This window comes from Vicugna pacos, chromosome 6 (assembly GCF_048564905.1).
Source record: "Vicugna pacos chromosome 6, VicPac4, whole genome shotgun sequence".
In the NCBI taxonomy this organism is placed as follows: domain Eukaryota; kingdom Metazoa; phylum Chordata; class Mammalia; order Artiodactyla; family Camelidae; genus Vicugna; species Vicugna pacos.
In genome coordinates, this window is record NC_132992.1 from 95,091,278 (window position 1) to 95,159,598 (window position 68,321).

The 68,321-nt window shown below is 61.8% G+C and overlaps 2 protein-coding genes across 5 annotated transcripts; both read right to left on the reverse strand.

Annotated features, from left to right (window-relative positions):
- Positions 1 to 18,119: 18,119 nt before the first annotated feature.
- On the reverse strand, positions 18,120 to 42,023 carry JAG2 (jagged canonical Notch ligand 2). 4 transcript variants are annotated; one of them, XM_072963868.1, is made up of 26 exons: positions 41,568 to 42,023; positions 41,036 to 41,386; positions 33,359 to 33,416; positions 31,392 to 31,643; positions 31,111 to 31,171; positions 28,072 to 28,202; positions 27,857 to 27,976; positions 27,564 to 27,677; positions 27,189 to 27,302; positions 26,894 to 27,007; positions 26,764 to 26,810; positions 26,491 to 26,661; positions 25,446 to 25,596; positions 25,121 to 25,270; positions 24,930 to 25,043; positions 24,545 to 24,658; positions 24,342 to 24,455; positions 24,056 to 24,172; positions 23,549 to 23,576; positions 23,376 to 23,461; positions 22,783 to 22,896; positions 22,589 to 22,704; positions 21,885 to 22,133; positions 21,241 to 21,372; positions 19,753 to 19,909; positions 18,120 to 19,480 (listed from the first exon to the last, which is right to left on the reverse strand). In XM_072963868.1, the coding sequence occupies exons 1-26, from the start codon at positions 41,991 to 41,993 to the stop codon at positions 19,002 to 19,004; spliced, it is 4,080 nt and encodes a 1,359-aa protein (XP_072819969.1). In that variant the 5' UTR covers positions 41,994 to 42,023; the 3' UTR covers positions 18,120 to 19,001. The 4 variants fall into 4 exon arrangements, with proteins under 4 accessions (XP_072819969.1, XP_072819970.1, XP_072819972.1 ...); XM_072963869.1 differs by lacking the exon at positions 26,894 to 27,007; XM_072963871.1 differs by lacking the exon at positions 41,568 to 42,023 and having other exon boundaries at positions 41,247 to 41,301.
- Positions 42,024 to 46,801: 4,778 nt separating this feature from the next.
- NUDT14 (nudix hydrolase 14) lies at positions 46,802 to 54,850 on the reverse strand. Its single transcript, XM_031674872.2, has 5 exons — positions 54,520 to 54,850; positions 51,285 to 51,328; positions 50,610 to 50,674; positions 50,170 to 50,407; positions 46,802 to 47,115 (listed from the first exon to the last, which is right to left on the reverse strand). The coding sequence occupies exons 1-5, from the start codon at positions 54,598 to 54,600 to the stop codon at positions 46,875 to 46,877; spliced, it is 669 nt and encodes a 222-aa protein (XP_031530732.1). The 5' UTR covers positions 54,601 to 54,850; the 3' UTR covers positions 46,802 to 46,874.
- Positions 54,851 to 68,321: the final 13,471 nt, after the last annotated feature.

The window sequence follows — 68,321 nt, forward strand, 5'->3', positions numbered from 1 at the left end:
CAGCCCCCAAATTTGGTGCAAAACATAAACTTACAGCTACAAGGTCAGGGTACCCCAAAGCAAGGAGAACCACATGTAGGTACTTTACAAAGTCATGGAAGCCAGAGGCAACTTAAACCACGATGAAACGCCACTCGTACATCCACTGAGTCAAGATGGACAAGAGCGCCGGCACCAAGTGCTGGTGAAACCACGGAGCAAGCCCCTCCACTGCCGCCGCGGGCGCAGAGTGGTGGCGCCCTGCAGACCTCCTCTGCGGCTATGTACCTGCTCCGGGGCCCAGTAACTCCACTCGTAGTCGCTTTTCCAGGAGAAAGGAAGACACAACCACACGCAGCTTGCACGAGAAGGGTTACAGCAGCCCTGTTCCTCGCAGCCCAGACCTGGGGGGCGTCTACACGCTCCTCAGCACGAGACGGAGAGGGGAGTTGCTGCTCGGTCGTCGCAGAAATGAGAGTGAGTTGCTGATACATCCTCCAACGTGGGCGGATCTCACAGGCGTCAGACTGGAGGGAAGGAAGCGCCAGACACAAGGACACGTGTGCTCTGCGGTTCTGCTCCGAAGAGCAGGCAGAATGAGTCTGTGGTGGCGGAAGTCAGGAGAGCGGGTGCCCGCGGGCGTAGGAACAATCTTCCGGGGGGCAAAGTAACCTTATGGGGGGCGGACACACCTTACACCCTGACTTTAGGAGGGACTGGTGACTGGGTGTATACGTTTGTCGAATCTCACTGAATTGCATGGTTCAGATCTGTATGCTGAAATACTGCTCCCCACTCAAATCCTTGGAGATCCCTGGAGAGATGGCTGATCACTGGGAAAGTGTCACTGGGCCTGGAACACCTTCTTTGCCAGAGAACAGGGAAATGCCCAAAGAAGGAAGCACTGGGGCTCAGGGTCAGATGGCAGGAACACATCAGCGTGAATTTCCTGGTTTTAGTGGTTGTATCCTAGGGGCGAGGGAACAGCTCAATGGCAGAGCACATGCTTAGCAGGCATGAGGTCCTGGGTTCAATTCCCAGTCCCTCCATTAAAAAAAATTAAATGGATAAAAAAACAAATTTCTTCAGGACAGCATAGGGAACTACGTTCAGTATCTTACAATTACTTTTAATAAAAAAGAATATGAAAATGAATGTGTCTCTGTATATGTAAGACTGGGACATTGTGCTGTACACCAGAGAGTGACACATTATAACTGACTATATTTCAATTTAAAAAATAAAGATAAAAATAAATTTAAAAAATGTTTAAATAGTTGTGTTCTGGTTGTGTTTAAATAGAATGTCCTTTCTTGTGTTAACTATAGAGAAAAGCATTTGGGGGTGATGGGGCATCAAGTCAGCAGGCAAAAAGCTGAAACTCTTAAGATAAGGTTTAAGATTGTTTAAACGTTTTGAAAGACCTGTCCATTTGAATGCATACAAACAATACCTCAACAAAAGAACACATATGATCAAGTCTGCCGCACGCCTCTCAATGCCTCCCCAGACATCTGAGGAGAAACTCACATGACTTCTGTCTTCTAACATGAATTGTATTAAAATAGTTTCTATTAAACTACCCTTGCCTTCCGTGAGGAAACCCCACTTGGTTTTAGAGGCTAAGCCCTCGAGTGTGCTTTTGACTCGTTTGCCAGCATCTCAGCACTGACATCAGTGAGCTTAGTCTGTGATTTGACATTATTGGGCTATGGTTTTGGAGTTTGGCTATGCAGATTATTCAAGAAACATTTTAAAATGGGACATTTCCCTTAGTTTTCTATAATCTGGAACATTGTATAGTAATGGAGTTGTCCCTTTCTTGAAATGTACACCACTCTTATGAAATTGTCTTGGCCTGATGACTTCTACAGGGGTGGCTTTGCAAATGGTCTGCATTCTAATGTAAACTATGGACTTTGGTTGATAATAATGTGTCCGTGTGTGCTCACCGATTGTACTAAATACGCCACACTGATGAGGGATGTTGAGGGTAGCGGAGGATATATGTGTGGGTGGGGAGGGCTGTGTGCAAACTCTCTGTATTTTCTGCTCACTTCTGCTGTGAACCTGAAACTACTCTAAAAAAATAAAGTCTATTAAAAACAAACAAACAAACACAAAAAATGGTCTGCATTCCTTGGTGTGCTTAGATTTTTAAATCTCTTCAGGGACCAGTTATAACACCATTGTCGTTATTAATTGTAATACTTTCCTAGAAAAGCCGTCTGTTTCGACCCGGCTTTATGCATTTGCTCAGTGCTCGCCAGAGCAGCCCTCACAGGTAGGTCCTTCCCACGGCTGTGATGAGTCCCCTCATGTTTCTCCTGTTTGTTAACGTTCCCTCTCTTGAAGAGGTTTTCTAATTGTTTCTCTATTTTATTGTGACTTTGTCCCCAGAGAATTAGCTCTTGGAATTATTTATTAGTTCCGCCTTTTGGTTTTCAAATCCATTCATTGTTTTCTTTTATCTTTTCTATCTGACCCTTTAAAAAAATCTGCCCTCATCCTCACCGCAACCAGGGCACATGCATCGGTGTCAGTGTCCCAGAATCTCACTCCACCTGAAGGGGCAGCCCCAAGGGGTCCCAGGACACCAGCGCTTTCCTGCCCTGTGTGCTCAGGGCCTGGGCGGTAGGAGCGTCCTTGGGTCTTCCAGGGACCAGAATTGGGAGACGAGTGACTCCTCTTCCTGATTTTGCATTCCTCCCTCTCATCACACCACGGCTTTCTCAACCTCAACCAGTGGGCGACTACTGAGCCCCGGTTTAAATCAACCAACCAAGGAAAAAGTGAGGGACCCTTCCAGCCTCTTGAGCTGAAAATATTGAATTCCAAATCCCTTGTAACTGCACAGGTCTCGGAAGATTTAACCCAATCCACAAGTACGACTTTCCTCCTGGCCGAGGACGTGCAGACACCGTCCCACACACCCCCAGTCTCCTGACAATATAAAGGACAAGGCTTGCAAGCCTTTTGATGTGTAAACCCTCTTTTCCCAAATTAGGTTTGTGCTTACCTGCCTCGGCGTGCTGGGATCTGACTCTAATTGCAGGCTTGGAGGCAGTGAGGGGCAGGGGAGGTGGAACTGGGTGAAAATGCGCACCTGCTTGCAAAGTCACCACATCAGGAGAGGTCACTGTGAGGTTCAGAGGAGGCAGGGCCAGGCCCATCGCGGGGAGGGGCTGTTCTGCTCGGCGCGGTTATCGCGGCATTCCGACGGTCTGGGTGGTCCTCCATGTCTCTTCCCCACTTCTGGGGTCTGATTCTGTCCCAGGCCGTGCCCTAGCCTTCCCAGGGACCTGGGGAGAGGAGGTCAGTTCATGGATAAGGCTCTGTGTCTGTCTGGAGCACATCCCCTGCACAGCCGTAGGAGAGCAGAGATTCCTTTAGTGATGGCAGGACACACTTGCTCTCTGGCCGAGCCTTGAGCTCAGGATTCCAACATGCTGCACAGGTCGCTTCATTTCCTTAGACTCTGGAGCAGAATAGGGCACCAGCCTTCCCTGCACGTGCGCGTAATCCCAGCCGAGCACAGGTGGCCGTGCGGGCGACTGTCTCACCACTGGGTGCCATGGGCTCCCACAGTCCCGCCGTCTGGTGCACTGGGTCCTCACAGCCTCCAAGTCTCCCCTTTGAAGGCCTGCTGGCTGCTGGTGCCAACACTGCAGGGGACGAGATTCGGTCTCTGGCCACTGCAGGCAGTAAGGGAGGGAATGGGGAGCCACAGGGGAGCCGGAGACCGGGAGCCCAGCTGGGCCTCAGAGATGCCGTCACACACCCACCCCGTGCTGCGGGAAGGGCCCCATGATCACAGGTCCTTTGAGGCTCCTCCAGGCAGGAGGGGGAGTTGATTTCAGCTCTTTGGACAGAGACCAGCCTTGTGACCAGCTCTGACCAGAGAAGGCAGCCTCTACCCTCGCTCTCGGGAGCTGGCCCCACGGGGAGCAGCTCTGGCTGGTCTGAGAGCCTAGAGAGGACTTGGGCGCCGGCCGCCAGGCCTGTGCCATCGAGAGCCACCAGACCCCAGGGGACCCGCCAGCGACACTGAAGCCCCCCGGGGAACTGACCAGCAGAAGAGCTCAGCCAAGCCCGGCCACACAGTCAGTCCGCGGCGTGTGAGCCGTTCCTGCCACAGGTGAAGGAGTGTGGAAACCAGAAGACGTGGCCCCGACACGCAGCTCCCAGACCTTGCCAGGGATAGCTGCCCCGTGACATGCATTCCCAGCTGAGACTCCGAGGCCCCATTACCACTGCTCAGAAGAGCTGGCCATCCTGGTCAGACACAGGAGCCCAGACCCACCTCAGTCTCCATCCCGGCCCTCACCCCAGGGGGTCGACCTCAGGACGAATCCGGGGAGCCCACTGGGGGGCCTCTTACCTGATCCGCAGCCTCACTCCAGCACCTCAGTGTGCTACCTGCAGATGAGAGTGGTAACCGAACCCCCAGTGGCCCTCGTGGGCGCCGGGGCGGGGGCGATCCCGCGAGTACTTTGTGAAGTGTCTGGAAGGAGGCCTGGCCTGTGGAGAACAACGTGCGCTCCAAGTCAGGCCTCATTCAAGGGCAGAGAGCTGAGGTTCCCGGATGGGGACCTACGGGGGACCGAGTCGGGAGGCGCCGCGCGGGATGATCACGCCAGCCCTGCGCCCCAGCCCACCGATCTCTCTCTGCCGCCCTGAGATGTGCTGGCACCCGGCCTCGGCCGTGCAGGCCACTGGGCTCAGGCTTCTGCCGTCTCGCCACACAGCCCCCAGGACCCTGCCAGCCGCCGGTGGCCCCTCGGGCGGGGAGTCTTCGCAGGGAAGCTGGCACTGACTGGCGTGACCGGACCCGCGCACGCTCTCCCTGGCTGACCACGGGCAGCCGTCCCCACAGCCCTGTGCCCACATCAGCTTTAGGGACACTGCGGGGTCAGACTCTAGCTCTGGGCCTATGGAAGGGGAGCCGGGGGCCGAGAGGAGACCTAGGACGGGTCACCGAGTGTGGCTGTGACGGTACAGCTGCGAGCCTGGCTCCCCAAGGCCGCCTCGGTCTGAGAACTCTCCGGGAGGACGCTCAGAACTCACTGAGTGCAGCCACACACTTCGTCACCGGGAAGGACCCAGACTAACGTCCTGGGGTGGGGGAGGCTGGGGGCACCCAGGAGGGCCGTGCGAGGGCCTCCAGGCTTCCTCTCCCTGGGGTTACGATATGTGACAGTCCCCACCAAGTGTGGCCAACCACATGTCCGGGGTCTTCACTGGGACTTCACAGCTCACCGCCCCTCAGAAGGTCAAGCTGATCTGAGGCCCCACCCTAAGTCTCATTGAGAAAACAGGCCCCCAGACAAGGACCCTCTTACCAGGCAGGACATTCCAGGGGCGTAGAGATCACCTCTCAGGAGCTGAGGGCCCCATGGGACCCTTAAGTACATGCCTGTGGAGCAAAGGGAGGCCGGTCTGTGCAGCTGGGGGCGGGGCCCTTGCGCTGACCGGGAGGCCGGAGGCGCCGGAGTGCAGGGTCTCAGATGCACTCAAGCCCGCCTCACACTCCCATCCGCTCTTCCCAGCGATGATGACGTTCCCGTGAGCTGCCTGCTGAGGCTCTAAATGCAACCACCCTGGTACTTCTGCACCTGCGAGGTCAGGTTTGGGTCTGACTTTCAACCACATATGTGCTGAGGCTCCAAGAGACGTTTCTAAGGCCCTTGTAGAAGCTGACATTGTAAGAGAAAAAATAAAGCCCCAGGCTCTCGTTGATCTTCACTAAACCCCCTGCCAGGGCGCACGCAGCCAGCCAGTCCTGGGTCCCTATAGTCTCTGCTCCCACCTGCACTAAAGCCATCGCAGGAACAGCTGCCAGCCTTCAGCCCTCCCCACGCCCACGCCCCTGACAGTGCAGTGTGCGAGTCCTCCCTGGCACAGGGCCGCCTATCCCCCACTCCCTGAATCCTGGGGTGGGCCTCAGGGCTCCCTGTGTCCACAAAATGGGCTGGAAAGGCCATGTACCAATTCCAGACCTGGGCCTCAAGACACCTTGGGAAAGATGCAAAGCCTGTACGCTGAAACTGAAGAGAGACTCTGAAGCTCTAAATGCAGGGAGAGCGTCTTCTGGGTTGGACGACTCAGTACTGTTAAGATGGCAATGCTCCTCGTCCTCATCTATAGACCACTGCGATCCCATCAAAATCCCAGCTGGCTTTTTATTTTTTGCAGAAATTGGTAAGCTGATCTGAAAATTCACATGGAAATGCAAAGTCCCCAGAGGAGCCAAAATAATCTCAAAAGAGAACAAAGCGGGAGGATTCGCCCTTCCTGATTTCGGAACTTCCTACGAAGCTCCTGTAATGAAGATAATGCGGTACTAGCCGAAGGACAGGCATCCAGATCAACGACTAGGACCGAGAGTCCAGAAATGTTCCTGACATTTAAATTCAGTTGACTTGCAACAAGCGTGCCAACCCCCAGAACGGGAAGAGATATTCAAGACACGTATTTGACCGAGGACTTGTATCCAGAACGTGTGTGTCTTACAACTCAATAGGAAGAAGACAAATAATCCAACTTAAAAAAAAATGGCCAGAAGTTTAGATATTTCACCAAAGGACACATACAGATGGCCAATAAGCACTTGAAATGGAGCTCAGCAACGACAGCTAAGTAGAGAAACGCAAAATAAAACCTCAGAGAGGCGAAGCGCACACACCAGGACGGCTGTCACAAAGCAAGGCAGCTACCAGCCAGGAAGGGGGGTTTGGAGAAACTGGAGCCTCGTACGTTGCCAGTCAGAATGTGAAATGGTGCCATAGTTCAGAAGACAGTCCAGCTGTTTCTTAAAATGGTAAACAAAAAGGTACCATATTGTCCAGCAGTTTCACTCCTAGGTATCCACCCAAGAGAAATGAAAACATACGCCCACCCAAAAACCTGTGGCTGGAAACAACCCAAATGTCTATCAGCTGGTGAGTGGACACGCAAGGTGGGATATATCCCCACAACGGGATTTGACTTGGCAACAAAAAAGAACAAAGTTCTGATTCATGGTATAAGATGACATTATGCTAAGCGAAAGAGATGAGACCAAAAAAAAAAAATCACAGATGGTATGATTCTATTAATATGAAATGTCCAGAAAAGGCAAATCTATAGACACAGATCAGTGGTTTCCAGGAGTGGGATGGGGACAAGGAGTGGGCTCAAGGCCTCTTTCTAGGGTAATGGAGATGTTCTAAAATTAGCTTGTGGTGATCACTGCATAATTTAAAACTTATACAAAATAACTGAATTGTACACATAAAACAAGTGAACTTTAGAGTTTATAAAATATACCTCAATAAAGCTGTTAAAAAAGAAAGAACCAAAAAGAAACCTTGAGTACTTTCTCTTGTCCTGCTCAGCTGCCAAGAGAACAGGCCCAGGTGGTCAGCTGGTGCCAAGATGCATGGCTCAGACCCGCCACTGCCCCAGCCAGCAGGCAGCAGCTCCCAGGTATGTGACGAGACCATCCTAACTAGTCAACCTCAGGGGACCTGCCAGGTGACTACAGGCCGTGGTGAGCTCAGCCTAGATCAGCAGAACCCCCCACTGAGTCATAACCTCATGACCAAGAACACTTCATGTTTTACACTGAGCTGGGGAAGTTTGTTACACAGCACCAGCTGACTGTAGCACTTTATTCCAGATGACCATGGGGGATCACTAGTCACTGCAAATATGGGCTCTCACATCCCACTTTCCACTGCAGTGGGATCATTACCACATCCTATCCCAGTCAGGTGGGAGAACCAACCCCAGATTATGATAAGGAGTCTGACCGGGACTGTGGCTGCTGCAGAGAGAAATGGGGGACAGAGGAAAATGGGATGGACCCAATCAGATAGGATCCTTTAAGGACGTGAGCTTTTTCCTCTGGCTAGGACTGACAACCATTGGAAACTGCACATTTTTATCCACCAACGCACAGATATTCTGCTCCTTAGGAGAACTCATGGTTCTTACAGCGGAAATGTGCAGGCAGAAAGCACTGAGGGCACTCTGCCTGAAACCTAGGGCTACCACCTTCCAGTTTACAACACAGCTGTGCTCTGTTCACATCCTCATGTGGGGAGCCTGGGAAGAAAGCAGAATTTTCTGCATCCAGCAAGATCTGGTGAGCACTAGGCATCATCCTATGTTCTGCAGAGACGCGGGGCTAAGGGGGACGTCCGGCCTCGCCCATGGCTCAGAGCCCACAGACCCAGCTGGACACACCCAGGTTCCATGCAGCGCCCCACTCCCCAGGCCTCACAGCTGCTCCCGGCCACTTCGCCACCACACGGGGGCCTGGTCTAGCAATGAACACACTTGTTTACCTTTTCCCAAAAGTTCACACAAAAGATAGATCAAAAAGGACCTACTGTATAAAACAGAGAACTATATTCAGTTTCTTATAATAACCCACAATGGAAAAGAATCTGAAAAGGAAAAAATATATATCTGTATATGTATGTATGTATATATATATAACTGAATCACTTTGCTGTAACCTGAAACTAACATTGTAAATCAACTACACTTCAACAAAAAAATTTTTTTTAATCAATAAAAGAAAAAAACCTGAAAGACTATGTTTCAATGCCTTTTGGGGGGGCTAGATTAGTTAAGGTCTTACACAAGTTTATAACCAGAAACTGAAAGAGCAAACGCATTGGGAATTTGAGGAAGGAAGCTAATGAGAATGTGGATGTCTGTGTTTCAGCTTCATCTTTGTATAAAACTTGCAGAGGTCAACTCACCATCTAACCTCAGAAGGGAAGCTATTCTGTGAGTGTTCAGTTGTAATGTACAGTTCACGCATTTGAAAGGTACACTTGGTTGGATTTCAGGATAGCCAGAGTAACTCCGTGTTTACCTGTTTAAGAAACAGCCAGACTGGTTTTCAAAGCGGTCGCGCTGCATTACATTCCTACCAACCATGTATGCGGGTCCAATTTCTTCACTTCGTCACTGACATTTACTATTACCTGTCTTTTGAATTGTAGCCACCCTGGTGAGTGTGAAGTCCTGTCTCCTGGTGGTTTTGATTTGAGATGCCCTGGAGGGTCGCGACGTTGAGCGTCTTTCCCAGCGTGCGTCTCCTGTGGGGACATGTCTGTTCAGGTCCTTTGCCCGTTTTCCTGTTGCACTGTTTACCTTTTTATTACTGAATTGTGGGTGTTCTTTATTCATTCTAGTTCAAGTCCCTTATCAAACACATGATTTGCAAACATTTTCTCCCATTCTGTGGTTTGTCTTCTTGCTTCCTTGGTGGGGTTCTTTGCAACACAAACGTTTTTAATATTGGTGAAGTCCCATTTACCTCTCCTTTTCTTCTGTTGTTTGTGCTTGTGATGTCATATTTATGAAACTGTTGTCTAATCCAAGAGCACAAAGATTTACTCCAGTGTTTTCTTCCAATGGTCTATAGTTTCTGCTCTTGTATGTGTGTCTATGATCCATTTTGAGTTAATTTTTGTACATGGTGTGAGGTAAGGATCCACCTTCATTCTTTTGCAGTATGGACGTCCATTGCCCCAGCACTGTGTGTTGAAAAGACTATTTCCCACTCCCCGCCCAACAGCTAAGTTGACCTGGCAACTATCTAGCAAATCAAGTGACTATAAGTGTACAAGTTAATTTTGGATTCTTGGTTCTATTCCATTGATCTATATGTCTATCCTTGCACCATTACCACGTTGTCTTGATTACTGTTGCTCTGTAGTAAGTTTTTTTTGTTTTGTTTTGTTTTTTGCTTGGGGGGTTAATTAGGTATTTATTTATTTTGATGGAGGTGCTGGGGATTGAACCCAGGACCTTGCGCATGCTGAGCATGCACTCTACCACTCAGCTATACCCTCCCCTGTAGTAAGTTTTGAAATGGGGAAGTGTAAGTCTTCCTATTTTATTCTTCTTTTTCAGGAGTGTTTTGACTAGCCAGGGTCCCAGGTAATTCCACATAAATTTTAGACTCAGCTTGTCAATTTCTGAGGGAAGGAAAAAAGCCATCTGGGACTTTGCTAGAGATCATGATGAGTCCGTAGGTCAGTCTGGGGAGAATTATCACCTTTATGTCATGAAGCCTTTCCCCTCCATGAACATGGGATGCCTACCACCTCCTTAGGTCTCCTTTAATTTCTTTCAAGGAACACCCATTACGCTTAAATTGTTACTGCTCTCCCACTTCTCCAAGTCACCTTTAAATATTACGTGTTTTCTTCCGATAGTCCTTCTGGCCCCAGTTTTGTGGTTCTGCAGCTGTAGGCAATGCTTTGCTGCTGTGTGCTAAGTCCTAATTTTATTTGCTTTTCAGTGTCGCACCTGACTTCACACAAATACATGAACGTCATCGGACTGTATGTGTTTGTTTTAAAGCTGCTCTCTGCCCCTTTTCCTTGTTGGTCCACCTTCCCTTCCAACCTCATCCTCCTCACCCCTCCCCTGACCCCAGCCGCACCTTCACCAGGTCACCCACCTGGTGTGCATGTACAATTTCTCTATTCTCTCTTCAAGCCTGTGAGGTCATATATGCACATAATACACATAGATGTGTTTGTGTGTATGACACAGAGAGTCATGACTTTTTTAAAAGAACACAGATCATCACAGCATCACTAATCACTGAAGAAATGCAAATCATAAGCCACAGTGGGATACCACATCATACCAATTGGGTTGGGTACTATAATTTTTTTAAAATATTGAGCATCAGCAAGGATGTGGAGCAAATGGAACCCTTGTTCGCTGTTGGTAGGAATGTAAAATGGTGCAGTTGCTATGGAAAACAGGACGGTGGTTCCTCCAAAAATTAAAAATAAAACTACCATATGATCCAGCAATCCCCCTTCTGGGTATTTATCCAAAAGAATTGAAAGCAGGGTCTCAGAGCTCTTTGCACTCCCATGTTCATAGCAGGACTAGTCACAACAGCCAAGAGGTGGAAGCAGTCTGAGTGTCTACGGACAGATGACTGGACCAACAAGATGTGGTCCCTCCATTCAATGGACCGTCACTCAGCCTTACCAGGGAAGGACATGCTGACGCTTGGCTACAACAGGCGTGGACCTTGAGGACAGCATGCCAAGCGAAACTAACCAGTCACAAAAAGATCAGTACTGTATAATTCCACTTGTATGATCTATCTAAAATAGTCAGATTCGTAGAAACAAAGTGTAGGATGGTGGTTGCCAGGGCTGGGGAGCTGTTGTTTAACAGGACAGAGTCTCAGATTTGCAAGATGAGAAATTCTGGAGATCTGTTTCACCACAACACAAACACGCTCAACACTACCGAACCACACACTTCAAAATGGTTAAGGCGGTAAATTATTTTATGTAGATTTTACCACGATTTTGAGAAATGGAATTAAAAGAAGATGCAGACGATCTCATCACCCCCTCTCCTGGATCTTTCCTTCCCAGCTCCGGCATCCACTGGGGAACTGTCCCCAAGCCCGCTGGCAGCGCGTCCCCGCCGCTGACGGGGCTGGGCTCTGATGGGTTCAAGAGGTTATTTCACTGTTACCTTAACTGGCATTTCTCAGGCCGTTACGGAGTTGGAGTGGCCTTTTCTCTCTGCCAGCTTCCTATTGCTGACACACCACCACAAACTTAGTGGCTTTAAACAGCACAAATTTACTGTGTCGCGGTTCCCAAGGTCAGAATTCCAACCTGGGTCTCGCTGGGCTAAGATCCAGCCGTCGGCAGGGCTTTGATCCTTCCGGAGTGTTTAGGAAAGAATCCGTTTCCTCACTTTTTCCATCTTCTCGTTTCCAGCCCGCGTTTTCCTGGTTCACGGCCACCCTCCTCCATCTTCAGTGTCTCCCAGTGTCGCATTTCTGGGACTTTTCCTCCAGAGCAGCGTCTCCCCAGCCAGGGCAGGCCTTCTAAGGGCTCATGTGAAGACTTTGCCTGCCCAGGTGACCCAGGACCCTCTCCCCACCCCAGATTCCCACTTGGTCACATCTGCAAAGCCCTTTGACTGGGTACCATCCCATCTTCCCAGGTTCCGGGGATTAGGAACGGAACCGCCCACCACCTTCTTTTTCCTTCGTTGCTGTTTGGATTGGCTTTTGTTAGAACTCTTTCTTCCTACTCGTTGCCCGATTTCCTGCTAGACGTGTTTGCCTTCGTGTTAATTTGTAGGCGCTCCTTGAATGGTGCAGGTGTCGACTCTCCCACGTTACACCTGGATTCCGATGAACTGCGTTGTAGAGAAGATGGAGCCTTGTGTGCCAACACCGTCTGGCCAATGCCGCCTTGTCACACGGGTCTCACGGACACTGGCCTCCAGTTTTAGACTCTGTTCTATTGGGGGTCAGTGTGTATGAGTCTGTGTGAGCATGTGTGTGCACATGTGTGTGCACGCGTGTGTGCGTGCCGAGCGGCACACAGCGTGGTTATTAACCCTGCTGACACCATCCTCTCCCCGGGGAGAGCAGTGGCATGAGCTGGGCCCCCCGTCATCCTTCTCCTGGTCTGCGCGCGGCTAGGTCGTCCTGCTCTGAATCCGGCTGGTTTGAGGCAGCGCGTGCTGGTCACCCTTCGTCTCCCTGTTCACCTGAAGGTCTGCCCCCGTCTTCCCGGGCCTCCCGTGCGTGGGGACTTGCTTGCTGTCCGTTGAGACACAAGGAGTCCCCGGCTGTGGCAGCCAGGCAGCCCCGCGCCCGGCCCACACCCCACCCCCTGCGGAGGAGGCCGTGGTGGGCCGCCTTCCCCGCCAGCCCCTCCGAGGATGAGAAGTGGACACGCTCACTGCCCTCTCCTTTCCTGGCGGCTTCCGGTCTTGGCTCGGTTTTCTTACAATGATCTCTTCTGCCTCCGCGCTTTCTTCCGCCTCGTGTTCCGCGTTCGTCTTGCACCTGGCTTGGTGGTGAGTTTGGGACTTTGTGCTGGTCTGGGGAGGTGCAGCAGCCAGCCCACCCTCCTCCGCCCGCTCCCTCAGGCCAGGGCCTCTGGCGAGGGCGAGGCCCCTGCTTGGTGCTCTGCCCTAAGCCGGCCCCCATCTGTGCACGTTGACAGGAGGCACATTTTGAGGTCATTGGAGCCCCCACCCCAGGGACCACCCACGGGGGTTCTCCACTCTCCCAGTATGTCCCACACAGTCCTCCCACGAGGTCCTCACCCTGTGGATTCCGGCTGCGCAGGCCACTCCCTGCCTGACCCTTGTCCCCTCTCCAGCTGCCCCAGCTGCTCCCATCGGCGGCCCCACCTCCCAAGGCAGCACCCAGGCTGCAGGGTCCCCTGTGCCCCCCACGGTCCCCTGTGCAAGCCTGTGCACCCCCTACCCCGGGGTCCACGCTTGGCACCGTGGATTTCTGCAGCCAGGGTGAGGGGTGGGCTCTCTCCTCTGGGCGCCCTCATCTGCCCGTGGCGCCCTGGCGCTCCCCTGGCAAGGCCCACGGGACCACCCCACCCCTCTCCCCCAGGGTGGGGAGGAGAAGCCTCCTGTTCCCTCAGGCTCCCTGCAAGGAACCAGCGTGTCCCTGCAGCCCCTCCATCACGCCTCCAATAAGTGGGCGCTAGAATTACGTCTGAAAAAGCAAAGTACAGACCTTCATTTATAACTAGTGCTGTTGGGAAAATGGCACTGAAAGCGTTGCTCGACACAGGGTTGCCACAAAACTTCCGTTTGTGAAAAACGCAGCATCTGCTGAGCGCAGTGTCGCGAGGTGTGTCTGCACTAGCGGGAGTCCCACCCCACGTGCTCATGTCAGGCTGGGGAAGATGCGCCGCAGGAACAAGCACGCCTCACGTCTTGGTGGTTTCACGCACAGGTGGACTCCCTGCCCCCACGGGAGCCCACCGGGTTGGGGCGGCTCTCCATGGGGGTCCCGGTGCCCCAGGCCTCATCTGGTAGCGGGTCCCACTCACTCCGTGGCTCAGCAGGGCCAGAGGCTGGAGAACCACACGCCGCTCCCAAGGCTCCGCCCAGGGGGACAGGTTACCCAGCACAGTCACCTGCCGGGCACCGGCCTGGAGAGAAAGTACCAGAAGTGCGGGGGGGGCATCCGGGACCTGCCACCCAGTCTGCTTCGCTCTCCTCCTTCACGCTTTTGCTCATCTCCCTGCAAGTCTCTCACTCCTCCGAGAGTTCCAGAGCGTCTGCAGTCCCCATCCATGTGCTTCTGCGCTCAGCCGGGACCCAGGGGCCCCTCTGTAGGCCGGCTGGGCCTGCATTTAGCTCAGAAATGGTTCTTTCCCTTTAAGTCCCTGCTTCTCCCACCTGCGCCTCACTCTCCTTCTGGACAGAGCCCCTGTTACTCATGTTAGCACCCCTGAGTTCTCTACCCCAAGGATTTCATCTTTTCGCTTGTGATCTGCGGGGCCCTGGCTTGGGTCTCCACACTGACCACCTGTTCCTTCAATTTCGCAGCTGACTTGCTTGCTGGGATGTCCTGTTTTAGCTCCAGAGCCGTTTCGGTCTGCCCTTTGTTCTCCTGTGACGCGTGCTCTCTCTCTCTCTCTGACAGTTAGCTCTGTGGCCCGTGTCTCCATCAGCCCTTGTCTCATGGGACAGGTGCTGGGGGTTCTGACTGGGCCTCTCTCTGGACACCGAGCCCCCTGAGGGTGATTTTCGGGTCTGCCTGGTTCCAGGGACCCTGGGGCTGGGGAGCTGTGGGGACGGAAGGCACAGCAGCCCTACCCAGGGATGGGGCTGAGGGAGCCGCAGCCCCCAGCCCCGTGGGAGCCCGGCGGAAGGGAGGCAGGGATTGCTGGGCTAGGGGTGTGGCTGTCCCTGGGCCTCGTGCTGTTTTTCTCCCATAAGCAGGTACAGAGGGTTGGGGGGCAGAGGGGGACACTTAGGTGCCCGGGGACCAGGGGGTCCCAGCACACCCCAACCCCGGCCCGAGGTGGGGGACGTCCCCACACACCCACCCCTGCTCAGAGCCCCCTTCTAGCCCATCCTTGGCAGTGTTTGTGTTCAGGCACCCTCCAGCTGCCGCCTGGCCTCGAGGCTGGCCCTGGGCCTGGAGGAGTGTCTTCTGGGCCCTGGCAAACCCTCCGTGGCTCTGTGGCGGGCTTCCAGAATCGGCCAGGGCCGGGGAGGGCACAGTCCGTCGCAGGCCAGGCCCCTCCCTCATGGGCTTCACTTTCCCTTCTGCAGGGTGGTCGCCCAGCCCCTGGCACCCTGATGCTCTCACTTGGAGACCCTTCCAGGTCCCCGCCAAAACAGCTTCCTAGGCCTGGGGGTCTGATGAGGGAGGGGCAAGCCAGGCTGTGTCCTGTTCGGGGATGGCTGGAGCCAGGCCACCATGCAGCCCACACGCCCCTCCACAGCCTGGTCTGCAGGGGTTAACAGCCCGGCCGCCCTGGGGACACGTGTGGAATCTCCTCCCTGCTCCCAGGGGCACGGTTTCTTCGGAGACTCGGCAGTAGCCAAGCAGAGCCAGCTGGTGCAGTCCTGGGGGCCCAGCAGCGAGGGAGCAGCGGGTGGTGAGTGTGGATGGCATTGCTCCTGCCCGTCAGGACACTGGGCCAGGACACGCCCCTTGGTCCTGACTGGGCTGGGAACAGCCCCGCTCCTTGCTCTGGCCATGAAGGAATAAGAGGAGGTGGGGGGCCATCTGACCCCAGCCCGAAGCCCGGAGTCCCCCTGCGGTGGAGAGAGTGCCCACTGCCCGGAGCTGCCCCTGTCTCCCTGCCCCCAGCGCAGCCTGGCCAGGCAGCCGCCCGGGGCCTCAGACCTCCACCCAGTCTCACCTCTCCCCCGGCCGAGCCCTCAGGTCGCCATCTGCTGAGCTGCCTTGCCCCCAACCCGTCTCTGTGCTGGACCCGCGCGTGCACCCCCCACTCCCTGGGCACCTGAAGCCCACCTCCCTCTTGATGGCTGCGCTGATCCCAACACCGTCTCTCAACTGCCCAGCGCCAGGGTCATAGATGCAAATGAGGGGTCACGGAGCTCCTGCTGGGCCCACTCAGCACCCCCAGACCCCAGCTGGGAGCAAGTCCAAAGGCCCTGGCCCGACTGTCCTCTCAGGGACCCCAGCCCCCAAGCCCCACCACGGAGTCTCGTGCTGCCCCCAGAGCCCACTGCCCACCAGGCTCCAGGGTGACTCAGGCACCCCAGGGACAGTGAAGGGGCACCCCCAGCCCCTGCAGGCTGAGTCCCAGCCTCTCCCATCCGGCTCCCGCAGGGCCTTCACCCGGGATACGTAAGAGCCAGGGGCAGCAGGAGAGGAGGCCCCCAGCTGTGCAGAGTGAGGTGGGCTTGTGGAAGGAGGCTGCAGAGGGGACTGGGGAGCCTTCACAGTGCCTGGACTTCATGTCCACTCCCATCTGGCCACAGTGCAATGCTGCCTCGTCAACGCAGGCAAACGGAAGAGCCTCGATTTAAGGTCACGGACAGTTCCCGGGCAGACTCGGGAGCCCAGCACCAGCCTTGGGGTGACGGGGTAGCCACAGCAAGAGCACCTTGTGTCATCCTTTGTCTGAACCCCCTAACGGAGCAGCTGCCCCTCTGGGGGCTCACTGCCCACCCAGGAGAGGACAAGGTGCTGGTGGGGGACAGAGGGGCCTAACCCTTGCTGTGGGGGTTGGCCCTCAGGATGGGGAGACGAAGTGAAGCCAGGGGCCCAAGGGACAAGTGGTGCTCTGGGGACAGAGGTGGCCCTGGGGGCCACGGGCACACAGTCCCGGCCACACTTCATGGCCTTCCAGGAGCAGGGGGCGGCGCTGGAAGAAGGGGCCCCACCAGTCAGCAGTGATGCACGCGTTGGGCTGGAGCGCAGGACATCCAGTCCCCGGAGAGGCACACGGACAGCCCTGTTCCCACCCCTGCCAGGCACCGGGTTACCCAGGCTGGGCCAGAGTCGGGGAAGGAAGGCCAGAAGCTGGGTGGGCTCAGGACGCCGGGGGGCAGCCCTGGGGGGATGGCCAGGCTGCACGTGCATGTGCACAGGGGGTGTGGCGGGTATAGATGGCCTAGGGGTGCCACCCGCTCCCGCCTGTGACAGCAGGCCCTTCCCCAAGCAGACAAGGTGCCACTAGCCCCCCAGACCCCAGCCAGGACCCGCCCCCCTTGAGGTAACAGGGGGCTTGCCTAGTGGGTGGGGGACCCGCTGGCATCACCCGCAGCATGAGTCCCGAGGACAGCAGTCACGCAGCCCCACTGGTGCCTGCCCCGTCCCTGCCCACTCCACACCTGACGGCCCCTCGCCTGGGGGTGGCCCGCTGGGCAGTGCCCGACGAGCCGCACAGGCCGCTCACACGGTGCCCACCTTTTGTCACTGGGCTGCACCTGGCTCGTTTTCTTGCAACCTCTTCTTCACTAACTCCTTCTCCGGCCGTGACTTGGAGTGGCTGTCTAGGTTTTAGTTTGGGGGTGGCACTTTGTCGTTTCTAGAAGTTCAAGCCTGCTAGGTTATCTTCAGGCTCCCATCCAGCCCGTTGGGACTGCCCGCCCTGCTGGTGTGAGCATGGCCAGCAAACACGCCTCGTCCTCTGGGTCCAGGTGTCCGACAGGCACACAAAGCGGGGCGAGTGTCGCTTGCTTCAGGTGCCAGCTTCCCCGTGCGCCAGGGTCTGGACTGTGGTCTGCTCACTGACGTTGGAAAACCACTTACAGAGCGCAGAAAGCTCACAGACAAAGGCCATTGGCGTTTGTTCCTCACGGGCACCTAGAGGCCCAAGTCAGGTCAACACGGCTTGAAAGGAAGCTTGAAGCTTTGGACTGGTCTGGCTGGCCACCCAGGTGGCAGCATGAGGCTGGGCCAAACAGCACTTAGCGACCATCTGCCCCTCTGGGTGACTTGTGCCCAAATGGACAGACGTCAGAGCCGGCCTTCGATGGCTGCCCCCAACAGCCAAGCTGAGCCGTTTGCCCAACCAGCCAGATGCAAGAGCCACTCCTGGCCTAGGGTCTCCGTTCTCTTGAGTTTTGACCTGCTGATTCCTTCAAACCTGGACAGCTCCCCGCAGCTAAGCAACTTGACGTTATGAAGCTCTCTGAAGTTGCGTCCACTGGGGTGGGTGCAAAGCCCCTCCCCTCGCCTCATTTCCAGGAAAGCGTCTGTCACAGACACCAACGTGTCCGTGGCCCAAGGGGGCCCCAGGTCGCAGGACCATCCCGCCGCACACATGCAATCCACCCTCCAGCCTCCCTGCGCCTGGCCCAGCTCTAAGTAACAAAGGGACAGCACCCAAAGGACAAGGGAGGCCAAAACGTTTAAGTTACTAAATCCAATATACAGAGTGATTCATTTAATATGTACATATTTACAAAAATGCACTTTGACGAGGAGGGGTGGCCGGGGCCGGCAGGTGGGCAGTGGCCTGGTGCCCACGGCAAACGTTGACAGTTGCGAGGGGGGAGTCTGTGTGAAGGCACTTGTCGCGAGCTTCAATACTGCCACCGTCCCAGGGGAACAGAGCAGTCGGGAAGGGCACTTCTGAAAGCACAGCTGAGAGACCTCTGGAGCGAGCATTCCGGGCAGGAGCAAGCGAGCACGGCAGACTGGAGGGGACGGGCCGGGGCCAGCGAGGGTCTGCCCACGGGCCTCAGGCCACGCCGACCACCACGGGCCCCACCGATGACCTCAAGCCCCACTGCAACCACAGGTGCCACTGACCGCCACAGGCCACGCCAAACATCCTAGGTCCCACCGAGAGCCATGGGTCCACTGACAGCCTCGGCCACACTGTCAGCCACGGGTGGTCCCACCGACAGCCACGGGTCCCACTGGCTCTTTGGCCTGGAGCCACTGAGAACCCCAAGTGAGGAATAAAGGAAGATTCTGTAAACAGCACACCACCTCTGGCAACAAACGCTATACGGTTTGCTGAGGACACAGACACCCTTGCTCTCTCTGGCCACATAGCAGGTGCGACACACGGCAACGTTACAAAAATAGCCACTACCCGAGAGAACTCCGCTGTCTTCCGCCTGACAGTTGTCGAATAATTTATACAAGGGTAAAGGAACATAGAAAATAAACATTTGTTTTTTGTTTTTGGTGAGTTTTTTTACACAAAATAAAGAAACTATGCACACAGCCTCGGCCTCCTGTGGTCCGGCGGGCGGCCGCGCTCCTACTCCTTGCCCGCCCGCTGCGCGGCGCCGGCGCTCCTGACGGCGCGGTTGTCCACTTTGGGGCCCGAAGCCCAGCGGGCCGGCCTCCCGGGCGAGCAGCTGGGATCTTTGGTGAATTTGTGCGAGAGGAACTTCTCGGCCTCCAGGGAGTCGTCCTCGCCGCGGCCGGGCTCCCCGTCCTCCTCGTCCTCCCCGCCACCCGCCGGCCCGGGCAGCGCCTCGCCCACCCTGCGCGGCGGCGGCGTGAAGTTCTTGCACTGGTACAGCACGCCCTTCGGGCCGCCGCCCGCGCCGCCCGGCCGCTCGATGGGGTTGCGGATGGGGTTCAGCGGGGCCCACTGGTTGTTGGCGCTCTCCTCCCGTGGCAGCCGGCTCCTCTCCCGCTCTTTCCTGCGCTTGCGGGTCCACCACACGCAGATGGCCACACACGCCAGGCACAGCACGCTGAACACGCCGCACAGCACGGACACCAGCAGACCTGGGGCAGGGGTGCCATGAGGGGAGGCCCCGGCCCTGGGATGCCCAGCCCTCTGGCTCCTGGTTGTGGGGAGGGTCCCCGGATCGGGGCTGGGGACCCACGACTGGCAGGCACAGAGGGGTTTCAGGGTTTCATGGGTGGGATGGCCACCTGGCAGGGCTCGTGGACTTCAAGCCGATGTGTGGCCTAGTCCCACTCCTCTGAGCACCAGGCATCTGAAAGATTCCCACTGGCCCAGGAAGCCAAGGTGCAGCCCCCACCGGCCTGCTGACCTGTGGAGGAGCTGCCCATGACGACCGTCTCCACCTTGACCTCGGTGACGGCCAGCAGCAGCGAGCTGTTCCCCCGCCGGGTGATGGCCGTCACGATGGCGTGAGCCGCACTCTGGATCAGGCTGCTGTCAGGCAGGTCCTGCGCCGGGCTGAAGGACTGCACAGAAGACAGAGCTGAGAAGCCACCCGCTCATGGCCGGGGCCTGTGACCCTACCCCCACCAGCGGGAGCCTGACAGCAGGCCTGGCCCTGAGCACAGTTCCAGGGTACGCCCAGGCACCCACCCAGGCCAGCAGCCCCCACTCAGCTACAAAGAGGGACACAGGCAGCTGAGCATGAGCAGGGCAGCGCTGGAGCAGGGCCCAGGGCTCGGGACCCTGGGGGTCCCCAGGGCTTCTCGGGGGAAGGCTCCCTGAAGAAAAGTCCTGCAGTGGAGACGCAGTTCACGGGGAGGTGGCTGTGGCCGGGCCCACACTTTCCACAGACACCCCCTTCACCCGGGCAGGGACGACTGTCCCTTCCAGGTAGGCTGCTGTGCCGAGCGTTCACATCTGAAGTCCTGAGGGCCCTGCAAACCCAGCACTGCTCCCAGCGCTGGGGCCCCCCCAGACTCGGCCTCCGCCTTGCGGCCCCTTCCGCCCCAACGCCGGCACCCAGCCAGCACCCTGAGAAACTGCCCTGCCCTTTCCCCTCCTCTCTCCCTGCACAGCCCAGAGCCACAGCCTCCCCGAGCCCCGCGATCCCTTGTTTACATCTGATATCCACCTGGGGCCCAGAGTAGGGCCCACTCAGCCGAGGGCCCAGGCAGGTGCCCGGGGCCCGGACCATACATCCCAGGGCGGCCTGAGCCCATGGAAACCCTTCCTGCATGGACACCAGGAGCAAGACACAGGCAGCTGGGGGTCCAGGTGTGGATAAGCCTGCAGGGGAAGGAGACTTCGCACCTACTAACCTGCCCACGCCATCTGCATAGGCATTCAGACCACAACTTGGCCCGTGGATTCAGCTTGCCCCACGGCCTTCCTTACTCCCCCAGCCCTGCCCTCGAGGGGTCCTCTGATTGTACCCCGCCACTGTCCGCCCTGGGCCCTGGCCACTCTCCTCCCCACTCTTGGTGCTGCCTCTGCACCCCAACTCCTACGGTCACTAGGGCCCCTCACAGCTCCAGGAGCCCCTGCCCAGAGTCCCAGCTGCACGCACCAGACCCACCCCCCTTCTCCTCCCACCTTGCCATGTCAGCACCTGCTCTCCTCCAGGTCTGACACAGCTCCACGGGCCCCCAGCAAGGGCATGGGAATTGCCACAACCCTACCCTTCACAACTGTACCAGAGTGGGCTCCTGGTCTGTGGTCGTCCCACGTCCCCATATACCTGGGGACCAGCCTGGCCAGGCTCTCCGCCCCAGCACCTCTTAGGAGCATGTACAGAGTGGGGACCCAGGAGAGGATGATCTGAACAAAGGTGGCCACCCCATCTGCCAGTACTTACCACGGCCACCTCCACTGCACTGGCCCCCGAGGATGGCCGGTCACAAAGCAGCACCAGCAGGCGGTCCCGGGCCACTGCCCTTGTGGCTGGTAGAGCACGGATGCCCGAGCAGATGGCGCCCACGGTGGTGCCCTGGGCAGAGACAGGCTGCACGTGAGTGGCCCAGGGGCTGAGGGGCTGAGAGCATTCAGGGCCTGGGGGCGAGTGGCTTCCCACAGCAGTCCTGTGTCCTCCCACCAAGGACGCAGACCGCCCGTCAGGGCTGGGTGGGGCCCGGGGGCCAGGCCCCCACACATGGGAGCAGCTGCACCCGGGGACTGAGGGCGCAGGGGGGCCTCACCCAGGTCAGAGGCCCTCCCTCCTAGGTTCCAAGTACTCAGGCCACAGGGCCCAGAGGACAGCCCACAGTCACCTTCAGCCCAGGGCCCTGGGACGACTGGCCCGGGCCTGCCACTCCCGGCTGCCCCTGGGCTCAACGTTCCATCTCATCTGATCCCCGAGCGGCCACACAGCCAGCCCCGTCTCCCTGACCCCCTAGGGCCGAGCCGCAGCCGGGCAGCTGGGCAGCCAGGAGGGGTCTTGGGCTATCCGAGTGGCCACTTGAGAAAGGACAGGGGCACCTTGGGGCACTCAGCACCGCTCACCTGGGGCACCTGGTCGCGGTTGAAGCGCAGGGTGAGCCGAGCGCAGTTGTTGTCCAGGTGGGCGGAGCGGGGCTGGCAAGGGGTGCTGGGCAGCAGGGGCTCCTCGGCGCCACACTCCCCCCAGGCCGCGCAGGGCGGCTGCAGGCACTGGCTTGGGGACTTCTCCTGGCAGCGCTGCCCCGGTGGGCACTGGGCGCTCAGGGCGTCGGGCCGGCCAGCCAGCAGGCAAGGCTTCCGCCCGCACCACACCTGGGCCGGGCACGCGCACAGAGGGCAGCACGGCACATGAGACACGCGGCACCACGTGGGGGAGAGAGACACGGTCAGGGTCAGCGAGTCCCAGGGCTCCCAGGACGAACTCAGCACCAGGAAGGACCCCCCACCCAGAGCAGAGGTGGCCCCAAGGAAGGGCGGGGCCAAGTGGGGTCCAGCTTGAGGGTTTCTGGAGCCTGAGCAAGGTCGAGTCTCAATTTCCCCAAGTGCCCCAATGGAGGGGCCTGGCGTGTCCAAGGGCCCTCCTCCCAGGATGCCCGACAGAGGAGGCGGACTCAGCTCTCCCGTCCCCCACCCCAAGTGCCCTCCCGGGGCGAGCGACATGCCTATGGACGTATGGCAGGACACCCGAGGCCAGAGGCACTGGGACACCAGACCCGGGCAGGGGAGTGGGGGGAGACAAGGCTTGGCTGGGCAGGAGCCCTCGGCACCTTGCTGCAGTCCCGGCGGCCATCCAGGCAGCGGCAGCTATTGCAGTCCTCCACCCAGGAGCCCCCAGGAGGGAAGGGCACACCCTGCGACCAGCAGGGCCTCCCCAGCACGACCACTGTGCGGACAAGAGGAGGGCTCAGTGTGGGCGCAGGGCCTTAAAGCTATGCCTGGCTCCTGGTGCACCCCCACCTACCCTCCTGGCACCGTGGGCCAGCCCGGCCGGGCGGACAGCTGCAGCGGTAACCGTTGATCTCGTCCACGCACGTGGCCCCATAGGCACAGGGGGAGGACTGGCACTCGTCAACGTCTGCAGGGAAAGCGGCCGGCTCAGCAGGCAGCGGGAGGCCAGCGCCCACACGTGGGGCCCAGGAGGCGGCTTGAGGTAGCAGGGGAGGCCCACGCCAGTGGGAGGAGCAGCCCCCGGCCAGCTCGGGCCGCGGCTCACCCCACAGGGCCTCTGCGGTTGGCCTGGCGCTGTCACTGTCACCAGGCCGAGGCTTCAATGAGCACCCCTCACCCTCCACCCTCTGTGCGCCTCTGGAACAGGACGGGCAGGGGCTTCTGGGAACAAACATCCCAGCCCAAACTCAGCTCTGCCCCCTTACAGGGTGGCCCCCAGCTGCGGGAGCACTGCTGGCAAGGGACAGACTGGAAACCGTGGCTTAGAGCGAGGCAGGAAGTGGCCATGGCCACGCCACCCATCCTCGAGGTGTGTGGACATCGGTGACCTCCGGCTCCGGGCCCCCAGGCGCACAGCCCCGCCCGCCCGGCGCCACAAGCCCTCACTGATGCGGCAGTCGGGGCCTGCAAAGCCCGGCGCACACTCGCAGCGGAACCAGTTGATGCCGTCCACGCAGACGCCGCCGTTGTAGCTGCGGGGGAGAGGACGGGAGTCAGCGGGCCCCACAGCGGGCAGGCCGCGCCCCCCGGGTCAGCCCGCCTCCAGGACTGCCACTCACCAAGGCAGCGGATTGCAGTCGTTGGTATCTGCGTCGGAGGAGAGAGAGAAGGTGGGCACGGCGTCCACCCGCCCTGGGCCTCTCTGCGCCAGGTCTGGGTGCCCCAGACGTGCGGGGCAGGCGGACATTGCACCGTCCACGCCAGCCCACCCTGACTAGGCTGAGGGGGCAGGGGCAGCTCTTGGGCGAGGTGGCCCTGGGCAGGGTCACAGAGCGCCCATCCCAGAGAGGCCTGTAGTAGGAGGGTGGGGTGCATGAGCAGGAACCCAGGCTGCAGAGCAAGTGGTTGCAGGAGACTGATGGGGGGGTAGGGGGGACAAGGCTGCAGAGTTTGAGGGAAGTCACAGGTGTCTTGGGGTTCAGCAGGGCTTTGGTGGATGAGTGCAAGGGCAGAGGCAAGAGGGGCAGGACTGGGGAGCTGGTGGAGAGAAATGGGCCCCCAGCCCACCCTCTATGGCCTCCCATCCTCACAGAGACCCCCCCCAGGCGCCCACCCCAGAGGCTCACTGTGCGTGCAGGTGCGGCCCTCCCAGCCATCACGGCAGATGCAGGAGAAGGAGTCCCCACTGCCTACGCAGGTGCCCCCATTCACGCAGGGGTTGGGCAGGCAGCTGCTGTTCTTGGCTGCAAGGGAGGAGAAGAAAGCAGAGGAAGAGGGCCTCTTTACCTGGCCCTGGGAGACCCAGGGTCCCCCACCACACCCTGACCCAGATGGGGGCGGACAGAGCCAGGAGCGGGGGTCAGGCCCAGCCGCAGGCCGAGGGCGCGGGCCCCGGACCCGCAGGCTCCTCACCGATGTTGCAGGTGCTGCCCCTCCAACCCGGCGGGCAGGCGCAGCGGAAGGTGTCCCCGCTGTCATAGCAGGTGCCGCCGTTGCTGCAGGTGTAGGCGTCACACTGGAACTCACCTGCAGGCACACGGCCGCTCAGTGGGCTGCCTGGGAGCAGTGGCTGCGGCCGGGGGGCAGCCCCGCAACAGCACCCAGCAGGCACTCACGCGAGTGGCAGGTCTTGCCCTTCCAGCCGTCATCACACGCGCAGTAGAAGTCATTGACCAGGTCGTAGCAGCGGCCGCGGCTGTGGCAGGGATCGGGAAGGCAGTCGTTGGGATCTGGGGGCGAGGACGCCGGTCAGCGGGGGGTCACCGGCGCTCAGGGAGGGTTTCCCAGGGGAAGAGGCACCAGAGCTGGGCCAGGGGAGCCAGAGGGGAGCGGGGAGGGGGAGCCAGGCCCCAGACACTGGAGGGGTCTCCACTTCCAGTCACCTACTGGCCAGGCGGAGCCGTGACTAAATGGGGCCGCTGAGGGGCGAGGGGGGCAGTGGCTCAGCACAGGGAGGCATAGGCCACGTGGGGCCCGGAGGGAGCAGGGCAGCCCACTCACTGGTGTCACAGAGCTCGCCCTCCCAGCCGCTGGGGCAGAAGCAGCGGAAGGCGTCCACCTCGTCGATGCATGTGCCCCCGTTGCGGCACGGCTGGCCCAGGCAGTCATCGATGTCTGCAGGAGGCAGGGGTGAGCGGGCGTCTCTAGGCCAGCCCAGCCCCGCTCCACCGTCCACGCCCATGCCCACTCACTCTCATGGCAGTAGGTGCCCGTGAAGCCACTGTCACAGACACAGGAGAAGTTGCCCCCGGGCTGGCTGACGCAGTGTCCATGGGGGCCACACACGCCGGGGGCAGTGCCGGCCATCCTGGTCCCGGCCTCGAACCCGCAGCCATCCACCACTGCCACAGACAGACAAGGAGGGGTCAGCCCCCTCACCCAGACTCTGTCCGTCCCACTCACCCCTCCCCCGCCCACCCCTGCAGGCCCCGCCCACACATCACCCCACCCACTCCCACAGGCCTCCACCCCAGGCTCCCACCCCTGCAGGCCACGCCCACTAACTGCCCCACCCACCCCTGCAGGCCCCCCCAGGGCACGGCTCTCTGGGCTCTGAGCAGTTCTTGCCATCCACGTTGTCAGGACATGCACAGTAATAGTCGCCCTCCAGGTTGTAGCAGTGGGCCCCGTTCTGGCAGGGGCTCGGCTCACAGAAGTCAATGTCCACCTACAAAGCAGAGAGGCATCTGTGAGGGCCCAGACCCCCGTCATTGGTACTGGACAAGGAACCAGGCCTTGTGTCCATACGAGGAACCCGGAGGTTCAGGCCCCAGCCAGCCTGGACATTCAGGCCTCTGTAGCCAGAGACTGAAAGACGGCCCAACCGAGACTGTCCAGGCTCATCAGCTGGAAGGAAACACCTGCAGTGGTCAGGCCCCTCCCGCCACCCCTGCCTCCAGGGCAGCCCTCTTCCTCTGCCTCCCCAGGCAGCATCCGGCCTTCACTCCGCCTGCCTCTGCTGGCGGGAAGGCCAGCTCCTGGACCCCCTCCCCAGCCACCAGGGCTGCCCTGAGCCCAGTCTGTGGGTCCTTCCCAGAAGCACCACCGTGTGGCTCCACCGCCCTCCACAGGACCTCTACCCTGGACCCCAGAAAGCCCGCTGGCCAGGAGACACACCCCTCGCACCCCTGCAAGCCCCCTGCTGCCCCCTGCAAAGGCCAGGGCAGGTCAGAGGGAGGTGAGGGTGTGAGCTCCTCCCCCCACTCAGGGCCCCTTTCAGGCTGCCCACGTGCCTCTCCCCACCCAGGCCACTTACCCTCTAGCCTCTGTGGGGATGAGACAGGCAGGGCATGGGGGCAGCCAGCTGACTCATTCCACAAGGAAGGCCTTGTCACGATAAGCAGTGACCCTGCGGGCCTCCCCATGCCCCTGCCTGGCCAGGCAACCGGGACTCTGGGGCCGAGGTCTCGGCCTTGCATTGAGCCCAGGACAGTCTGCAGGACCAGCCTCCACTGTGGCCCCTCCTGGCCACGCAGGTGGCCTGGGGATGACAGGCTGCCCCTGTGGCTTTGGGGCATTGGCTAAGGCCAAGAAGGGCGAGCAGCATGCCCACAGGCCTCACCTCACAGAGCGGCCCAGAGAAACCCTTGGGGCAGTGGCAGCGGAAACCATCCACCAAGTCCTCACAGAGGCCGCCGTGGCAGGGGCTGCTGGCACACTCATCCAGCTCGAGCTCACAGTGCCGGCCCCCAAAGCCCCGTGGGCACACACACTGGTAGCCATTCACCAGGTCCTAGGGTGGGTGCAAGGGGGGTGGTGAGTGCCCTGAAGCCACCCTCAGCCCCAAAACTCCCCCCAAGCGCGTGCAAGTGCCCAGTGGCCAGCCACACCTTACCTTGCAGGTGCCACCGTGCTGACACTGCCCCCGACAGTCGTCGATGTCTGTGGGACAGAGGGATGGGGTCACAGTGGGGTCCTCAACCTCCCCCAGCCCTGCCCATGGCTGCCCACCCACCCATACTGACTGATGTGGCAGTCGGCGCCCTTCCAGCCCGGCAGGCAATCACAGTAATAGCCACCAATCAGGTTTTTGCAAGAAAAAGCATTAAGACACGGCTTCCCTTCACACTCATTGGCGTCTGTGAACGAGACAAGGGGAGCGGTGGGGCCCGGGCCCACCTGCCCCACCTGCCCCGGCCCCAGTGGCCCCAGCAGCACCGGCAGCACCAGCAGCACCAGCAGCACCAGAGGCACCAGCGGCACCAGCAGCCGTAGCCGCACGCACAGTCCATGCACACACGTACCCCGGGGGGCCCTTACCCAGCTGGCAGGTGGCCCCCACCCACTGCTCAGGACAGATGCACTCGAAGCCATCCACCTGGTCCATGCAGGTGCCCCCCGCTGCGCACGGGTTGGAGGCGCACTCGTCGATGTCTGCAAGGGACAGGAGGGCGAAGGGAGGGGAGGGGGTTGCACGAGGAGGGGGAGGGGAGTCCCGGGGGCAAGGGGCACATGAGGAAGGGAGACTGCAGGGGGGGCACATGACTGGGTCTTCCTGTCACTCCTCCCCTGACCACTAGGACCACAGCCACGTGTGTGGGCTCAGCCACTCCACGCCCAGTCCTCAGAGCGCTGTCCCACCCCCCACCCTCTGGACTCCCTCAGGTGCCAGGCTGGAGTCCCACAAACACTCACCAAGTGCACAGGTGGGCCCGCTCCAGCCCGATGGGCAGTGGCACTCAAAGCCTGAGGGCACCTCGTGGCACGAGCCCCCATTGGCACACGGGTTGGAGGTGCAGGCATGCTCAGCTGCGTTGGGAACAAGAGGGGGGTGGGCGTGGTGGCCCAGACACCCCTCCTTCCACGAGAGCTCCTCCCCAAGGCCCCAAGGTGGTGGTAACGGGGTGCCTGCAGCACGAAGGCCAGAGAGGTGGGCCCAGCCAGCCCCCAGGAACCCACATCCTGCCAGGCGCTGTGCCCCGACATACCCCGCTCACAGTTCTTGCCCGAGTAGCCGTCAGGGCAGACACAGTGGTACTGGTCAGGCTCCGCGTTGATGCAGGTGCCCCCGTTGGTACACGGGTGGTGGCTGCCGCAGTAGTTCAGGTCTGGGGACAGGGGTGGGGTGCTCAGAAGGGCAGGCCACACACCTCACTCCCTGCCTTCCCCCAGCCAGCACCCACCCGCCTGCCGCCCGCCACACCTTTGTTGCAGAGCAGGCCGCCCCAGTTGGTCTGACAGTTGCATTGCCAGGGCTCCACGCAGCTGCCGTGCACACAGCCAGGGTACGGGACACACTCGTCACAAAACCGCCCCTGCCAGCCGTAGCTGCACCTAGGGAAAGCCGATAGGCGTAAGAGCCAGCATGTGAGCGTGTACCCCAGGACCTGGGGCCACTCCCGGGGGTGCTCAGGGACATCAGCACAGTGTCATGTGGGCCACCCCCAGGATGGTCCGCCTCGGCCTTTGAACTGGAGCAGGCCCCGCGCCAGGGTGGGGGGGTTATGGCCCTGCTGGCTGGTCCGCACGGTCACGGGCCGCTGGCCTCGCATGGTTGGCCACAGCTGTCCAGTCACTCCTCCTGGAGCTATTTTGGGATTCACCCCCCGCCGGGCCCCAAAGCAGGCGCCAGGGAAGGAAGGCCCTGCCGGGACCCCAGGAACAAGCACCATTCCAATGCACCAGGTGCTGCCAGGGCTAGGCAGGCCTTGGAGAGGACTGCTGGCCTGGCCCTGGCTGGTAACCTTGGGCACTGCATGCGAGCTCACCTGTAGCTCAAGGGCAGTAACACTTCTCTCCTCAAGGCCCCATCAAGGGCACGTCTCACCAGGGGACACGGAGGCCCCCAGACTGCACCAGGCCAGCCCCATGAGAGGCCAGATTCAGGGCCATTCCTGAGCTGGGAGGAGTCACCCGCTCCCTGGCAAACGGCCTCAAGAGGCCCTCGGCTCCAAGGCCATGACCCCGAGGCCTGGTCCTGCCTGAGCCATGAGCCAACATGCTCTCTGGAAAGTCCTTCAGGAGGAGGGGCAGAAAGACACCCAGGCCAGCAGCGCAGGCCCAGCCCAGGCGTGGCCACCCCTCTGAGGGCCCTGAGCTCAGCCTGACTCACTGCCCTGAGGGAAGAGAGAGACCAGCATCCTGCACAGATGCCTTGGGGCCAGCAGGCTGCCCCCCAGGCCCTGGACAGGGCCTCCAGGGGACCTTTCTAGAAGTCCCTTGGGACAGAGTGATGTCCAGGCCACATTGCTTCCATACTGGCACCGGCCACATCAGTTTATTTTTGTAACAGAAAAGAGCCATGGCCCTTCCTGGGCCACCCCCGAGTCCCACAGTACCCAGACGGGACATTGGCTGGATCAGCCAGTTCAGGACAGGGAAACTGAGGCTCATGAAAAGGGGTTCCACCAACCAGCCCTGGACATGCAGGGAAGGTGGCCATCCTTGTGGGTGGCACATTCCCGCCTGGAACCCTCCGTCCAGGTGATTTCGGAGCCCCAGTCTGGGGGCGGGGCCGTGACGTGCCTCAGGCCCACCTACATGGGACCCAGTAACCCAAGGGTCCCAGGGCGTGTCCTCAGCCCTGGGTGGGGCCGCCCTCTCTAGGCCCCCACCTCCCCAGCTTTCCTGGACTTCAGCTCCAGAAGTCCAGGGAGGAGGCGGCAGGAAGGCACGGCCATCTCCGCGGCATCCGGTGGGGGGGTGTCCTGCACTGAAACCTGAGCCCTGCGCCGTCACCGGCAGCAGCTGGCCTCACCCACAACGCCAGCGAGGAGGGCGGGTGGGGCTCACCTATGGCCTCTGTCCCAGGGGGGCCTGCCCCTGTCTTCCTGAAGAGCCCACACCGGTAGCAGAGGACAGCCCTCTCCCACCCACCTCCCACCCCAACTGCTCAGTCACTAGCCACCCAGGGCCATGGTCACAGCACCTAAACTGTGCACCGCACACAGAGCTGGGCAGGGTGTGTGCCCCCACCGTGCTTACCACCCATGGACTGTCTGCCCAGAGTCCCCAGGCTCACACCCAGCACACAGGCTAGAGGGCAGGGCTGCAGGGGAAGGCACCCTCCTCTCCTACTTGGGTACAGCTCCCGGAGGTGTGTGCCCCCCAAGACATGGACGACACCCCGTGGTCCTGGCCCCCAGGGGCCCCCTCACCCATGCTGTGCTCCCCACACCACCTTAAGTCAGGCTCTTCTTGTCTGAGACCCGGCAGCATGAGTGCCTGGGTGGGTGATGAGCTAGCCCCCTGCCTGCCCCAGGACTGGCGGGTCCACTCCACATGCCACCTCCCCGGAAGGGTCCAGGGCCACCGCCCCCCACTGACTCCTGAGCCAGCAGCTCCCAAACCTTGCCCTCGGTGTCTCTGTGCTCAATGTCCTCATCTGAAAAATGTGCCCTGAAGCAAACCCATCCCCCCGGAAGGGGTCCTGGGATAAGTGACCCCAAGGCTGGGGCAGAAGAGTCACGGCACCTGCCCGTTTCCTGCCAACGTGTAGGATGCCATGGGGCCCCACGTGTGTCTCAGGCCAGGCCTCTCCCCACAAACCCAGGGCAAACATCACCTCCAACATGACCTGCTTCTCTACCCGGCCCGCTGTGCCTGAGGCCATCCCTGCCTCAGTCCTGGCAGCTCCACTGTTCAGTAGCACGGGCTACAATGCTTGAGGTCCTCCCTGACCCTCCACTCTTCCTCTCACCCCTACATCAAATCCATTCCCAGGCAACTGCAGAACTGGCCCACCTCTCTCCCTCCGGCCAGATCTCACCAACAGGTACCCCTCCCTGTATTCCTGTGTTCCTGCAGTGGCCTCGGCCTGGCTCCTCCCAGACAGCAGCTGCCCTGGTCCTGGGCACCCAGTCTGGCTCAGCTCTAAAACCCTCCAGCAGACCACTCACTGGCCTCTCCCTGTCCCCCACCCATGGGCATGAGCCACTGTGTCCCCTGCAACTCCTGTGCAGCAGACACCTGCCCACCTCAGGCAAGGCTGTCCCAGTCGTGTTCCGTGAAATGACCCTGGCCACCCTCCCCTGCCCCTTGCCACACCATCCTCACAGGGCTGTTGCCGATGGGCACAGTCCAAGCTGCAAGGATGCGAGTGTCCCCACACTGATGACAAGCTGCACAGGGGCAGGGCCTGTGTCCCCAGTCGGTGTGTCCCCAACACGCAGCACAGTGCCTGGGGCCTGGCAGAGGGAGCAAGCGTGAGCAGGGTGAAGACAGGGCAGGTGGCGGCACTCACTTGCACTCCCCAGGCACAGAGCATCCCCCGTGGAGCAGGTTACACCCTTGTTTACACACGGCTGTGAACAGAGAGCAGAGGCCCGCGCTGCAGCGCCTGGAGAGGTGAGGGGTGGCGGCCCCCCCACCCCGCCCCACCCCTCGCCCTGTGTGCCCCCCTGCCCTGCCCTTTGCCCCCTGCGTGGCCCCACCCCCGCCCCATGTACCATCCCCCAGCCCTGCCCCTCACCCCCTGCATGCCACCCTACCTGCCCCCTGTCCCCAGCGTGCCCCCCCCCGCACCTTCTTTGCACTCCTTGCCCATCCAGCCATCCATGCAGGCCTTATTGCCAAACTGGTCACAGGTGTAGTGGCCAAAGAAGTCATTGCGTGGCCGGCAGAACTTGTTGCAGGTGGCGCTGTAGTAGTTCTCGTCGCAGCGCACACGGATCTGCAGCTCCAGGTGCGCCACGTGGCCACTGAAGTGCAGGCTCTTCCAGCGGTCTTCGGGGTTGATCATGCCCGCGTGCGACACCCGCTCAATCAGCAGCTCCTCTTGGGGAGGTGGCAGAGTCAGCCCACAAAACCGACCGCCGGCAGCCTCCGGGAGGCAGTGCCGGGACAGCAGGGCCACGGGCCCGGCCACCACAGAAAGCCCAGGGCTGAGAGGTGACTCCTGCTCCCAGCCCCAGATGTAGCAGGGGCCGGGAGGGGGCTGCTCTGGGGCGCTGCGTCCCTGCCAGTGCCCGCAGATGGTGACCTCGTGCCTCCCAGCTTCCCCACCAGGCACCGCGTCCCCCTCGCCGCACAGGACACGGCTGGGCCGTCCTCCCGTCTCCTGCTCCGAGACGTCCCTCTCTCTGAGCACTGCTCGCTACTGCCCTGTCTTTAAACAAGCCTCTCTAGGCCCAGGGAACATGTCGATCCAGTGATCCGACAGCTGGGCCTCCCTTCAAGCCACACTGCTGCACGGAGAGGGCGCCCCGAGCTGACAGCCAGGGGTACACAGGGTCTGTAGTTTCCCCACGCATTTGTACCAGTTTGGGGTTCTCCACAATAACAGGCTAAGGAACTCCGCACACCGTGCTCCCTCCGGCTACCCTAGCAAAGGCCTGGCCTCTCCTCACAGGGCCTACGCCTCACACTGTCCCATCGCCAGCCTCCTCCCAGGAACACTCCTGCCTGGGGAAGGATGGGCAGCCTGTCCCCATGCCCGCCCAGCCCGGCCCCTCTGTGTCTCCACAGCACTGACACCTGTGGACCTGGGCTTGGCCAGACTCAGCATCCAACTGCCCACCTGACATCCACTTCCAAACTGCATCTGGCCCATCCGCATGACGGCCGCTCCACCCCGCAGCTGCCCGGGCCCCCTGCCCAGGCCCAGGCCCCTGCCTGTTCTCTCCTCGTCCTAACACCGGCTAGCCCCGTGCCTCTATCTTCAGGGTGGCCAGAGCCCCTCTCAGCCCAAAGGCTGCTCCTGTCCAAGCACCCCCGACTGCCTCTTGGATTCACACAACAGCCTCCTCACTGGTCTCCATCCTGGCCCTGCAATCTGCCCTCATGTGGCAGCCCGAGCAATCCTGCTGCCAGAGAAAAGCCAGCATCCTCACAGTGGCCCCTGAAGCCTCTGTGACCTGATCCAGCCTCATAGACCTAATCACGACCCTCCGTTCCCTGCCACAAAGGCCCCAAGCTGTCCCCTAAACACCCAGGCTCACTCCTGCCCCAGGGCTTTTGCACATCCTGCTCCTGCTGCACATGCAAATACTCCTCCCCATTTGTCCATGGAAAACCCCTCTGCCCAACCAGCACAGGGCCCCACAGACCCCCACATGCAGCCCAGGCAGCCCACAGGTGAGCCTTGGGGAGAGGGCCACCAAGCCCTGCATTCCAAGACAGATGGCAAGAGAGACAACCACACAGCCAGAGGTCTCTGCAGTGACCTGATGAAGTATGCCACTGACACAGTCCCCCAAAAACATGTCCATCAGAACAACACAGACAAAGCTGAGACTGGGGAGGAAGCGCACGCACAGCTCTGCAGATCACAAAGGGTCAGAGTTTCCTGGCAGCCAGAGCAAAAAGGGAGCCAGCACAAGAGATCCTCAGGGTCAGGGCAGATTTCCTGTCACAGGGGACCCAGGCCCCTGCAGACACAGGACCAGAACCTGGCACATGCATCTCGCCCACTGATGGGGTCAGCCTCTCCAAGCCCTGCAGGAGGTCCTGCAGCCAGCGCACCCAGGCCCACCCAGCCGGGGCCAACTCACCATCTGGGGTAGTGTCGTTGTCCCAGTCCCAGGCCTCCACGATGAGGGTGAAGGAGCGCTGTGGACACGGGGAGGAGGCTGGTCAGGGACCCGAGAACTGCCGCCAGACAGCCCTCCTCCTCCTGGGCCCTGGCTGCACCCTTCCTCCCCTACCTCACCCCTCAACTCTGAGGAGCAGCTTCAGGCCACGCCTCCTCAGCAGACCCCCACAGGACCCCTTGGAGGAGGGAGGCTGCCCCTCAAGGTCACGGAGGCTCAAGAGGCCTGGACCCCCAGCTCCCGCAGCCCTGTGGTCCACAGGTCATGGGGAAAAGGGAGAGCGACCCAGACAGAGCAGCGGACAGAGGGCAGGAGCAGCTGGCATGGCCACAGATTGGGACCCGGGGTGGCCTAGGGCCAGAGCGGATCCAGGGGGAGCTGGAGCCTGACCCACTGTGGGAAACAGGAGGTCCTGCCACAAGCCCGCCAGGGAGGGATGAAGCCCTGCCCCACTGCCACCCCGTGCCCTCTGCCAGGCACACGGGGACTGCAGGGCCAAGGCACACACACCACAAGGCCCCTGACAGGCCCAAGCACTGTGCTGCCCCCCGGGACACAGCAAGTGCGCAGTAAACAGTGCACGACCCACTTGCCTGCCTCCTGTGACAACAGAAGCAGCAGCAAGTGGGGCCCTCGTTGCCCAGGTGGGGAAACTGAGGCCCAGGGGCCGCCTGATGCAGCTTCAGCCCGTGGTCACTCCCCTCCCTTCCCCCAAGACCATCCGTCCCTCATGCCCCAGGTGATGTGACGACAGGGTGACATCACTGAGCAACCCCAAGACACATCCCTCTGCAAGGGTGCCCTGTCACAGGCACAAGCTCGCCCCGCCCCTCGCCACCCCCTACCTGGGGCCCTCCGAGCCCTCCGCCGCTCGGCCCCTCTTCGGACCAGCCATGGACGTGCTGATCACCTCCCACCCAGCCCGAGCTCCACCCCAGGCTGGGGGCCCACAGGAGAGAGCCACCTCTGGGGCCGCCAGCTGGTGGCTTTCTGCCTGAGGGGTCTGGGAAACCCGTGCTTCCTCGCCGAGGGCCCACACCTAGGCCATCCCTGCCATCCCACAGCCTCTTGCTGCAGCCCACACCCCAGCCTGCCGGCCCTTCCCTCTGCCTGCACGCCCCCGCACCTCTACCCTGGCCCAGCACAGGCTCTGCCTTCCCCCACAGCCCCACTCCCAGAGGGCCGCACTCCCCATCCCGGGCCCCCGCCCCACCAGTGGGCTGTCGGCCACATCTCATCACGCCCACAGCCTCTGGGCACCGGAGCAGGGCCTTCCCTTGGGGACCCTCTCCCTGTCCTCCCCATGCCTCCAATCATTCCTCCAACAACCTAGCGTCAGGGCCCAGGACACCATGCCCACCCTCAGCTTCATTCAACCTCCCCTATGCCGCTGCCCCTGCCCCCAGCACCCCTAGCACCTGCCTCCTGGACCCCCCCGGGCAACTCCTAGAACCTCTGCCAGCTGCCACCCTAAGACACACATCTGCTCAAGAGCATGGCAGGAATCACGAACCGATTCCTGCTCCCGCAGCGCTGTCCCCAGGCTCTCAAACCTACCTCTTGTGTCTCCCAGAAACCCACTGCCCCACACCTGCCACCACCCTCTGCCAGGCCAGCAGGTCCAGCGCACAGGCCACCCATCTCCTCCAAGAGCTCCCTGTAGTCACTGGGGTCTCCGTACCCCTGTCCACAAGAGCCCCAGAGACCCTCAGGGCCCTGTCCACATGCCCCTCACTGCCCAGAGCCCTCTTGGGGCTGCCCATGACTCCTGCCCTCCTCACAGCAACCCCGCATGCCCACCTGGACCCTGGGCCTTTGCACACACAGTTCCCTCCCTCTGCCTGGAATGCCACCCTCAGGCCAGCTTTCCCCAGCCAGTCTCGCTCCCGGTGCCAGACCACTGGAGTGCCTAGCCCCCACCCCGTGCAGCACTCACTCACTCATTCATTCGTTCATCTGTCTGTCCATCCATCGAGCGTGCACCAGTCACAGCTCTGCCTCCAGGGACCAAAACCACTGCCTGGCAGATGGGTGAGTCAGTTGGGCTCCAGGGGATGGAAATGGAGCCGCTGTTCTCAAAGGGAGTCAGGGCAGGCCTCAGAGAGGGTGCCCCTGGGGTTGAGGCTGCACAGAGCAAGGGAGGAAGTATCCCAAACACGAGGGGCTACATGGCAGGGCCCCAGGGCGGGAAGAGCAGGGATGGGGGAACAGAGGTCTCAGAGCTAAGCTGTGTGCGCCGCAGGCTCCCCACCAACTCGGCTGCTAACACTGAGCTGCATGCCAGGTGGGTCTGGCCGAGCGAGGCCGGAAACCAACATGGCCACCGGGCAGAACGGGCCACACGGGAAGACTCGGGAGGGAGCAGGGAGACGACTGTGGGCTGCACCCGAGAGGCCAGGGCCAGGGTGGTCAAGCCCACCAATGAGGCAGGCCCCGGGCCACTCACTCCATGAGGCTGCTCGCCCCACGGGGCTGTCGGGGCCCACCACCTGGCACCTGGACTTTGGGGAGCCAGGAGCTCCTCCGGGCTCCCAGGAAACCCCACGCCAGCGGCTCAGGTAGGATTACCACCACCTTCGCCCAAGCCCAGGCTCCAATTACCTGCTCCCGCAGGAACGGGTACCCGCCCACCCACCCGCAAGGGCCCCACCGCCTGCCAGCTGGGTTACCTACACCTGGACGGCAGGAAGTCACCCAGAGGGAACCCAAGCCGGTGGGCGGGGCAGCACCAGTGCAGCATCCCCTGCCCCCACCCCTGCCCCATCTCCTCCACCCCACTGGCCTCTAGGACTCAGTTTCCCTCTGCAAACGGCAAGCTTGCATCCTTTCATTCCAGCGCCGTTGCCTCGCAGGCCACGTGCTGGGATCCGGTCTGTCAACCCTAAATCCCTACGAAACAGGAGCAGCAGCAGGCCTGGACTGCAGGCCTCGGAGGGCGTCCCGCCACTCCAGATGCCCGGGGAGGGGCGACGGCGGCTGGCGGTGGGTCCCTAGCAAGACACAGAGAACCTCCCAGGCCAGACCCAGCTGGGCTGCCAGCCTGCTCAGCGCTTGGAGACCCACCCAGCGGCCTTCGTCCCTGAAGGCCCAGCCACATTGCTTCTCCCAAAGCCCACCCTGACCCACCTGCACCAGAATCCCAGCCCGACCATGGTCTCCTCCCTGGCCTGTGCCCAAGGCCAGATCCAAATCCTTCATCTGACCCCTAGAAAGCGGTAACAGGACAGCAACTCAAAGACATGGAAATGACACAAGGCAGACATGGGACCAGATGTGCCACACCCCATAGCATCCCATGGCCCAGCATAGACCCTGGGCCCACTCCCCAGACCCACGGGCTCCAACCTGTCTTCTCCCCCGCAGCATCCCCACCTGGCCCCCCCACAGAGCAGAGCCAGGAGCACCAAGCACAGATAAATTTCCTGAAACCCGAGCTCTGCAGAGGCCCAGGCCTCTGCCTCCATTGTCTCCTGAGGGGGAGGGGGAGGGGCTGCCTCCCCTCAAGGCGCTGGGCCCCAGGGCCACGGCAGGAGGAGTGGGCCACAGGTCTCCCTACAAGGCAACCCAGACACCCACACTCTGCACCAGAGACCAGCCAGGGCCTTGCCTGGGCACGCCCCATCCGCTCCCCTGTGGGCAGCAGCCCAGGGTCTTCCAGCACCTCATCACGTGCACCCTGTGGGACTGTGGCCCCAAAGCCCACGATCAGGTTGACCCTGAGGCCTGGGGACCTCAGCTCACCTGCGGTCTCAAAGATGAGGACCCTAGTTCACCCTGGGCCTGAGGCTTGGACCCTGGCTCACCTGGGGTCTGGGGGTCAGGACCCCAAGCCTGAGGATTAGAGATATTTGTCTTCAAGAAACCCCTCATCGGCCCAGCCTGATGCCCTCAAGAGGGTCCCTAAAAGCCACAATCTCTGAAGAAGCCCCTGCCACAAACTCTCCAGCATCCTCTTCCCTGCTCTGCTGCAGCCCTGCTCCCCACCCCACCCACGAAGGCCCAGGGACAAAGTCCCAGCCCATTTCCAAGCCCTCCCCAGGCCAGTGCAGCCTTCCAAGGGCCCCGACTTTGCCCAGGCACTGCAAGCCCCGCCCTGCTGCCCAGTACCGAAGCCCAGATACAAGACCTCTGATGTACAGGGTAGGTGATTGGCTGCAAATAGGGTGCAGATTGCCCAGCCCTGCCTGAGCAGGACCCCAGGCCCCAGCTGGGAAGGGACGGGAAGGAAAGGGGCAGTGGGCCCCAGTGCACACAGAGGCTGCCCCAGTGGGTGGGGTGGGCCCAGGTCCCATGTCTGCCCTGACCCCAGTCCCCGGCTCCTCGGGGGGACAGGGAGCACAGGCAGAAGGGTACTTCCGACCACCAAGGGCAGCTCAGATGCCCCCAGGTGCAGACCCTGGACTGCCCTACCTTAGGCTGGGGCTCAGGCAGCTGCCAAGGCCTTGGCAGTTGGCTGTGGTGGGGCTGGGCCCCGTGTTCACGTCCCACCAGACGCCCTCCTTGGGCATGTGTGCCCCTGACCAGACCCCCCCAACACCAGTGAGCAAGCACAGCCCCCTAAGGACTCCGGCCTTCTGCTGGGTAGCCAGTAGTGGGGGAGGGGGGAGACTGGGCCACCCGGAGGCCCAGCTAGGGGCTTTCACAGCTCTGAGCCCTGCAGCCCTGTCCCGTCCCCCTTCACAAGATCACACAGTCACACCAGTTCACAGGTGGGAAAGCCTAGCCCCAGGATCTGCCGTGGCCCCACGTCTCGGTTGACTACGCTGTCAGAAAGATTAGCCCCGGGCCCACCATGGTGGCTCTTGCCACAACTCCAATTTTGTCCTCCACAAGTGATCACACCCCATCTGTGCCACCACACACAGCCACCCCCTCCAACTCACAGTGCACACGCCGGGGCGGGGCCCTGGACCTGCGGGCCAAGTCCTGGGGTCCTCGGTACCAGAACATGGACCAGGTAGGCAGGTGTCTTCAGCTGGGCAGCATGCCCTTTCACTGGGGGCAGGGCCCCTGCTAACACAGTGCACTCCACCAGGTCCCCCGAAAACCCCTACTGGCCACCCGCCACACCCAGGAAGAGCACATGCACACACACCTACACACACACACGCATACACACACACACTCAGCTACAGGCCAGGTTCCGGGCCGACAGGGTATCACCTCCTGGGGAGCGAACAGGACGCATGGGGGCATCTGTGAGGTAGGACCAGGAGAGAAAGGACCACTTCCGTATCCAGCCTGCCTTCACCTCCCCACATCCAAGGCCCCAGACCCACCACTCTGCAGAAAGCTGCACCTGACACCAACCTGGAACCACAGGCGATATACAGCAGAAAACTGACCCATGCAACCAGGCCAGGGTGCAGAAGACCCCCCAACCAGGCCTGGGGTACTAGCAGAGGCAGGGGGAGGGGAATGGGAGGGTTCAGGACTGGCTGAGCATCACTGGAGGGTGTGGAGCCCAGACCAGCTCCCAGTCCTCTGGTCTCCAAGAGCCTGGACCAGGTAAAGGAGGGGGCTCCCCACACCTTTGCACCCCAGCCACCTTCAAGGTCCTCTTTACACCCCCTACTCCAGGGAGCCTGAGAGTCTGAGCCAGTCCTGGACTGGAGCACACCCACCCCCACCTGCAGCCCCTGAGGCAGGCCCAGAACCCTTCTCTGTCCCCTGGAGCCAAGCAGTCCCTGCTCTCCCCGGTCAGAGCCAAGTGCCCCCCCGGGCATGCTGGGCTCCAAACTCACCCCGGCTCATGGGACAGAGCTGGACATGCAGCAAGCATAGGCAGTGTGGCCACCAGGCTGCTGCCGACCAAGCGGAAATACCAGGGTGCTGGCATCACCGCACCGACTACACAGCCGGCAGCCAGGCCGCACTGCTGTCAGGGAGGCGGAGACAGGAGAGACCCCCGAACCACATGGCTACCTCATGGCCCTGCTCCTCCACCTGGGGGGGGCCACCTTCCCACTCCGGGGGAGAACCAGCTGGGAGCAGGAGGAAGGGAGGTGAGCTGGCCCAAGACCTGGTACCCAGACTACAGGGCTCCCACCAGGGGAGGCAGGGCCTGTCCTGTCCCGTTCCACCCCCGGCCGGCTAGCAGGGCCGAGAGCCATGAGGGACACGCGTTGGCCCGCCACATTCCTCCCAGCCTCCCTGCCCCCACGCCCACTGCTGCCAACTCGAGCAGAAAACACATCCTCAGGTAGCGATTTCGAACTGTGCTGGCTCCGGCCCAAGTGCAGATGACAGGCTGCCGGCCCTGCTCAGACCTGCCTGCTGCGCCGCTGCGGGGGCGAGGAGGCTGGGCTCATCCTAATGCCCGGGGCCTCCCAGGCCTGCCCCTGCCTTTTCCATCTCGGAGGCACATTCCCCACCTGCGGCCCCAGGGTCAAGCAGACCCCAGAGGTCAGTCGGGCACGCGGGGGCAGGGCTGTGACCAGAGGGGACTGTGGCCCAAAATCAGAAAGAGGGGAATGGGAGAGGGGGCCAGGCCCCCTGGCCCCAGCATAGGAGAGGGTGTCAGCACAGGGCTGAGCCGGGGGTGGGGCTGGCTCCAAAAACAGTAGGCTCTACCAGCCCAACGGCAGCCAGCCTGGCCCCAACTTCCAATCTCTTTCAGGACCAGGGTACCAGTGGTCTCCTACTGGCTGGTCTTGCCAGAGATCCTTGGTCAGAAGGACGGCCCCTCAGGCACAGTCTGGCACGCTGCTCCTGCCACTGCCCACGCCAGCTGCCAGGACCTGTTCTAGCCCACTGAGGTCCCACTTTACAAGGTCCTCTCCCCAACCCAGTCCCATGTGTGTAACAGAGACCTACCACTTCAGGCCACATCAGGAGGCAGGAGGCTTTGGTCCGCTCACCCTAGCCCTTGCCTACCATGGCCCAGGGAAGCCCGCAGGGAAGCACCACATCCCTACCAGTGTTCCCAGGCCCACAGCTGCAGCCTGATGGCCACCTCCGAGGCCCCTCCCAAAACAGAACAAAGACAAAAACCCGAGAATGGAAGGTGTGACAGAGGATCACAGCCCTGGGGCCCACTGAGCCTTCCTCCGGGGTCTGGGCCGGTGGCAGAGGCTGCCACCAACACACACACACACACACACACACTAGGTCCTCCAGGACCCAGGTCCCCGGGCGCCCGCCACCCCCACCCTCGGGCATCCAGGAAACGGCAGGGCGGGCGCAGGCTGGCCGCGGGCCCGGGCGGCTCCGCCAGGGCCTGCCCCAGACCAGCCCCAGCACGCGCAGCGCACATGCCTCCGCGGCCTGCCCGGGCCCGAGGCGCCTCGCTGCGCCTCCCCACCCAGACAGACACGCGCGGTGCGATGCAGGCACACGCTGCGGGCCGCCGCGCACGCAGGCCGAGGGCACCCCCACTAAGTCCCCGCCGCGACCCCCGCGCGCCCACGTGGCCGGGCGCGGACCCGGCCCCACAGAGCAGGCGCCCGGGATCCACCCGCCACGGGGCGCCCCCTGCCGGCCCAGCCCCGCCCGGTCCGGGTGCGTGCGGATCGCACGCGGGGCCCGGCCGCAGGTGCGGGGAGGCCGAGGGGCCGAGGGGCCGAGGGGCGGCGGGCAGGGCGGGGCCGGCCGCCGAGGGAGGGGGGTACTGCGGGGCGGGGATGGGGACGCACGTACCGGCCAGGCGAACTGGAAGGGGATGACGACGAGGCCCGGGTTCTGGTCGCCGCCTGCCCGGGCCCGCGCCCGCGCCCGGTCCCCCGCGGCGCCAGCCGGCGGCAGGTAGAAGGAGTTGCCGCCCAGCACGGGCGTGGCGCCGTGGCCGTAGCTGCAGGGCCCCGTGGGCGTCACCTTGGCCTGGTACTCTTTGAGGCACACGCGCACGTACGTGTCGCACTCGTCGTGGCCGCAGCCCCCCACGCGCGTCGTCCGGCCGTCGCTGTCACAGCAGGCGCCGCTCAGCAGCTCCCCGTTCACGTTCCGCAGCGCGCTCAGCTGCAGCTCGAAATAGCCCATGGGCCGTGCCGCCTAAAAATAAGGCAGAGAGAAAGCGCAGGGAGGCGCGGGCCGGGGTCGCGAGCCGGGGCGCCCCGCCCCCACACCGCCGCGGTGCGCGCAGCCTCGAGGGCTTCCGAACGGCGGCGCCCGCAGGCGGTGCCGTCGGCCCCGAGGGGCGGCCCGGTGCGCCCCGTCCGCGCCCCCCGCTCACCTGCACGCAGAGCGCCAGCAGCAGCAGCAGCCGCCGGGGCAGGCGCCCCCGGCCCCGCGCCGGCATCGCCGCCTCGACCCCGCCCGCCGACCCGCCGCCGCCGCCGCCGCCCCTGCGCGCCTGGCTCCGGCCTCCCAGCGCCCGCCTGCCCGCCCTCCGAGCGCCGGCGGCAGCGGCAGCGGCAGAGGCGGCGGCGGCGGCGGGCGGGGTCGAGGCGGCGCCGCGCGGGCCCTGGCGGCGGGCGCGCAGGGGCGGCGGCGCTCGGCCTCGCAGGCAGCCGCCCTCCGGCCCGACCCGGATCCTTCCCGGCGGCGGCGGCGACGGCGGCGGCGGCGGTGGCTGGTCCCGGCCTTGGCTCTGCGCGCCCGCGCTCCCGGCGCCCGCAGCCAACAAGTTCGGGGCTAGACTGACAGCTCGCTCGCCCATTCGTCACCCGCGCACCTGCATATGCATGAGGGGGCGGGGCCGCGCCGCGGGGTGGGGCTGGGGGGGCCGGGGGCGCCAGGGATTTAAAGGCGGCGGAGGGCGCCTCCTGCCAGCGCCCCGGCCCGGCGCGCGCTTCCCTGGGTTCCTGAGTGGTGGGGCCGCAGGGGCTCCGCTAACGCCTCAGAGGAACCAGGAGAGTGGGGCCTGGCGCTGCAAAGCGGCCTCCCCTCGCCCGAGCCCCGCCGGGTGTCAGGAGCCAGGGGGTGGGGCGCCCCCTGAGGTCACCGCCGTGGTCCCCTCCCATCAGTGCGCCGCCGCCGCCGCGCTCCTTACGATCCCAGAGGAGATGCGGCCTCGCACGAATCAAGGCTCGTCCCTGTGCGGGTCGGGCGCGGCCTGGGACCCGAGCCCGCCCAGCCTTACTGCGCTCTCATTTCCCCCGGGAATGACCCCCTTCGCGCTGTTCCTACCGCCTCCACTCCGGCCGCAGAGGGCGCTGCTCCCCTCCGAAGCCCCTGCTCTCCCCGCCTCAAGACCCGTGGGTCGCGAAGCCAGGGAACAAATGCTCTTCCGCGCAGGCTGTGTGCCCAGCTCTGCGCTGGTGCGGAGATCGCCAGGCCATACTTTCCAGGAACGTCTAGGACGAGGGTCGGGGCCTGGGCGGGGGCAAGGTTAGGGATGTGAATAAAGAACGGTGGTGTACGCCCATAAAGACAAAGTGAGGGCCACCCAAGAGGCTCCTGCCGCCGTCCTGGTCCCCATCCCCACCCCTGTGTCCCACCCTCTGTCATCACCTTGTTGCCCTCTGCTGGACTGACCACTTCGCCTCGCCACCAAGGAGTCAATACCAAGGCTCCTTGTCTCCAAACATCACCTCCCCTGCGCCAATCAGGATTCCTTCCAAGGCTGGGGTCACCTTGGCAGTGAGAGATTCAGATATGGTCCAAAAGGGTCTTCCAGCCGAACCCCCACAGCAACTGGCTGTCTTCATTCCCCACCCGGGCTCCAGAGGCAAATCTGCCTGCGGCCCTGGGCTGGATATGGGGAGTACAGTCCCCAGCCCCCAGTTAGTCACTGCTAGAATTGGGTTGGGGGTGGTGTGTGGATGGAAGACTTCCTGGAAGAAGTGAGCTTTGAAGAAGGCCAGGTTCAGGGGCTGGGGGCATGGCAGAAGGAACTCAGAAGCACAGGCAGTGCCCTTTCTCTCAGATGTGTACATGCAGCAGCCTGGGGGCCCAATGTCCTGGCTTCACTGCTCCACCCCAGTGTCCAGGCCTCAGGAGCAATTGCGGGACCCCTAAAGGGATGGGCCTGGCTCTGCCTACTCCAAGCGCCTATCCCTACCTGAGCCCCTCCCTAGGCTGGGAGAGGGGCAGGACACAAGCCAGGCACCACCACACAGTGACCCCACCACCACCAAATAAGGGAACCCGAGCTGTGTTCAGAGCCTCCCAGTTGCATTCTTTCTGTGGGTGGGCAGCAGGTACTGCCTGTGGAGGCAGGGGACTTCACTGAGGGTAGGCCTCCTCCTCTTTGCTCCGGCTCAGGGAGTACAGGAGACTCCAAGAAGGAAGAGGAGTCCCCCGCCCCGTTCCGGGGGTCCAGGGCTCCATCCCCACCCATGCCCACTGCCCCACAATCCAAGGAGGCCCTGGGCACCTCTCCCACACTCAGTCAAGCGGTAAGCAAGGCAGACACACCCTCAGGGGTTCCCGGTCCAGAGTGGGCAGGGAACCTAGACAAGTAAGGCAGAATGACAAACTAAGAGTGAGTGAGGCATGCGGAGGCAAACCCGGGAGGAGGTCTGCTAAGACCCAGGGGGCAGGCCAGAGTCAGCCAGGTGGCGAGCTGGGAACAGCACATGCAAAGGCACTGGGGCTGAGGGAGCCTGACCCCAGCGAGGGCCTGTGGGAAGGACAGGTGGCCAAGGCAGAGAGGGTGAGGGGCTTAGGTGAGGCTGGAGGTGGTGGTCAGTGCTGCTGCACTGGGCCTGCCTGACTAAAGTCTTCCTACTAAGACTGCCGGGAAGTTACAGAAAGCAGCTGAGCTGGGTTGGGCTGTGCGTTGGTGACTTCCATTGTCACAAAGATCACTGGCTGCAGGGGGAGGGGCAGCAGGGGCAAGGTCGGGACAGGGTGGCCATAGGCAGCCACCGCCATCATATGAATGAGAGGGGCCAGTGGCCGGGCCAGGGCCTGGCCATGGTGAAGGCTGAGGAGGGGGGAATTCCAGCACGAGTAAGAGGCAGCTTCCGGTTAACAGGCCCCCATGTGCCCCTCCCTTGTCCACCTCCGAGGCTTCCTGCTCGTGGCCAGCTGTGGGGGGGGGCGGCCTGGACTAGCTCGCAGGCGGCGTGGCAGACGCTGGGCTCGCTGTGCCGCCGGCTCTAGAAGCTACTGCATTTCAGCCAAGGCTCTTTCCCTGCTCAGAGCTGTCTCGGCATGAAGGCACCAGGGAGAGACGGTCACCCCACCTCAAGATGCCAGCTCAACCTGCCAGAGGATGCAGCCTGGGGCCCTTCCCGCTAAGCAGCCCTGCTTTGGCTTGGCCCCTTGTGCCTCCAATCAGGCCCTTCGGAGAGGAGGACAGGCTCCCTGCATCCCTGCCTAGGTGCCGCCCTGCAGTGCACAGGTACCCCCTCCTGTTCATGGTCCCCTTACCCCTCCCACCTCTTAGGAGCCACAGCTGGGACCGAATGGACCCAGAAGAGGGTCAAGTCAGGAAGCTGGCCGCTTGAGGGAAGGGACAGGAGCCGGGGCTGCTGGGAGAAGGGGGTCCTCCCTCCTGGGGTCCCCTCCTGCAGAGATTTCTGTAGCCCTTGGGCCAGAGGGCTGGAGATCCGGTGGCAGCCAGGGCTCTTGCCTCCACCCTTGCTGGACCAGGCTGCCTCTTCCAGAAGGACCATCATCATTGTTCTGGGGCCCACTGGGCCACACCGCCCCTCAGTCTCCCGGCTTCGCCCGCCCCCAGCCTGAGGGCTCCCTCTCCCAGCCCCCCAGCAGCGGGGGCTCTCCCGGCACGTTCTGGGGCAGGTGCTGAACTCAGGCTGGACAAGACACAGGCAAGGTGGGGCTGCTTAGCCCCGCCAGGGGCTTCGGGACCAGGCTGGGGTGCAGGCGGCCCGGTGTTTGGACAGAGCCAGCTGGGCTCAGGAGTGAGCTGCGCTTCCGCCCGTGTGCTGCGGTGCTAAATATAGTGGCTAGGGAGGGGAGTTTCCGGTTACAGCCCCCCCTCCAATGCCGGGAAATTGATGCCAGTTCCATTAGGCCTAGCGGTGGTGCCTGCTGACCTGCCCATCAGGCTGCAGAGCCGAGTGAGGGGCTGGACTGCACCCAAGTCCAAGGGCTCTGTCCCCTGCCTCCTGCCCTGCCTTGCTCCCCAGAGCAGACCCCAGCCCCACGCAGTACCCACCAGAGGCCCCTCTGAGGCAGCGGGCAGTGCCTGCAGGCCAGCCTAGGAGGCCAGGGGAGCTCAGGATGTGGGCATCAGGCAGGCTGCAAGAGGGAGGCAGGGGGGCAGCTCTAGGCAGGGCAGAGCCCCTGTCCTGGGAATTCTCCAGATGGCCCAGGGCCCAGGGCAGCCCACTAGGCCTCCTCTGGACAGGCCGGAGCTGGGTTGCTCAGGACCCCACAGCAGCCCGCCAGCCCTGCGGCCCTTGGACACATCCCCCACACAGCAGTCACTCACCTGGCTGGGCTCCCAGGAGGCCCTACCTGGGTGGCCGCACCTGGGTCACAGCCGGCATTTGCATACAGGTGGTGCTGCTCAAATGGGCCCCCTGGGCACAGCTGCCTTGGGCAGCCTCAAAGGCCAGGCTCAGGGGCTGTGGGCACCGTGCCCCTCCCCACTGGGCTCAGCCACAAGCATTCCTTGGCCAGCAGGAAGGAAAGCAAACACCTGCCTGCCTGGGGTGGGGCAAGGGGACCTCAGTTCTGGTGAGGTGTCCCCACCTGCTCTCAGGGCAGCATCTCCTGGACACCTTGCCCTCCCCAGGAACAGTGGGTCATGACCCAGGCTGCCCCCATCTCATCCCTGAGGGCATCACCCAAGGGGCCGACTGGAGGATTTGGAGGGCTCTGGGGAGGGGCCAGGCCAGGTCACCACCCTCAAAAAGCATCAGGCCGGCCTACCCTCTAGGAAGCCTCACTGGCCCTCAGGCTAGGCCCCCATCCCTAATGGATGGCCCAGCAGCACCCACAAGTGCCCACAGCCATGGTGACCAGCACATACTCCTCACAGTGGGCTCCAGCCCACCCGCTGGATGGAGAGATCTTACTGGGTGCCTGGCTGAGTCGGCACTCAGCCCTCCTGTGACCCCAGATGCTCAAGGGTCATGGAGGGCAGCTCACGCAGTCCCTGACCCCCATGACAGGACAGTGTGCAGGGCTACACCGCATGAAGTCCAGTGGGCGGGGTGACACCCCAACACCAACACTCGGGGGCACAGGGGCTACTAAGGGTGCTGGCCCAGCCCTGGTCAGGGTGGGGACCCCTCCTCTGCCCAGAAGCGAGGAGCACACACCCTGTGGTGCGGTCTGCACCTGCTCCTGACACGGCTAGCTCAGCCGCCACTACCGTGGCCATAGCTCTGTCCGTGGCCCAGTGCCCAATGGGCCCTGAGCACTGGGCCTGAGTGAGTCCCCAACCTCTCCTGCCCCCAGAGGCGACACTCTGCCAGCCGCAATAGCTCCCTGCGTGGCCCGCAGCCCAGGCTTCTGCTCTGGTGGAGCTGGGGGTTCTCACGGAGACCCTACCATCCCTGCCTCCCAGCCTGCCCCGGCCACCACGCGAGGTCAGAGAACACAGGCTAGAGCTACACCAGCCTTTATTGGGTCAGCAGGGCAGGTGGCCAGACCAGCCCCATGCAGACCCCTTAGAGGCTCACTGGGGACCCAGGCCAGGGGCCACGCAGCTAAGAAACCACGAGATACCAAAGATGACACCAAGGGTCTTGGGAACATCTGGGTTGTCCGCAAAGGCCCGGGCGCCGTCCAGGGGCAGGTGCACAACCTCAATGAGCTCACCCTCCTCGGCCAGGCCCCCGCCTGGGCCACCCTGCTGGGCATCTGTCACCTCTGCATAGAACATGGTCTGGCTGGAGCCGGTCAGTCCCACGCCAGACCTACGGAAGGAGACAGCATCAGCTGAAGGCATCCACACAGGCCCTGCCGGCCACCCCTGCCCCTCCCACAGCCCTTCCCATCCCACCCCTTCAGGACACACCCCCACTGCCCTCTCTGACCCCCACCCCAGTGTACCCACCCCAGGTAATCCCCTCCCCTGGAGTGTGGGGGAAATCTGGTAATGTGTTGGATATGACTTCCCAACATGATTAGGTTCCCAACATGATCAGGAGAGGTCAGGTGATGAAGGTGGGAAATCCTGCAGATGTAGTTAAGGGCCCTAATCAGGTGACTTCAAGTTCGTCAAAAGGGAGATGATCCTGGATGGGCCTGGCCTAATCAGGTGAGCTCTTCTTTGAAGGTTTGGAGGTCAGAAATGGAAAAAATCAGACAGAGACAGATGCTATCCTGCTATTCTGAAGATAAAGCAGCCACCGTGCAGTGGAAGGGCCACGTGGCCAGGGCCTGGGGCGGCCTCTGGGAGCTGACCATGGTCCCTGGCTAACAGCCAGCCAGAAATGGGGCCCTCAGTCACACAGCCACGAGGAGCTGGATTCTGCCACAACTGCATGAGCTAGGAGGGTGGCCCTGAGCCCCAGGCTAGACCTCAGGCCCAGCCGATGCCTGACCGCAGCGCAGTGAGACGCTGAGCGGTGGGGGGACCCAGGGCCCCAGCCAGTGGACTGCCGCCCCGCACCCACCGTGAGGCTGTAAACACAGGCTGCTGAAAGCCGTGACTTCTCTGACGGGCTAGTCTGCAGCACAGACGCTCGCTCAGGCCCTGCCCCTTGGCTCGCTCTGGGACCTCAGCCAGGGCCTCTCCTCACAGTGGGCCCAGACTGACACCCAGGGCTCCAGACCGGCAGGAAGCCCACGTGGCCTGGGCCTGTGAGACCTCCCCCCACTGACACCTGCAGGACATCACTACCAGGCTGGGCGAGGGGCTGGGGCTCATGGAGGTGGGGGGCAGGATTGGGGTGAGGCCCTCAGGACGAGGCCCATGGTTCTTAGGCTGGACAAGGGTATAAAGGAGTCCCCTCCCTCAGTGGGTGGTGGCCAGGAGGGGGCTGCTGGCCACCAGGAGGGGACAGACACCAGGCAGAGGGCAGTGGCCCAGACTGGCACCAGTGGAAGGCAAGAGTGGGCAGCCGTGGCAACTGTCACCGTGAGAGCAGGGTGACGGAGGGGCCAGTATGGATTCCAGACCAGGAAGGGAAAGGAACCAGGGGGTGTCTGGGGGGATGTCTAGGGGTAAGTGAGACCCTGGGTTCCCAGGAGTTTGGCTGAGGCCAGCCGAAGCCTGCTGGGTGGGAGTCCCCCTTGGAGATGCGCCCAGCACACAGGCAAGGCGCGGAACCAAAGGGGCTTCCATCCCCCTCCCCCCAAGCCCCCCACCCGCAGGCGGGGCCCCCACACAGACTGACCTCACCCAGCTGCTTCCTCTGCCCTCCAGCCCCTTAATCTCCCTCAGACCCTTCCTGATGGCCCATTTCCGCCGGCGGCCACAGCCTGTGCCTTTGATGGAAGCGGCTAGTCTGTGGGGTTTCCAGGCCTAGTTTCCTCCGGCTTGTGAAGGAGGCAGGCGCTGAGAAGAACGTGCCCAGCCAGGCCTCTCCCTCTTCATTCAGACACGTCCTTTGTGAGGTGACCTCACACCAGCACCTGGGCCTTGTCACCTAGGACTGGCAGATGAGTGGCCTGGCTCACCTCGGAGGCCACTGAAGGAAGAGATGGGCTCTCCTACAGGGCAGCACGAGCAGTGCTGCTGGTCCAGCCCGCAGTCAGGATCCCGGAGAGAGTCAGGCTTCCTGACCTCCACTCCAGCTTCCCCACAGCGCCCTCACCTCTAAAACGCAGTCTGAGCCGCTGTTCCCTGTCTAGAACCTTCCTTGGCTCCCCAGTGCCCTCAGGATCAGGCTGTAGCCCCGAGGCCCTGCTTGTGGAACCACTGCAGCCGGGGCTGCTCGTCCCGTCACCCCCGAGTCTTTGGCAGGCAGCCCTTCTGCCAGGACTCACCTCGGGGGGACCCAACCCTCCACCTGCCTTCCTCCTTGCCTGCCCACTAGCTCACCCCCTGCCCCAGGTCAAACCCCATGGATTCTTCCTGCCCCCTGCACCTCAAGCCAGAAGGCTCAGGGGCCAAGCGGCCACTAGCTGGCCACACAAAGGACGCCTGCAGATAACTGAGGGCCCTCGCATCATGATGTCTGGCCCTTTGGTGTGGAAATGCCACATGTGATATAGAGGCCCCAGACCCTGGCCCACCTCCTTCCCAGGACTGAAACCCACCCCGAGGCTGAGGACACCTGGAAAAGGCCTGGGCATTGCTGAGGCAGGGAGCCCCAGGCCCAGCACTGAGTGGCCCCTGTGCTGCACCGAGAGAAGGCAGACTCTCCAAGGCCCCCTCTGTCTCTGGAGAAGGCGGCCAGGAGCTGGTGCTCAGTGTTGGGGGGACACTGTGAGACCCTGCGAGACCCTGGTCCTGCTGGATTTCACTGGGGTTGGGGACCCACTGCAGCATCCCAAGGGCAAGGGGGACTTCACCCCAACACCCTGTCCTGGGAAGACGGCCCCAGCTGCGAGCCTCGTGGGGAGAGTGAGTGGCAGTTGGGCACCTGGGCTTGGTGGGGGCAGGCCCTGAAGTCCAGGCTTCAGGCCACACTCGTCCCCCATCCCCGGGAGTGCCGGAGCCCCCAGCCCCAACCCTGAGCCACCTTTAGAGCAGATCTGTGACTCACCCCACCCCCAGCGCCCGGTGCTTAATCCCACAGGAAGCAGAGGCATCTGTTAGCAGCAGCTGCCACCAGGACCCAGCCCCACGCGGCTAGGTGGGGGCATGGGGCCGGGCATGCTGCAAAAGTGCCCCGAGAGCCCCAGGTTCCGGCCTGCATCACAATCTGAAGTGCATCCAACCCTCTCCCAGCCCCACACTGAACAACAAGGAGGAATCACCCTGCTTGCACATCCCTGGGGATGGGGTGCTCACTCCCTCCCAGGAAGCCTGCCCCATCACCCTGGGCTGCACAGACGGCAGGATGCCCAGCCCCACTCACTTGTACGTAGCAACCCGGCGCAGGTCAGAGGGGGTCAGCTGGTAGCCGCACTCCTCCCAAGCTTCCTTGCAGGCCACTTCCTCCAGCGAGAGCCCAGGTTGGTCCACGAGGCCAGCACACAGCTCATACGTCACCCCTGCCGAGCCAGGCAGTGCCACCTGCAGCTCCTGGGGCCCGTCCTGGTCCACGGCAGCCAGGGACCCTGGGAAGAGGCGCTCCACCTCACCGGCATACACAGCTGGTTGCGAGGAGGGCAGACCATGGTCACACCTGTGTGGTGGCCACCTCTAGGTGACCCACTCTGGGCCAGACCCCCTGGCCAGGCCCCAGTTTCCTCTAGAGCTCTCCCCCTGCATCTGCATTCTGACCCGAGGACCACAGGGGCCTGAAGGTGACTCTGCAGGTGTCCCTTCCCCCACACCTCACTCTGGCCGCCTCACCTGGTCGGAACTGTTTCACCAACACCAGGCTCCTCCGAGAAGAGTTGAACATGAGAATGGTCACACTGCGAAGTGAGGGCTGAGCTCAGCACAGAAGCAACCCATCACCTCACCTCCCTGGGGGCCCCGGCTGCCGGCCTCCTGGGCCCGGTCCGCCTAGCCCACTTCCTCTCCTCAACAGCCCAGGAATGTTGGGCCCCTTGCTCAGATGGGGAGACTGAGGCCCCAGTGAGGTCAGAGGGCATAAGGGTTACACAGTCAGACTAGGACCCAGGCCGACTGTACTCCAGCTGGTAGGATGGGGTTGGGGAGGGTGGAGGACATTTCGGGCAGCTGGGCAGGCCGGGGGTGGCAGCAGCTGAGGATAGGTGACTGATGGGACATGTGGCCCTTGTTGGCCAGAGGCTGCCAGCCACACTCCTGAATCCACGTTGCCATCTGGCCACACTCTCGATGCTCGGGGTCACAGGCACCTGGATGGCCTAAGTTCCAAGAGGGCCTGCCCACCATCATGGTCCAGGAGGCCTGGGCTGGGACCTAGCCCAGTCTCCAGGCCTTGGGCAGACCCCTCAGTGAGAGGACAGGGAGTGGGGACACTCAGAATGCAGGTGCAAGGTGGGGCTCTGTGCCCCTGGGCCCCAGTCTCCCCAGGGGCCAGCCAGGCTGGGCCCTCACCTGTCGTGGGTCTTCATGAAGTCCCATGACTTCTGGGTGCCATTCTGAAAGAGGCAAGGCAGTGGTCAGGGTGGGCTGAAGGGCTGCCAGCACAGGCGGAGGTGCCCCAGGGAGCTGAAAATGCCACTCAGCTCTGCCACACCGGCTCCTCCCGGGGAGACCCAGTCAGGGCCTGGGGCCGTCAGAAGCCAGGAGCTGCAGCAGGTGAGGGGAGGGGGGCGCCCAGGCTGGCCAGGGAGGTCAAGGACAGCCTGATGCTCTCAAGAGGGAGGCAGAAAACCAGGGCAAAGGGTGGGAAGGTGTCCCAGGCACAGCAACGAGCCACCACCCAGCACAGGGTGAGCACCGGGAGATGCAAAGAAATGTACACCGTCACCAAGTGTGGGAAGGACCCTGGGGGTACGGGGGTAGGGTGGGCACGACTCATCCTCACAGTCAGGGCAGGGGGTCCCAAGCAAGTAAAGCAAACATCAGGTTTTCACTGCTGAAGCTCCCCTGGGCCACTGGACAAAGGGAGAGGGGAGGGCAGGACGGGCGGGCAGGCCTCCCCAGAGGGCACCAGCTCCAGGAGCAGCTGGAGAAGGGCGCGCCTGAGCCGGGGAGACCACACCGCGGGACCCGGTGACTCAGTGATGCCAACTGGACAGTGGGGTAACCCCTTCCCCAGCCCACTTTCTGTCTTGGGCTGTCTCTGCTGCATCCTGTGGTCCTGCTGTTGGGTCACTTCCCCTGACATCCTGCTCCTCCACGCTGGGCGCCCTGTTGCCTTGGGCTCCCAGGGCTTCAGGCAGCATTCATCGGATGAAAGGCAGTGCGGGGCAGAGGCCTGGACGGGGACTATTGGGGCAGCCAGACTGACACTAAGGACGTTCCAGCAGGCAGTGGGTAGGAGGGGTCAGAATCCTGCCAGCGGGACACCACTGTTGGAGGCGGGCTCCCACTCTCCGGGCTACTCCACCTGGCCCCGACCCCTCCCCAAGGGGTCTCTGAAGATGAGGCTGGCCGCACGGCCCTGGAGCCCTGCCCTCTGACTGTCCATCGCCAGCATGCTCAGCCTACCTGCCCCTCAGCCCCTGGGTCAGCCCTGCGGCCCTGGCGAGCTCCTGGCCCACACGTGGGGCCCCGTTCAAGCCATGAAATGGGCGTGGACCTGAGAACCTGAGACACAGAGTGCAGCCAGGGCTGCAGAAAAGGGAGGACACTAAGGCACAGACTCTGTGAGGACTTCCTAGAGGAGGTGACACTGCTCCGGGCCCCACAGAAGAGAAGAAAAGGCATTCCAGGCAATGGAACCTGACACCCAGAGGCCCACATGTTAGTCTGAGGGAAGCTGGGAAAATTGGTCTGAGCCTGGCCGGGAGACAGAGGCATCCTGGATGGCCAGCAGCCTCGGTTTCCAAGGTGGAGGGGGAGCCAACATCCTGTGGTGTGCAGGCCGGGCTGCCTGGGAGGCTGTTGTGAAGCGCCACCTTCGAGAGGCAGGCCTGGGCCTGCCTGCAACCCGGTCACCCCAGGGCCAGCCTCCCACCCGGACAGGCTCCAGGGAAGCCTGACCCCCCAGTATGTCACGTGCCTGCTGTGTCCCCGTCTCCCTCAGGGTGCATGTCACCCTGTGTGAGTTTTAGAGACCCTCTCAGCTCACAATCAAAACATCTGTCAGACCTTTAGCTCCAGCCAAGGCGGGGCACAAGGGAAGGTCCAGAGAGGCCCACTGAGGCCCAGACAGCCCCTCCAAAAGGACCCCCGCCCAGCTGGTCAGGCCCCGGGCCTGGCTCATCCTCCGGGCCCTGGGAGGAAGGAACAGGACTGCAGTGCAAAACAGACCCAAGACCCCAGACCTCAGAGCCAAAGGGGCATCCTGCCTACTGTCGGTCTGTCTGTCCATCCACCTTATCTCCCCTGGCCACAGGTTGCTAACGGCCCAAAGCTGCAGATGGCCCTTGGTGGTATGCACTGCCCTGTCCAGTGACCCGCAGCCCCGAAGGATTGCTGGCCTGCCCTCCAGCCCGTGCCCACCACAGCCCGCCGCCTGCAGGAGCAGAGCTTCGGGTGCCAGGACCCATCTGCACCTCACAGGGAGTGGGGAAGAGTGCCGCGGCCGAGGGCCAGAGTAGCCACACACCTGGACCGCTGGGTGCCCACCTGCTGCCCCAGAGGCCCAGCGCCTGGAGGATATGCAACCAATGCGGGCATCCCCGCCCCAGGCCAGCACCAGGGCAAGGGCAGCGACCTCCACGTCCCTACACTCTGCCCCTCAGCTGACCCTGGCTTCTGCCCTAGGCCAGCGCTGCCAACTTGGGTCCACGCCGGGGACAGGAATTCCCTGGCCCCTGGAGCCAACAGGGGTACAGCAACAAGGAGAGTGGGGGTTCAGCTTCCCTCAGACTGGAGGCCAAGAGGGCTCCATGCATTGGCGAGAGGAAGGGGTCTAGGGAGGAAGGGGAAACGGGATGCCGCAGCCCAAGGGAACCAAAGTCCTGGACCACCTGTACTGACTGCGGGGGCATGGAGGGGCGCATCAGGCGTGGCGGGAGCAGTCTCCTCCTGGATGGCGCGGAGGAACTCCAGCAGGACACCACGCGCGGGGGCAGGTGGAGCCGCTAGTAGAAGGTCTGGGCCCGAAGTGGAAGAGCCGCTTCTTCACCAACAACTGTTCCCTGTTAGCCTGCTATATGCACGCACCTCCCAGCGACGGGCAGGAGGAGGTGACGCCCTGGGAGCCAGCCTGCCAGTAGGAGGTACCCTCGGGAGGAAGCCCACCTAGAGAGGCTCTGCAGTGCTCAGCGGCTCTCTCTCCAGCCTCCTCCCTCCACTCTCCTTCTTCCGCTGCCCAGAATGGAGACCACCACCTCCAGGGAGCTTTCCCTGATCTCGGGGCCGCCCAATTCGTCCCATCGCAAAAAGGGCCAAGGTCCAGTAAAACCTCCTTGGGAGAATGAGCGGTCTCCCTTCTCCCGGAGAGGTCCCTTCCCGGACCCTCCCCGACTCGGGCGTTCCACAGGTTTTCCAACCTGGCCCCACCCGCAGAGCGCTCAGAGGGGAGGCGGGGCCCCGCGGGGCGGGACCACAAGGCAGTGGGCGGGCCGAGGGACGGGCCGAGGGGCGGGTGGGCGGGTCTCCGGAGTCCGGGACGAAGCTCCGGGGCCCGGGCCGGGGGCGGGGCTCCCGAGCCGGGTGAAGGCCGCGGAAGGCGCGGCAGGCGCGGCAGGCGCGGCAGGCGGGCGGGCGGGCTCACCTGGCGGTAGTGCAGCGTGAGCGGCTGCAGGTAGGGCGAGGCTGCGCAGCGGCCCACGGCCGCCCCCTCGATGTGCTCCATGGCGGCGCGCGGGGCAGCCGGGCCCGGGGCGGACGCGGGCAGGGTCCGCGCGGGACTAGAGCGGGCGGGCGCGTGACCGGGCTCTGGGCATGCCCAGTGCGCGCGGGGCGGGACGGGACGGGCGGCTCGGCGGAAACCAGCGGGCCCAGCGCGCAGGTAGCACCTGCCTGCAGGTGGGGCGCTGGTGGTTGCGGGGCGCTCCCGGAGCCGCGCAGGGTGTGAGCAGGGCGGGGGCTCGCCAAATGGACCCCGCGGCAGGGTGGGGGCCAGCCGAGTGTGCGGCCGGGCTGGGCGGGCACGACTGGAGGGGACGGGCCTGAGAGGTGATCGCTGGAACTTAGTTGGGAGAGAGATCGCTGCGCGGTGCAGCTTGCGGGGTGGGGGTGGGGGGGCGTGGGGATGAGCCGAGAGGATGCCTCCCCCACCGCGGTTGAGCACATTACAAGATTGGTCATTAAGGGGTGGGGACAGTCCTCGAGGGAAAGGGCGACTAAGCCCTGAAGAGAGAAGCTGGCGGTCATAGCTGCCTAGTGGAGCCAGCGAGAGGAGGAGAGAAGAGGTGGACTTGGGGCTGCGCGCACGGTCACTGAGTGGACGTTGAGGGGGGTGGCTGGGGAGAGCATACACTCCTCTAGGGAGCCCCGGGTGAGAGGAGAGCGAGCGATGGAAAGAGGGCCTGGCCAGAGGAGCCTGAGTGGGGGCTGGGGGAGGGGCCAGGGCCTAGGCAGAGCCAGGCCCTCCCCTCCCGGTTCCTGGGGGCTGAGAGGAGTTGGCTCCAGCTGGACTGTCCACCTGCCCCACCTGCCCCACCGGGAGGAGCTGCCTCTCCCCATCTCTGGGGCTGTCCCTCCTCCACCTCAGGAGCCAGCTGCTGTTCCCGCCCACGAGAAGTCCCGCCCCACACTTTCTTGGGTGTGGATCCCAAGACCCCCTCCAGATGCGGTCGCTGCCACCACCCAGGGGCAGGCGCACATGCTAGGGTCGGGCAACTGGGCCCTGACCTGGCCTGCTCCCTGGACTGTGGCCCTGGGGAGGGTAGCCCAGGTGGGGCTGGCCATGTGGCCTTAAAATTAACTCCGTGTCCCCATTGTCTACTGCTGTGTGACAGAGCACCCTGAGATTTCATGGCTGAAAGCTCCCATCTGTTCCTCTCTCTCCGGGTCTGGGGATGGCCCTGGCTCAGCTGGGCAGCCCCCCTTGGGTTTCTCTGGGGTGCTATCAGGTGGCAGCTGGGGTGGAGTCTTCTGAAGGCTGAGCGGGATGCCCGTCCAGGATGCGTTCTTCGCCCCTAGCCTGGTGCGTTAGCTGGCTGGCTGGAACAGCTGTGGCTGGCTGGCTGGCTCCCTGTGTGCGGCCTCTCCATGTGGCTGGCCGGGGCTTGCTCGAGCATGGCGGTCTCAGAGCAGCGGGGTTCTTCCGTGGCGGCTTCTCCGGCACATGATACATGGACCGGGGGCCAAGCCTCTCATGACCAGCCCCAGGTGCCCGATGGCATCATTACTTCTGCATCCAAAGGGCCAGAAAGTAAGTCCCCGCCACCCCAGATTCCAGGGGAGGGGACTTCCCAAGGACAGGGGACTTGGGACGCATGGTCATAGGGGCATCATAAGAGACTAGCCATCACCCCCTGTGACTCTGTAGGGACGTGTGCTCCCCGGCCTTGGCCTGGCCAGAGTGTGCTGGGGCCAGAGAGACCACCCACCAGAGAGCCCATCCCAGAAGATGGGCCCACCCCAGACACGTGAGGCCTGGGGGTGGCTCCCTCCCTCAAGCACAAGCCACTTCCTTCAAGGACAAATCACAAAGCTGGCATAGCAGTGGCCCAGACCACGGAGGAGCCATAAGGAATACTGCTCCCAGCCCCTCAGCCCCCAGAAGCTCCGGCTCGGAGCATCTGGGAAAAGTCAGCACGTCCACAGAGCAGTGTTTTGCCCACATTTGGGGGGAAGTAACATTTGACGTTCATGCAGGCTGAGGCAGCTTGCGATGTAGTCTGCGGAACGTGTGTGCTTCAAAGTAGCAGCCAGGTGCCACCCCTGCAGGAAACAGCCTGGTAGGGCCTCGGGCAGGTAAACTAGAGTCACCATGTGACCCAGCAGTCCCACTCCCAGGTGTCCTCCCACAGAACTGAAGATGGCCTCAAACAGATACTTTTACTCTGCACAAGAGCAGGAAGGTGGCAGCCACCCAAGGGTCCATCCAGTGCTGAGCAGATTAACAAAATGTGGTCTAGCCAGACACTGGAATATTATGCAGCCATAAAAAGGAATGAGATTCTGACATGTGCTACCACATGAATGAACCTTAAAGACTGAGTGAAAGAAGCCAAACACAGAAGGTCACCTATTGTATGATCCATTTATGTGAAGTGTCCAGAGTAAGTAAATCCACGGAGACAGCAGATTAGGGGTTGCCAAGGGCCAGGGGTGGGGAGTGATTGCTTAATGGGGACAGTGACAAAAACATTCTTAGACAAGAGGTGATGCTTGCACAATGTTGTGAATGTACTAAAGGCCTCTGAAGCCTCCAAGGTGAAATGGTTAAGGTGATGTGGATTTTAGTTCAACTTTTTTTTAAGGAAAAGTGTATCAGTGAGACCCTTCAGGGATGTTTCATGCCACCTCCGGCCACCCAGCCCCATCTTCCCACACACCCTGGGACCCGTCATGGTAGGTCTAACTGTGGACCTGGGGCAGGAGGTGCAGTGCAGCGTCTCCGGTGAGGCCATAGTCAGACACAGGAAGCAGGGAAAAGACAAAGGAGTCCACCCGTTTTTCCAGAGTGCCTGCTGTGTGCCGGGCAGCTTGGGGCGGGGGCTCAGAGGGCTTCGGGGAGAGGAGGGCTGGGCCGTGGGGTGGCCCTGCTGAGAAGGTGCTGTTCCCAGACACCTGAGAATGAAGGAGGAGGATAGGATGGAAGAGGGGTCCATGGTGCTGGGGCAGCCGGCAGGGCTGTGCTGGGCCCTCTCACAGGGCACTGGGGGCCATGGAAGACTCCAGGCAGGGGCATGGTGGTCAGGCCGTGCCTCTCTGAGGTCACTGTGGCTGCCTGGGCCAGGGAGAGTAGGAGACCTTCAGAGGGGCTTTGGCCGTTGTACAGAGTGGTGGCCATGTAGGTGGGTGACCTCGGGCCCTTCGGGAGCAGGTGCAGAGGAGGAGCCTGCGTGGAGGGCCACTCTCCGGGGGAAGGGGGACTTGGTGGACACCAGGGGGCCCTCTGGGAAGCCACCTCTGGATCTGGGAATGTGGAGGCTTTGAGATCCTGCTGAGACCTGGGTGTCAGGGCCCCAGCACTGCCAAAACAGCCACCTAGACTTGGTGGCTTGAAGCAGCACAGATGTCACCCGACAGCTCTGAGGACAGAAGCCCAACGCAGCCTCACTGCGCTAAAGCCAAGATGTGCCTAGGGTTGCAAGCCTGCTGGGGGGGGACTCCGTTCCCGGCCTTTTCCAGCCTTTTGAGGCAGTGGCCCCCCGCCCGTCCTCGTCTTCACGGCAGCAGCACCTCAGCCCTGTTCTGCTGCCTTGTTTCCTCTGCTCTGACCCACCTACTTTCCCCCATAAGGACCCCCTGTCGACGCTGGCCCCCCTCTGTCCGCCAGGATCCCCCATCTCCGGTCCTTCACAGAGTCTCGTCTCGGCCATGCAAGGTTTCACGTTCCCAGGTTCCGGGGATCACGGTGTGGACATGGGGAGGGCAGGGGGAGGCATCCCGGGAGCCGGTGGGATCCTGTGGGAGGGGTCTGCTGACTCCCTTTTCTCTGGTCGTCTGTCCAGACCAGGGTGGGAGGAGTGGGTGGCTGCACGTGGTCCCAAAGGGGTTGGGGTCCCGGTAGCCTGGTGCCTGGGGCTTCCTGGTGGCGCCAGGCTGGAGGATGCCCTCGGGCAGTGCCCAGAAGCCTGGGCAGGCGGATAGGTGGATGTTGGCTTCCTTCCTTCCTTCCCCAGAGTGAGTGGTGGGCAGCCCGTGGGTCCAGAGAGATGAGGATGCTAGTTCCTGATGTGACAGACCCCAGGGATGAAGGGCAGCAGGAGCCTGGGAGGAAGCAGGGGAGTCAGAAGCTAGGAGTCCACAGCAGGCAGAGAACTAATGCCCAGACACAGGCTGAGCCAGAGGGGACACGGAGGGTCAAGGCCAGGGCCGTGGGCATGGAGTCCAGGCGCTGGTGGCAGGAGGGGTGCAGGGGACGCCTGAGGACGGGCCCAGAGTGAGGGGTTGGGCAGGACGCCAGGGGTGACAGCGGTGAGCTGTAGGGGTCCATGGACATCCCAGAGGAGGAATGATACCTCACAGGCAGGGAGCCAGGGGAGGAGGAGCGTGCATGGGGCGGCTGGCAGGGGCCGGACTGGGGCCACCTGGTTACGGACGACAGGCTGCCCTGAAAGTGGGGGGTGAGTCGTAACTTCTTCGTCCCTGCAGCAGGGGGCAGAGGGCAGCTAGGCTGGGCGCCGAGGTCTGCTTTGCTAAGCGAAGGGGCTGAGGACCCCAGTACAGCAGGGCCACCTTCTGGGGACCTCGGGGGTGCCAGGGGCAGCAGCAGGGAGCGGAGGCCACACAAAACCCGTGATTCTGCTGGGCGCCGAGAGGAGCCTTTTCTTTTCAACTGAGTTAGGGAACTTTGGTGGGGGGTGGGTGTTTTTTGCGGGTGGTGGTTTGGGTTTGGGTGTTTTGCATATTTTTTTTTAATGAAGGTACTGGGGATTGAACCCAGGACCTTGTGCATCTAAGCCTGCGTTCTACCACTGAGCTATACCCTTCCCCTGTTTTGATTTTTTTTTCAGTTAATTTTAATTTCTGTCAAAGTGATGCACGCACATGGCAACAGGAAAAAGAAAAATGTTAAATATTAGCACAAGATGCATACCCAGAACTGCTAGTCCCTGGCCCACCCATCTCCACACCTCGGCCCCCAGAGGTGGCCACTGTCAACCCTTCAGGCTGTGCTTCTGGTGGGTCCCTCCAGGTGTGTGCTCGCGCAGCTGTTTCTGGATTTATTGGTGGTAGCGTTTTCCCTCTGCCTGCAGTGTGGTCAGGCAAGCTCAGCCACAGGCTGCCAGGAGAGCCACCTCCAATAGTTCAGACAGCTCGGGGTTGGCAGTCTCACACGAGAAATCTGGAAGGACGAGGCCCTGGAGCTGTCCATAGAGCACCTCCCCCATGCATGGCAGTTCAGCCCCCTACTCAGCCTCAGGATCACAACATGGCTGCTGTGGCCCAGGCATCATCTACAGATCCTGCAGCTTCGGTGAAGGGAGGGGTATCTCTGCAAATTAGGAGGGAACACTTGCCCAGAAGCTCTCACTGTGTGGACCAATGACTATTCACCTCCAAGGTCTGGACCAGAGGGCATGGGGCAAAACTTTCCCTGAGCACACCCCAGGGAGGGTGAACGCCCCCAGCCCTGAGGCTAGGCCTGTGAAGAGGAGGTGAGGTGGGCGGGTGTGGGTGTAGACGATGGCATGGGGCCATCACCTGGCGGCCGGGAGGCTTTGTCTTTTCCTGTGTGTGGACACGTCCCTTGCCTTCTCCCCCGGTGTGTCCAGCTCAGGATCTCTTGCTGAGTCAGAGTTGGGTGCCGGTGTCTTTTATGAGAGCGCGCACCCCGTGGCGCATTAAGTGCGTTCAGGTTACCCTTCCTTGCACCTGTGATTTTCTGATGTAATCCTCACCTCTTCTGTGATGGTTAAGTTCATGTATGAACTTGGCCGGGCCACGGGTGCCCTGGTATGTAGCGGGACATCATCCTGGGTGTGTCTGGGTGGCGACAGGCGCACTGAGGAAAGCAGATGCCCTCCCACCACGCGATGGGCCTCATCCAGTTCTGGAGACCCGAACAGAGCAGAATGAGTGCAGGGTCTGCGCTCCCTGCCGTGGTCCTCCAGCTCGGACTGCGGTCTCCTCTTGCCTGCAGACTCGGACTCGGCGGGGACACACACCAGCGGCTCCCCTGGGCTCCAGTGAGCTGGCTGCGGACCTGGGCAGTTGTCTGTCTCTGTAACTGCTGCGTGAGCCCCAATTAATTCCTCATAATAAATATATATATATATCTCCTATTTCACGTGTACTGTATACACACACGTGTTCTGTTTCTCTGGGGGAACTGATTGCCCCCACCAAGGTCGACGTACCTGGTCCTCCTTGCAGTTTTTCTTGGCGCCAGCCCCCGGGGCTCTCCTCCTTCGACCCTGGGCTGGTGCCCCTTGTCCAGGACCCAGGGGCTTCCCTCACTACTCCCTGCTGAGTTCCGTCCCAGGGTCGCTGGCTCCATGCCTCCCCCTTCCCTGTCCACTTCCTCCTTATCCTCAAAATGCCTCATGGAAACTGATGACTTGGGAGTTTACACTGGTGTGGAAATGTCACCAGCCCCTCACTGACCGGATGGTTAATCGTGGCTGGAAACTTTTTCCCACGATGAAGGCTTCCCGTGTCAGGTTGACCGCTGAGCTGCCCCAATCCCTGACCTTCCCTTCCCTCTACAGCCGTTTGGGTCCCCAAGTTCCATAACGTCCTGCCTGCAACTGGGTTTCTCAGCCCTTGGCCGAGTAGCTGGTGACCGTCTCCGTCTGGAAGCGCGCGCCCTTCCGTTTGGGAAACTTGTGTGAGTGGTTTCCTGTATCCTCTGTCCCCTTCCGTTCTCTCTCTTCTGTCTGGAACTCCAATCAGTTGGGTGCTTAGTCTCATGAATGAGCCCCTTACTGTCTTAGCTTCCCTTGCATTTGCGACTCTGTGCCTTTCAGTTCTGCCATGCAGGAGAGTTTCTCCATTTCATCTTTCAATCCTTCGTTTTTTCCCCAAGTTTCTGCCATCAGGTTTTTAGCCCCGTGGTGTCTGTTCTCTCTCCCTCTTTCTCTTTGCAGCACATCCTTGTTGGGTGGGAGTGTCTTACCCCTGAGGGGTGGTACGGTTGGGTTTCTCTGGCCCACGCTCTCTGTGTCTGTTTCCTTGAGTTCAGGACTTGGGGGCAGCCCTGACTGTGTTGTTAACTCGGGGCTGCACTGCAAGCTGTCAGACCCGCCCCCTTACGGGGCCCCCACGTTCCAGTACCTGAGACGGGGGTCTTTTCTTTGGGCCTTTCAGTGGCTCCGGAGGGGAGCCCTCGGGCCTCTGGCCTGGGCCACACGAGTGAGTGACTGCAAGTGGCCAGGAGTCTGCCTTCAGCCTTCATTGTCCATCCAGTGCCGTTGGGCCGACTCCTGCGCCAGCGTCACCCCACTTCGTTGCCGCGGTTTCCAGCGCATCTTCATACCTCATTGTACAGTTTTTTCACAATTAACTCATTTATCATGGACCTTCTCTTTCTCACACAAATGTCAGAACAGGTGGGACGAACCAGTGGCAGGCATGTGTACTCCGACGGCATTGGGTCTGCAGATCACCTGGGAGAGGCTCGGTGTCTCCATGGTGCCCCGTGTCCCCAGAGGGTCCCTTTGCTCTACCGGTGTCGGATTTCCTCCTAAGAGCTGTGTGCCAGCTCTGCGGGCTGGTCCATGTCATGTACAGTTTAAAGAACACCAGTAAAAGGGACACACAGGAGCCAGGTCGTGACGGACGTGTTGCTAGTACCCTGGAAGCTGCGGGGAGTTTCAGGAGCTGTTCTGGGGCCATCACTCGGCAGGGACACAGGTGGCCTACGGGCGTCCAGGCCCCACAGGCGGGGCATCCAGCTGGGGCGTGGGCCATCCTATATTTCTGCTTCCAAGCCCACCAGAGCCCTCTCCCGTCCTCCAGGGTGGGTCAGCATGGGTCAAGCAGATGCGTCTGGGGGAAGCCACATCCTCAGCTGCCCTAGAGGTGCCATCTCTCGTGTCACGCGGTCTGACGTGGGTAGCCGATGCTCACAGGGCACAGCTGTCTGGCAGACGTCTCCCCTGACAAGCCCCTGGGAACTCACTTCCCCCTCCTGTGTTAGACACAGGGGGTCCGAATGCTGGTCTCTCTGTTTCTTGGTTTACACCCTCATTTTAATGGAGCACATCCTTCAGTAGCTTCTTGAGATACAATGGGTGGAAGATACATTTTAATACTGTGCATATCTGAGAATATCTTTGTTATACCCTCATCCTTGCATGACAGCTGGGCCAGGTGCAGAATTCTCAGTTGGAAATACCTTTAATCTGTAATTTGTGAATATCACTTACTTACCTGCACACCTCCAGGGTGGCTGCTTTTGCTCCTCAGGCCTTCCTGAGGCCTCTCTGGGGACCTCATACCGTTGATTTGGAGAGTGTCCCATTTGTACTAAAAAAGAAAAAAAATGAGTGCCTTTTTCTATCTCTCGTGTTGTCCAAATTGTCCACGTCTTTGCTTGTGGATGCTGGAGCTGCCGGCGTCCGAGAGAGGGGCTGGCGTGTGTCCACCTCCAAGCACCGCTGCAGGGTCAGTTGTCATCATTGCTTTCTGTCTTCTGAGGCTGTGTTTCTGGTTGCACACGTGTTACATGTTTTTGATCTGCTGTTCATCTCAGAAATGTTCTTTCTCCTAATTTAAAATGGTTAAAATAGTCTGCTTTATGTTAGCTATATTTAACCTCACACACAAAAACACAACAGACAAAAAAGACGACCAGACAGCATGCTCCTCTTGGCAGAAGAGCCACTGATGCGGGCTCACCCCACACCAAGCACACCCACACCCCACTTTTGGTCTAGAACAGATATGTGGTTGGGGGCAAACTCAAGACCACCGGGAGGGAGAAACTGAGGATAAAGAGATCCAAGAGACGCGCCAGCCAGTCACAAGGCGTGGGCCTCGTGTGGGTCATCAGACCAGCAGTGCAGAAGGGTTCCCTCGCCTTGTCCAGGGACGAGAACGCTGCCTGGATTCGTGCGCGTCACAGTTACGCTCTGGGAAACCACGCCTCAGAGATACAGGCTGAAGTGTGCAGTGACATCTAGGATTTGCTCAGAGCAGCCAGGTTGAAGGAGGTGTGTGAGGGGCAAGAAGGACGGAGGGCGAGGGTCCACGTGACCCGGGCAGGCATGCAGGGCCAGCGGGCGGGTGGGCAGGTGGCAGGGGTGCGTGGGGATGAGGACACTCCGCCGAGCCCCCCGTCTGTCATGCAGGCAGATCCTCAGACTTTGTGTCTGTGACAGTCGCCTCCGCCATTTTGTTCTCCTTCGGGGAAACGCGATCAGGGTGCTGGTGGTGAGCTCTGTCCATCTCCACTGTGACCACAGTGGGGGCTCTCTGTCCCTCCCAACCTCCCCCCGACCCCTTCTCTGAAAGCACCTCCCAAAGCCTGCGTTTCAGCCACCTTGGGGTATGCCGCTCCCCGCCCCCGCCCCCCCCCCCCGCGTTCTCTCTGAGACCCTGGCTCCTGCCTTTGGCTTCCTGAGCCCTTGCCCTTTGAGCTTATCCTTGGAGCCCCTCCCAGAATAGCTGGGCCATGCGGCTTCTTTCTTCTCCTTGGCCTGAACGCCCAGGCTGCCCCTTGGAGCTTGCTGGGTTGGGAGAGACGTGCTCAGGCCAGGGGCGGGGCCCTCTTCCTACCCTCCCTGGAGTCCACTGGCGCCTGGACCCACAGTCCAGCCTCACTCACCTCCACCCATACTAAGTCCCCAGTCCAGCCCCCCTCCACCCAGCCTCAGCCCCTGCCCAACCTCCACCAGCCCCAACTCAAATCTGGGGCCAGTACTGGGGTGGCCCCACCCCTGCACCACTAGCTGCCCAGACTCCTCACGGGGGTCCCCCAGGATGTGGGGAGGGGGTGCCTGTTGTCCACAACCCTTAACCAGCACCGCTCTGGGTGCCCATGGTGGCCCCTCGGTCACCCATCTTTCCCCATGTCTGGCTGAGCTACGGCTCAGGCACCACCATTGCCCCGTTTCCACGTGGTAACCCACGCGCCAGGTGGAACTCAACGTTAGGCCCCGGGGCAAGAGTGGGACAGATTGTGAGGGCTGCCTGCCCGTCCACCTCCCCTGGGGGCAGGGCACAGTCTGGACATAGTCCCCCAACTGCAGCAGGGCCCCAGGAGAGCAGCAAGCCCACGGGCAGAGTCCCCTGGCTGCAGGGGGTGGAGGGTGGGGTTGGGGGCTTCCTCCCAGGGATGGGGGGAAACCTGGGGCGGGCCTGGGCTGGACGCCTGAGGGCAGGTGGAGCATGTGGGGGTGGGGTGCTGGACCTGAGCTCTGACCTCACTCGGCCCCAGCGCAGCTCGGGCTCCTGGGGCGTGCACCGCCTCCTGGCCCTGCTGGTGTCGCCCTGGGCTGGTGGCTGGACCGGGCCCCACAGTCCCCCCCAGTAGGCGCCCCTGGGTCTCGAAGGGAAACTGCTCAGCCAGGAGCCCCAGCAGCCCGCAAGCCCATCTCCGCGGAGCCCACCCGGAAAGCAGGAGCCCGGGGACAATGGTCTTCGTGTGACGGACTTTCCCCTCTGCCGGGGAAAATAGAGTTTAACAGAATGGCGGTTTCCTGCATTTGTGCCTGTGCCTGAGGGGTGATTCACACAGCGACCGCCCACAAAGAGGAGCTCCTGGCCAAGTCTGCCAGGGCTGGGTGCCCCGAGGGTCCTGCACCACCGGGCCCCGGGCCAGGTGAGGGTCTGCCAGCCGTCCTCCAAACCCCTGTCCTCCTCCCTGGCTTAGGCGCCAACCCCAGCAGCTTGAATATCTGCAGAGACTCCCGAGCTATTCGGGCGGCAGCAGCACTAGGAGAGGGAGTGGGGGGCTTCCTGGAGGAGGGGGCCCCGGGGACAGTGCTAATAGCTGAGGAGGAGCCAGCCAGGAGGACATGAGAGCTTCTTGGGGGACAGAGAGTATAGGGGCAGAGTGGTCCACAAGCCTCTGTCCAGGGATGGGGTGCCTGTGGGCTTGAGCACCAAGGGGCTATGGTGAGGGCAGGCCACGGCTACTGGGGGGACGGAGTAGGCTCCAGGGAGGGGCAGCAACCCCTGGGCCTCCTTCCACATTCTGGACGAGAAGGGGAGGGTGGCCTAGGGAACATCCCCTCATATGGGGAGGCTGAGTGGTCATGGCTGATGAGGGCCACAGCACAGGGACTGAGGCTGCAGGTGCCTGGTGCCCACCGGAAGGTCCAGCCTGGGTGACATGCAGCCCTGAATGGCCCAGGTGGTCAGACCCAGGGGGTGTCTGACCTGCTCAGAGGGTGGGGAACAGGATCCTGAGGGTCCCTCCCTGGGTGGTCCTTCCCTTCTGGAGAAGAGGTGTGAGGGCAGGGCCTGGGCTGGGGGAAGGAATCTGACCCTGCACCCATGCTGTGGGGCATGGGGGAGGGGCAGGGCAGGGTGCAGGAGGCTGGGACACAGCCCTGGACGGGGGCTCTTAAGGGTGCTGCCCTCAACCCACTGCTACCTTCGAGGACAGGCTGCCGGCCCGTCCCCACTTCCCTGCACATCCCAGCTCTGATGCATCTCCAGGGCTCTCAGCCCATCAGCTGTCTCCCCACCTCTATTTCAATTTTTCTATGGTACCCGGGGCGCAGGGACGTGCTCGAGCAGCCCGGCCACCACCCCCAGCCCACTGCCCCATGGCCTTCCCCGGGCAAGGCCCTGACTGGCTCCCTCCTGCCTTCTGAGGCTCCTGCTTCCCCCACCCCGAAACCCCACCATGGCCAGATACCTCTTCAGGAGCTCTGGGGCCTCACCTGGCTCACACCTGTCTTCCCCTTCAGGGCCCACAGCATAGAGTGGGGGGACCTACCGCCCTGCTTTGGGGACACACAGCCCTTCTCTGCGGGCGTTCCTGACACCAGGGGGGCTGGCCCATGTGGCCGAGATGAGGCTTCGCTAGCATGTCCTCCTGCAGATGCCCGTTGACAGTAGCCCCGCTGCTGCCCACTGGAGAGGGACAGACGGAGCATGGCAGGGGTACAGGGGCCCCTTCCTGCAGCCAAACGGCAGCCTGGGGCCCCTCCCCTCTGCTTTCCCCAAGGGCAGGCACCCTGCATGTGGTCTGAGCCGCCCAATCCTCCGGCTCTCCCCTTGATTCTTCACAGCTGCCCACTTGGCCTCTCAAATGGGGTCAAGTTCAAGCCACCACTGCCTCTCTTGGACCTTGTGACCCCCAGCTCCTTGGACCAAGCCTCCAGGGTGGCACGGCTCCCCCATTTCCCTCGTGGGTGTGTAGGCCCTTTGAAAAGCACTTACATGGGATGTTCTGGCTGCGTGGATGGTGTCCTCTGTCTGAAACCTCTGCACAGAACCCCCGGCTATAACTGAGCTCAGAGGGGTCCAGCCCTGTGGGGACATAGCCATGGTGGGGTTTGAGTGACAACTCTCCCCTGGGCTCCTCTGGACTCAGATGGCAGCCTCCAGCTCTCCTAAGACCTGGATGAGGGGGCGGGTATAGCTCAGTGGTAGAGTGTATGCTTAGCATGTACAAGGTCCTGGGTTCAATCCCCAGTACCGCCACTAAAAAGTAAGATAAAAAGTTAATTTAAAAATACATAAGAATATATCTATTCTTATTATATATATATTTAATTTAAAAATGCATAAAGAAACCGAATTACCTCCCCTCCACCAAAAACAAAATCAAAAAAGACCTCCCAGACAGACTCCTCACATTAAATCCCACCATTTGAAATACCTGCGGTGTTTTTTTCTGGTTGAGTTGGATTGAGCCCGGGAGGGCTTTACAAGGGGGTCATGGGTTGGGGGTTGGTTCAGAGGAAAGAACTGCAAGAGGGTCCAGGGCAGAGGGGAGAGGGCGGGCTGGGGGCTGGGCAAGAGCAGCCCCTACTGTGCGGTGGGAGAGGGGGCGGGGGTGGGACCGTTCATGCCTTGGCTGGCTCAGTGAGGACTGGCGAGCTGTGGTTCCCGGGCTGCCTCGCATCTCCCACCCACTCCCACAGAGACCTCACTGTCAGCTGTAGGTGAGCATGTGACTGAGGCCCAGCCAGAGTGCTGCGCTGGGCTGACCCACGGGGCCTGGTAAGTGGGCAGCCGTGGAGCAGAGGGGTGAGGGACAAGAAGGCCCCTGGTGTGGGCCTCAAGGAGATGGTCTGTCCATGGTGAGCAGGACTGCATGGCAGAGCCCAGGTGAAGGAGGAACAGGAGGCCTGGCCCAGGTGGGGAAGCACCTGGGGCTGTTTCCCTCACTCCCCTCCCAGGCCTCATCCCAGCCTGGGGTCTCCTCCTCCCCCTCCTGTTGCGAAGCAGTGGGTTGGGTCCCCCCCCACCCCCGCCCGGAACATGAGTCCTGTGTGAAGCTGCTCTTAACCTCTTGGAGCTTGTCACCCCTGCCAGGCATCAGAGGAGAGAGACCTGGGAGGGGCACGGCTCCGCCAGACGGTCTTCCTCCTCCCTCCCCCGTCCCACCCCCGGCTCTGCAGGATCTGATCTCATGGGCCCGGCCCCCAGCAAAGCTCCCCTAGGAGAGGACATTCTGGCTCATCCACCTGCCCTGCAGACGGGCAGACCGAGACCCAGAGGAAAGGGCTGAGCTCAGCCCCCTGACTCGGTTCGGAGCCCCCAGCCCCAAGCCCAGGGTGACCTTCGGGCAGGTGGCCGTCGCCTCTGACCCCAGGCTGGGACGGCCTCGGTGTCTGGGCCTCGGCTCGGAACGTTTCCTGCCCGCCCGCCCCAGCCCAGCCCCGCAGGAAGTGGCCGCCTCCTGAACAAAGGGGCCGGCGGACAATGGCCATTGAATTGGGCCGGGGCGCTAGCGCACGGACAAGCCACCAGCTGCCCGCGCTGATAAGACTGCCCCACTGGCTCGGCAAGCTGCAGGAACGCGGCGGAGCTTCAGCCCCGCCCCCCAGG

What these genes read in the sequence shown, in the direction of transcription:
- JAG2 (XM_072963868.1), bottom strand. Translation starts at nt 41,993, where the DNA reads ATGGGCGAGCGAGCTGTCAGTCTAGCCCCGAACTTGTTGGCTGCGGGC. An exon ending in CAACGACACTACCCCAGATG is followed by an intron (nt 31,644 to 33,358) that starts GTGAGTTGGCCC and finishes CACCTCCCCAAG; the next exon opens with AGGAGCTGCTGATTGAGCGG. An exon ending in GGGCAAGGAGTGCAAAGAAG is followed by an intron (nt 31,172 to 31,391) that starts GTGCGGGGGGGG and finishes CTCTGTTCACAG; the next exon opens with CCGTGTGTAAACAAGGGTGT.
- NUDT14 (XM_031674872.2), bottom strand. Translation starts at nt 54,600, where the DNA reads ATGGAGCACATCGAGGGGGCGGCCGTGGGCCGCTGCGCAGCCTCGCCC. An exon ending in TCACGCTGCACTACCGCCAG is followed by an intron (nt 51,329 to 54,519) that starts GTGAGCCCGCCC and finishes TGCCTCTTTCAG; the next exon opens with AATGGCACCCAGAAGTCATG. An exon ending in GGTGAAACAGTTCCGACCAG is followed by an intron (nt 50,408 to 50,609) that starts GTGAGGCGGCCA and finishes CCTCGCAACCAG; the next exon opens with CTGTGTATGCCGGTGAGGTG.